Source organism: Sphaerodactylus townsendi, linkage group LG15 (assembly GCF_021028975.2).
Source record: "Sphaerodactylus townsendi isolate TG3544 linkage group LG15, MPM_Stown_v2.3, whole genome shotgun sequence".
NCBI classification, from domain to species: domain Eukaryota; kingdom Metazoa; phylum Chordata; class Lepidosauria; order Squamata; family Sphaerodactylidae; genus Sphaerodactylus; species Sphaerodactylus townsendi.
In genome coordinates, this window is record NC_059439.1 from 35967706 (window position 1) to 36026193 (window position 58488).

Below are 58488 nucleotides of genomic sequence, written 5' to 3' on the forward strand. Positions count from 1 at the left end.
GGGGGGTGGGGGGGGGGGGGGGTGGGGGGGGGGGGGGGTGGGGGGGGGGGGGGGTGGGGGGGGGGGGGGGTGGGGGGGGGGGGGGGTGGGGGGGGGGGGGGGTGGGGGGGGGGGGGGGTGGGGGGGGGGGGGGGTGGGGGGGGGGGGGGGTGGGGGGGGGGGGGGGTGGGGGGGGGGGGGGGTGGGGGGGGGGGGGGGTGGGGGGGGGGGGGGGTGGGGGGGGGGGGGGGTGGGGGGGGGGGGGGGTGGGGGGGGGGGGGGGTGGGGGGGGGGGGGGGTGGGGGGGGGGGGGGGTGGGGGGGGGGGGGGGTGGGGGGGGGGGGGGGTGGGGGGGGGGGGGGGTGGGGGGGGGGGGGGGTGGGGGGGGGGGGGGGTGGGGGGGGGGGGGGGTGGGGGGGGGGGGGGGTGGGGGGGGGGGGGGGTGGGGGGGGGGGGGGGTGGGGGGGGGGGGGGGTGGGGGGGGGGGGGGGTGGGGGGGGGGGGGGGTGGGGGGGGGGGGGGGTGGGGGGGGGGGGGGGTGGGGGGGGGGGGGGGTGGGGGGGGGGGGGGGTGGGGGGGGGGGGGGGTGGGGGGGGGGGGGGGTGGGGGGGGGGGGGGGTGGGGGGGGGGGGGGGTGGGGGGGGGGGGGGGTGGGGGGGGGGGGGGGTGGGGGGGGGGGGGGGTGGGGGGGGGGGGGGGTGGGGGGGGGGGGGGGTGGGGGGGGGGGGGGGTGGGGGGGGGGGGGGGTGGGGGGGGGGGGGGGTGGGGGGGGGGGGGGGTGGGGGGGGGGGGGGGTGGGGGGGGGGGGGGGTGGGGGGGGGGGGGGGTGGGGGGGGGGGGGGGTGGGGGGGGGGGGGGGTGGGGGGGGGGGGGGGTGGGGGGGGGGGGGGGTGGGGGGGGGGGGGGGTGGGGGGGGGGGGGGGTGGGGGGGGGGGGGGGTGGGGGGGGGGGGGGGTGGGGGGGGGGGGGGGTGGGGGGGGGGGGGGGTGGGGGGGGGGGGGGGTGGGGGGGGGGGGGGGTGGGGGGGGGGGGGGGTGGGGGGGGGGGGGGGTGGGGGGGGGGGGGGGTGGGGGGGGGGGGGGGTGGGGGGGGGGGGGGGTGGGGGGGGGGGGGGGTGGGGGGGGGGGGGGGTGGGGGGGGGGGGGGGTGGGGGGGGGGGGGGGTGGGGGGGGGGGGGGGTGGGGGGGGGGGGGGGTGGGGGGGGGGGGGGGTGGGGGGGGGGGGGGGTGGGGGGGGGGGGGGGTGGGGGGGGGGGGGGGTGGGGGGGGGGGGGGGTGGGGGGGGGGGGGGGTGGGGGGGGGGGGGGGTGGGGGGGGGGGGGGGTGGGGGGGGGGGGGGGTGGGGGGGGGGGGGGGTGGGGGGGGGGGGGGGTGGGGGGGGGGGGGGGTGGGGGGGGGGGGGGGTGGGGGGGGGGGGGGGTGGGGGGGGGGGGGGGTGGGGGGGGGGGGGGGTGGGGGGGGGGGGGGGTGGGGGGGGGGGGGGGTGGGGGGGGGGGGGGGTGGGGGGGGGGGGGGGTGGGGGGGGGGGGGGGTGGGGGGGGGGGGGGGTGGGGGGGGGGGGGGGTGGGGGGGGGGGGGGGTGGGGGGGGGGGGGGGTGGGGGGGGGGGGGGGTGGGGGGGGGGGGGGGTGGGGGGGGGGGGGGGTGGGGGGGGGGGGGGGTGGGGGGGGGGGGGGGTGGGGGGGGGGGGGGGTGGGGGGGGGGGGGGGTGGGGGGGGGGGGGGGTGGGGGGGGGGGGGGGTGGGGGGGGGGGGGGGTGGGGGGGGGGGGGGGTGGGGGGGGGGGGGGGTGGGGGGGGGGGGGGGTGGGGGGGGGGGGGGGTGGGGGGGGGGGGGGGTGGGGGGGGGGGGGGGTGGGGGGGGGGGGGGGTGGGGGGGGGGGGGGGTGGGGGGGGGGGGGGGTGGGGGGGGGGGGGGGTGGGGGGGGGGGGGGGTGGGGGGGGGGGGGGGTGGGGGGGGGGGGGGGTGGGGGGGGGGGGGGGTGGGGGGGGGGGGGGGTGGGGGGGGGGGGGGGTGGGGGGGGGGGGGGGTGGGGGGGGGGGGGGGTGGGGGGGGGGGGGGGTGGGGGGGGGGGGGGGTGGGGGGGGGGGGGGGTGGGGGGGGGGGGGGGTGGGGGGGGGGGGGGGTGGGGGGGGGGGGGGGTGGGGGGGGGGGGGGGTGGGGGGGGGGGGGGGTGGGGGGGGGGGGGGGTGGGGGGGGGGGGGGGTGGGGGGGGGGGGGGGTGGGGGGGGGGGGGGGTGGGGGGGGGGGGGGGTGGGGGGGGGGGGGGGTGGGGGGGGGGGGGGGTGGGGGGGGGGGGGGGTGGGGGGGGGGGGGGGTGGGGGGGGGGGGGGGTGGGGGGGGGGGGGGGTGGGGGGGGGGGGGGGTGGGGGGGGGGGGGGGTGGGGGGGGGGGGGGGTGGGGGGGGGGGGGGGTGGGGGGGGGGGGGGGTGGGGGGGGGGGGGGGTGGGGGGGGGGGGGGGTGGGGGGGGGGGGGGGTGGGGGGGGGGGGGGGTGGGGGGGGGGGGGGGTGGGGGGGGGGGGGGGTGGGGGGGGGGGGGGGTGGGGGGGGGGGGGGGTGGGGGGGGGGGGGGGTGGGGGGGGGGGGGGGTGGGGGGGGGGGGGGGTGGGGGGGGGGGGGGGTGGGGGGGGGGGGGGGTGGGGGGGGGGGGGGGTGGGGGGGGGGGGGGGTGGGGGGGGGGGGGGGTGGGGGGGGGGGGGGGTGGGGGGGGGGGGGGGTGGGGGGGGGGGGGGGTGGGGGGGGGGGGGGGTGGGGGGGGGGGGGGGTGGGGGGGGGGGGGGGTGGGGGGGGGGGGGGGTGGGGGGGGGGGGGGGTGGGGGGGGGGGGGGGTGGGGGGGGGGGGGGGTGGGGGGGGGGGGGGGTGGGGGGGGGGGGGGGTGGGGGGGGGGGGGGGTGGGGGGGGGGGGGGGTGGGGGGGGGGGGGGGTGGGGGGGGGGGGGGGTGGGGGGGGGGGGGGGTGGGGGGGGGGGGGGGTGGGGGGGGGGGGGGGTGGGGGGGGGGGGGGGTGGGGGGGGGGGGGGGTGGGGGGGGGGGGGGGTGGGGGGGGGGGGGGGTGGGGGGGGGGGGGGGTGGGGGGGGGGGGGGGTGGGGGGGGGGGGGGGTGGGGGGGGGGGGGGGTGGGGGGGGGGGGGGGTGGGGGGGGGGGGGGGTGGGGGGGGGGGGGGGTGGGGGGGGGGGGGGGTGGGGGGGGGGGGGGGTGGGGGGGGGGGGGGGTGGGGGGGGGGGGGGGTGGGGGGGGGGGGGGGTGGGGGGGGGGGGGGGTGGGGGGGGGGGGGGGTGGGGGGGGGGGGGGGTGGGGGGGGGGGGGGGTGGGGGGGGGGGGGGGTGGGGGGGGGGGGGGGTGGGGGGGGGGGGGGGTGGGGGGGGGGGGGGGTGGGGGGGGGGGGGGGTGGGGGGGGGGGGGGGTGGGGGGGGGGGGGGGTGGGGGGGGGGGGGGGTGGGGGGGGGGGGGGGTGGGGGGGGGGGGGGGTGGGGGGGGGGGGGGGTGGGGGGGGGGGGGGGTGGGGGGGGGGGGGGGTGGGGGGGGGGGGGGGTGGGGGGGGGGGGGGGTGGGGGGGGGGGGGGGTGGGGGGGGGGGGGGGTGGGGGGGGGGGGGGGTGGGGGGGGGGGGGGGTGGGGGGGGGGGGGGGTGGGGGGGGGGGGGGGTGGGGGGGGGGGGGGGTGGGGGGGGGGGGGGGTGGGGGGGGGGGGGGGTGGGGGGGGGGGGGGGTGGGGGGGGGGGGGGGTGGGGGGGGGGGGGGGTGGGGGGGGGGGGGGGTGGGGGGGGGGGGGGGTGGGGGGGGGGGGGGGTGGGGGGGGGGGGGGGTGGGGGGGGGGGGGGGTGGGGGGGGGGGGGGGTGGGGGGGGGGGGGGGTGGGGGGGGGGGGGGGTGGGGGGGGGGGGGGGTGGGGGGGGGGGGGGGTGGGGGGGGGGGGGGGTGGGGGGGGGGGGGGGTGGGGGGGGGGGGGGGTGGGGGGGGGGGGGGGTGGGGGGGGGGGGGGGTGGGGGGGGGGGGGGGTGGGGGGGGGGGGGGGTGGGGGGGGGGGGGGGTGGGGGGGGGGGGGGGTGGGGGGGGGGGGGGGTGGGGGGGGGGGGGGGTGGGGGGGGGGGGGGGTGGGGGGGGGGGGGGGTGGGGGGGGGGGGGGGTGGGGGGGGGGGGGGGTGGGGGGGGGGGGGGGTGGGGGGGGGGGGGGGTGGGGGGGGGGGGGGGTGGGGGGGGGGGGGGGTGGGGGGGGGGGGGGGTGGGGGGGGGGGGGGGTGGGGGGGGGGGGGGGTGGGGGGGGGGGGGGGTGGGGGGGGGGGGGGGTGGGGGGGGGGGGGGGTGGGGGGGGGGGGGGGTGGGGGGGGGGGGGGGTGGGGGGGGGGGGGGGTGGGGGGGGGGGGGGGTGGGGGGGGGGGGGGGTGGGGGGGGGGGGGGGTGGGGGGGGGGGGGGGTGGGGGGGGGGGGGGGTGGGGGGGGGGGGGGGTGGGGGGGGGGGGGGGTGGGGGGGGGGGGGGGTGGGGGGGGGGGGGGGTGGGGGGGGGGGGGGGTGGGGGGGGGGGGGGGTGGGGGGGGGGGGGGGTGGGGGGGGGGGGGGGTGGGGGGGGGGGGGGGTGGGGGGGGGGGGGGGTGGGGGGGGGGGGGGGTGGGGGGGGGGGGGGGTGGGGGGGGGGGGGGGTGGGGGGGGGGGGGGGTGGGGGGGGGGGGGGGTGGGGGGGGGGGGGGGTGGGGGGGGGGGGGGGTGGGGGGGGGGGGGGGTGGGGGGGGGGGGGGGTGGGGGGGGGGGGGGGTGGGGGGGGGGGGGGGTGGGGGGGGGGGGGGGTGGGGGGGGGGGGGGGTGGGGGGGGGGGGGGGTGGGGGGGGGGGGGGGTGGGGGGGGGGGGGGGTGGGGGGGGGGGGGGGTGGGGGGGGGGGGGGGTGGGGGGGGGGGGGGGTGGGGGGGGGGGGGGGTGGGGGGGGGGGGGGGTGGGGGGGGGGGGGGGTGGGGGGGGGGGGGGGTGGGGGGGGGGGGGGGTGGGGGGGGGGGGGGGTGGGGGGGGGGGGGGGTGGGGGGGGGGGGGGGTGGGGGGGGGGGGGGGTGGGGGGGGGGGGGGGTGGGGGGGGGGGGGGGTGGGGGGGGGGGGGGGTGGGGGGGGGGGGGGGTGGGGGGGGGGGGGGGTGGGGGGGGGGGGGGGTGGGGGGGGGGGGGGGTGGGGGGGGGGGGGGGTGGGGGGGGGGGGGGGTGGGGGGGGGGGGGGGTGGGGGGGGGGGGGGGTGGGGGGGGGGGGGGGTGGGGGGGGGGGGGGGTGGGGGGGGGGGGGGGTGGGGGGGGGGGGGGGTGGGGGGGGGGGGGGGTGGGGGGGGGGGGGGGTGGGGGGGGGGGGGGGTGGGGGGGGGGGGGGGTGGGGGGGGGGGGGGGTGGGGGGGGGGGGGGGTGGGGGGGGGGGGGGGTGGGGGGGGGGGGGGGTGGGGGGGGGGGGGGGTGGGGGGGGGGGGGGGTGGGGGGGGGGGGGGGTGGGGGGGGGGGGGGGTGGGGGGGGGGGGGGGTGGGGGGGGGGGGGGGTGGGGGGGGGGGGGGGTGGGGGGGGGGGGGGGTGGGGGGGGGGGGGGGTGGGGGGGGGGGGGGGTGGGGGGGGGGGGGGGTGGGGGGGGGGGGGGGTGGGGGGGGGGGGGGGTGGGGGGGGGGGGGGGTGGGGGGGGGGGGGGGTGGGGGGGGGGGGGGGTGGGGGGGGGGGGGGGTGGGGGGGGGGGGGGGTGGGGGGGGGGGGGGGTGGGGGGGGGGGGGGGTGGGGGGGGGGGGGGGTGGGGGGGGGGGGGGGTGGGGGGGGGGGGGGGTGGGGGGGGGGGGGGGTGGGGGGGGGGGGGGGTGGGGGGGGGGGGGGGTGGGGGGGGGGGGGGGTGGGGGGGGGGGGGGGTGGGGGGGGGGGGGGGTGGGGGGGGGGGGGGGTGGGGGGGGGGGGGGGTGGGGGGGGGGGGGGGTGGGGGGGGGGGGGGGTGGGGGGGGGGGGGGGTGGGGGGGGGGGGGGGTGGGGGGGGGGGGGGGTGGGGGGGGGGGGGGGTGGGGGGGGGGGGGGGTGGGGGGGGGGGGGGGTGGGGGGGGGGGGGGGTGGGGGGGGGGGGGGGTGGGGGGGGGGGGGGGTGGGGGGGGGGGGGGGTGGGGGGGGGGGGGGGTGGGGGGGGGGGGGGGTGGGGGGGGGGGGGGGTGGGGGGGGGGGGGGGTGGGGGGGGGGGGGGGTGGGGGGGGGGGGGGGTGGGGGGGGGGGGGGGTGGGGGGGGGGGGGGGTGGGGGGGGGGGGGGGTGGGGGGGGGGGGGGGTGGGGGGGGGGGGGGGTGGGGGGGGGGGGGGGTGGGGGGGGGGGGGGGTGGGGGGGGGGGGGGGTGGGGGGGGGGGGGGGTGGGGGGGGGGGGGGGTGGGGGGGGGGGGGGGTGGGGGGGGGGGGGGGTGGGGGGGGGGGGGGGTGGGGGGGGGGGGGGGTGGGGGGGGGGGGGGGTGGGGGGGGGGGGGGGTGGGGGGGGGGGGGGGTGGGGGGGGGGGGGGGTGGGGGGGGGGGGGGGTGGGGGGGGGGGGGGGTGGGGGGGGGGGGGGGTGGGGGGGGGGGGGGGTGGGGGGGGGGGGGGGTGGGGGGGGGGGGGGGTGGGGGGGGGGGGGGGTGGGGGGGGGGGGGGGTGGGGGGGGGGGGGGGTGGGGGGGGGGGGGGGTGGGGGGGGGGGGGGGTGGGGGGGGGGGGGGGTGGGGGGGGGGGGGGGTGGGGGGGGGGGGGGGTGGGGGGGGGGGGGGGTGGGGGGGGGGGGGGGTGGGGGGGGGGGGGGGTGGGGGGGGGGGGGGGTGGGGGGGGGGGGGGGTGGGGGGGGGGGGGGGTGGGGGGGGGGGGGGGTGGGGGGGGGGGGGGGTGGGGGGGGGGGGGGGTGGGGGGGGGGGGGGGTGGGGGGGGGGGGGGGTGGGGGGGGGGGGGGGTGGGGGGGGGGGGGGGTGGGGGGGGGGGGGGGTGGGGGGGGGGGGGGGTGGGGGGGGGGGGGGGTGGGGGGGGGGGGGGGTGGGGGGGGGGGGGGGTGGGGGGGGGGGGGGGTGGGGGGGGGGGGGGGTGGGGGGGGGGGGGGGTGGGGGGGGGGGGGGGTGGGGGGGGGGGGGGGTGGGGGGGGGGGGGGGTGGGGGGGGGGGGGGGTGGGGGGGGGGGGGGGTGGGGGGGGGGGGGGGTGGGGGGGGGGGGGGGTGGGGGGGGGGGGGGGTGGGGGGGGGGGGGGGTGGGGGGGGGGGGGGGTGGGGGGGGGGGGGGGTGGGGGGGGGGGGGGGTGGGGGGGGGGGGGGGTGGGGGGGGGGGGGGGTGGGGGGGGGGGGGGGTGGGGGGGGGGGGGGGTGGGGGGGGGGGGGGGTGGGGGGGGGGGGGGGTGGGGGGGGGGGGGGGTGGGGGGGGGGGGGGGTGGGGGGGGGGGGGGGTGGGGGGGGGGGGGGGTGGGGGGGGGGGGGGGTGGGGGGGGGGGGGGGTGGGGGGGGGGGGGGGTGGGGGGGGGGGGGGGTGGGGGGGGGGGGGGGTGGGGGGGGGGGGGGGTGGGGGGGGGGGGGGGTGGGGGGGGGGGGGGGTGGGGGGGGGGGGGGGTGGGGGGGGGGGGGGGTGGGGGGGGGGGGGGGTGGGGGGGGGGGGGGGTGGGGGGGGGGGGGGGTGGGGGGGGGGGGGGGTGGGGGGGGGGGGGGGTGGGGGGGGGGGGGGGTGGGGGGGGGGGGGGGTGGGGGGGGGGGGGGGTGGGGGGGGGGGGGGGTGGGGGGGGGGGGGGGTGGGGGGGGGGGGGGGTGGGGGGGGGGGGGGGTGGGGGGGGGGGGGGGTGGGGGGGGGGGGGGGTGGGGGGGGGGGGGGGTGGGGGGGGGGGGGGGTGGGGGGGGGGGGGGGTGGGGGGGGGGGGGGGTGGGGGGGGGGGGGGGTGGGGGGGGGGGGGGGTGGGGGGGGGGGGGGGTGGGGGGGGGGGGGGGTGGGGGGGGGGGGGGGTGGGGGGGGGGGGGGGTGGGGGGGGGGGGGGGTGGGGGGGGGGGGGGGTGGGGGGGGGGGGGGGTGGGGGGGGGGGGGGGTGGGGGGGGGGGGGGGTGGGGGGGGGGGGGGGTGGGGGGGGGGGGGGGTGGGGGGGGGGGGGGGTGGGGGGGGGGGGGGGTGGGGGGGGGGGGGGGTGGGGGGGGGGGGGGGTGGGGGGGGGGGGGGGTGGGGGGGGGGGGGGGTGGGGGGGGGGGGGGGTGGGGGGGGGGGGGGGTGGGGGGGGGGGGGGGTGGGGGGGGGGGGGGGTGGGGGGGGGGGGGGGTGGGGGGGGGGGGGGGTGGGGGGGGGGGGGGGTGGGGGGGGGGGGGGGTGGGGGGGGGGGGGGGTGGGGGGGGGGGGGGGTGGGGGGGGGGGGGGGTGGGGGGGGGGGGGGGTGGGGGGGGGGGGGGGTGGGGGGGGGGGGGGGTGGGGGGGGGGGGGTGGGGTTGGGGGGGGGGGGGGGGGGGGGGGGGGGGGGGGGGGGGGGGGGGGGGGGGGGGGGGGGGGTGGGGGGGGGGGGGGGGGGGGGGGGGGGGGGGGGGGGGGGGGGGGGGGGGGGGGGGGTGGAGGGGGGGGGAGGGGGGGGGAGGGGGGGGGGGGGGGGTGGCCATGCTGGGAGGGGCTGATGGGATTTGTAGTCCATGAACATCTGGAGAGCCGCAGGTTGCAGACGCCTGCATGATAGAGTGACAAATGGTACACGGTGCTTCCTGTTGGCCTATTGGGTTTTTAAAAAAACAAGACTGGGTCTTAATTTTGGTACCTTTTCAAGGTAGATTTCAGTGCCAATTGGCACATTTCTGTTAGGAGACTGGCAATTTCACAGCCGAGTTCCTTTAAGAACCCTCTGAGGTGTGCCACGGAGACTCACTGACTTGTTAGTTCTTAATTTGCCCATTAGACCCGGAGATCTATCTCTCCTCACCTCTGCTTGATTCGGCTGTCGGACAACCTTCTGCAAGACAGCGGCCAAACGATCCCCTTTTTTTCCTGCAGAGCGAGGCAGCACGAAAAAATTCCGACAGTTTCTCTGCAGTCTCTCTTTCTTCTTTTAGCAGCTCGTGGCCTCCTGGGCAGCTACTCGCTCCTGACACCTTGAAAGAAATCCTGATTGTCCAGTTCTAGCGCTTTCGGCGGTCTGTTGCTTGTATTCTAGTTTTGCTGACCTCGTCATCAAAGCACATTTGTCGGGCTGGACTCTTCCTTGACCACAGTCTGCACAAGACTTCCACTTGTGAAAGGAAGGCTTGCTTTTGATGGCTTTGCTTTGAAAACCTCGCTGGCGTTCTCTTGGGCTCATTCCGCACATGCAGAATAACGCACTTTCAAACTGCTTTCAGTGGTCTTTGAAGCTGTGCGGAATGGCAAAATCCACTTGCAAACAGTTGTGAAAGTGGTTTGAAAACGCATTATTTTGCGTGTGCGGAAGGGGCCTTGGATTCCGTAGGACGTTTCTTAATATAGTCTATATTCCCATGCTTGTGGATTTAAAAAGTTTCTAAGCACGGAAACCCTACGAGGAGAGACTTAGCTGCGGATGTCGAGTTTGGCGAAGAGGTGACATGATAGCCACGTTTAGATATTTGAAAGGATGTTGTGTTGGTGAGGGAGCAAGCTTGTTTTCTGTGGCTCCAGAGACTAGGACCAGGAGTCATGGGTTCAAGGGGAAGGAAAAGAGATTCCACCTAAACATCAGGAAAAACTTCCTGACAGCAAGGGCTGTTCGACAGTGGGATGCGCTACCTCGGAGTATGGTGGAGTCTCCTTCTTTGGAGGTTTTTAAACAGAGGCTGGATGGCCATCTGGCAGGAGTGCTTTGATTGTGTGTTCCTGCACTGCAGGGGGTTGGACTTGATAGCCCTTGGGGTCTCTTCCAACTCTATGATCCTATGATCATTTGACCCTCTTTTACTGTGTGTTGGAAGGTTTTGTGTGTTTGTGCTGACTTAAGGCAACCCAAGATTGGGTTTTCAAGGAAAGAGACATTTCCCCCTTGCCTGGCTCTGCGTAGCAACCTTGGATTTCTTTGGTGATCTCCCATTCAAGTACCAACCAGGCCTGACCCTGCTTAATCTCCTAAGATCTGAAAAGTCTGGGCAAACCAGGGGAGGGTGAAAATACCGTCGAGTTGCAACCAAGTGTGGCTACAAGGGTCTTCTTTAGATCTTTGCTCTTTCTATTGTGATTTCTAAACGCTGTGGGGCTTGTTACTTCCTTAACATTTCTAACATTTTGAGCAGTTTATCCCTTCGTCCCCCCAATGTGCATTTATTCGTTTCATCCCCAGTGTTAACCAGATACATGAAAACAGGGTGCAGCCTTTACATGTCAACGTAAGTGGCATCTTTCAGCAGCGAGAAGAAGAGTTTTGGATTTATATCCCCCCCCCTTTCTCTCCTGCAGGAGACTCAAAGGGGCTTACAATCTCCTTGCCCTTCCCCCCTCACAACAAACACCTTGTGAGGTGGGTGGGGCTGAGAGAGCTCTGAGAAGCTGTGACTAGCCCAAGGTCACCCAGCTGCCGTGTGTGGGAGTGCTCAGGCTTATCTGAATTCCCCAGATAAGCCTCCACAGCTCAGGCGGCAGAGTTGGGAATCAAACCCGGTTCCTCCAGATTAGATACACGAGCTCTTAACCTCCTACGCCACTGCAGGAGACAGACTTAATGATTAGGTGGTGGTGCTCGAAGGAGGTACGTTAACGCCAGGAGTAAAGAAAAGACAGGCTTCTCCCAATTTAGACCTGGAAAGGTTGCAGAACTTCCAAGCTTTTATGGGGGTTGAAACCTGCCCTTTTTAGCTTCCTTTTGACAAATCTAGCCCTCTCTCTCTTTTTTAAAATTCCTTTTCTGAAACAAAAATATAGTCACTTCACGACACGGGAACACCGTTTTATTCTGTGCACCGGTACATCTCAAATCACGGCCAAAACCAGGATCATCTCTCCTCTCGTTAACTCCACGGCCAGCTGCTCCCCAAATGCAATCATTTGCCGAAGCGAGACATTCCCTCTCGCGCACTAAACCGGCCAATGTGAAAGCAGTCATCCGTGATCGGACGGCCTGCGGTGGATTGCCTTCTTTTTTCATTAAGGTCGTCATCCAAATCTTGATTGGGCAGGTAGTCGTACAGAGATCTGGTGGTGGTGGTGGGGATCTTTTCCACTTGAATTTGCCAGTTTATTGGATTCTACCCTCTGACCCGCAAAACCCTCAATGCGAACTTGTTATGTAGCTCATATCCAACAGAGCTGCGTCTTAGAGTCTCCGAAGTGCCTGTGGTAGCTATGTCCGCATTTAACACCAAGCATGCCAGCTGTCCCACCTGAGCCAGTGGCGTAGCTACAACGGGGACATTTGTCCTGGGTGCCACCACTGTAGGTCACACAGGGCGCAAAAGGCCCCTCCCCCCCCAACATAGCCACATCCCCCTGCCGGATCGGGCACCAGTGCCTCAGAAGTCCAGACAATACACAGTTCCACTGACTCTATATGTTAATAAAGTGTTTTTTAACAGGTGCGGGGGGGGGGGCGCAGCCTCGCAGGGGGCGCGGCAGACCTCCGGCGACTCTGGGAGCCATTTTGCTCCGGGCTCTGGTTCCCCTCCCTACACCTCTGACCTAAGCTTCTGCTTACAAACCCCTTCTCTGAGCAACACAGGTGGGCCCAGTCCCTCCAATGGCCCCTTTCGTTGCTTTCAAGCAGCTGTCGTGTTCTGGCATCATAATCTCTTCTGCCTTTTGGATATGAAGACCCCCAGTCCAAGTTCCATTACAATTCAAGAGGAGCTCCTCTCTTTTGTACAGATTCAGCTTGTCCAAAAATGTCCCTTGCCAGGCTCCGTCTTTTCACCTCTTAAGTCTCACCCTCTCATCCATGCACGGAGAGCGCTAATCTCTGCCCACCCCACGGCCCCCCTACATTGAAGAGGCTGCAGTTCGGAGCGCTCCTCGACTTTTAACTCCTGCCTTTACTCTGTTCCACAGAAAGATAACAAGGCTGTATATTCCTCCACCACAGAACAAAGCATGTTGGACCTTCTTTGTTGCAGAATGCTGCGCCCGGGTCCTAGTGCCCCCTTCTCCCATCTGTTTGGAAGTTTTAAAGTAAAAATGCATTTTGCCGTAAACGCTCTTGTATCAAAGTCTCACTTCAATGAGGCACAAAATAATGGTTTTTGACAAAGGCAGAGCATAAAAATGAATTGTAATTCTCATATTCGATCGGGACTATATTCTAACGCGGAAGCCTAACAGTTTCCTTGACTGCTGCACCTCAAATTGACTGAACTTCTGGATAAAGGATAGCATCTATGCTTCTATCAGCTTCCCAGTTGCCAGCAACCTTAGCGTAAGGTGCAAACTTCTCAGAGCTGATTTTTCCAAGCCAGGAAGGCAAGACCTGGTCACCCGGGTGACTCTGAGCAAGACTCGACCATCCCCACCTGCCTGTCGCCTTTCACCCTTTGTGACAAGCTCCACCCCTTGGTGCCGAAGTGCTTTTGCAAAAGCGTCTTGTGGCTTCCTTGCCTCTCTGTGGAAGTTGCAGTTGTTGACACTGCTTGGTTTTTTTGCCCTTTGTCCGATGCAGAGTCGCCGGAGGTCTCTTGCTGGCAGATTAACGTGCACATTCCCCAGCGCTGGTCTACCATACTGGACACCCCACTCTTGGATGATGGGAGCAGGTCTCCTTAGGAGGAGATAGAAAAAGTGCAGAGAAGGGCAACAAGGATGATTGAGGGACTGGAGCGCCTTCCCTATGAGGAGAGGCTGCAGCGTTTGGGACTCTTTCGTTTGGAGAGGAGGCGGCTGAGGGGGGATAGGATTGAAGTCTACAAAATTATGCATGGGGTAGAAAATGTTGACAGAGAGAAATTTTTCTCTCTTTCTCACAATACTAGAACCAGGGGGCATCCATTGAAAATGCTGGGGGGAAGAATTAGGACTAATAAAAGGAAACACTTCTTCACGCAATGTGTGATTGGTGTTTGGAATATGCTGCCACAGGAGGTGGTGATGGCCACTCACCTGGATAGCTTTAAAAGGGGCTTGGACAGATTTATGGAGAAGTCGATTTATGGCTCCCAATCTTGATCCTCTTTGATCTGAGATTGCAAATGCCTTAACAGTCCAGGTGATCGGAAGCAACAGCCGCAGAAGGCCATTGCGTTCACATCCTACATGTGAGCTCCCAAAGGCACCTGGTGGGCCACTGTGAGTAGCAGAGAGCTGGACTAGATGGACTCTGGTCTGATCCAGCTGGCTTGTTCTTATGTGGGTAGCTCTGTCTTCATTTGAACAAAATTCTAATAATCAACAGAATGCCACCGCCACCTCTTGGCCAACGAGAGAACTGCAACCTGGATTCCTCTCTCGTTTCGCCGTCCTTGGGTGAACTTACCCTCCGCATACCACGTTTCCGCGCACGGCTCCTAGGACAGGTCTCCCTTTGGGCACGGTGGACACCTTCCCTGACTTCCTGCCACCGTCTTTTCATAGCCAGGGCTTTACATACTCAATGCTAAAAACAAACTCCACGAGGTACCGTCTCTGCAAGATGGAGTTTGGAAACGTGGAATGCGCAAAATTACGTTTGCGTATCTTTCTGAGCGTCGCCTAGGCAAAATTCTGCACCTCGAGAAGAGGGATAAGACCTGCAAAGGCATTAGCGTCGCTTGCCCTGAGCCCTGGCAACACGTTTCAGCATCCCACCAAGATTTTCTCAAGCGCTGCCCACACTCTTTGACGCCTGTCTTCAAAGCTACAACAATCAGATGGATATTCCCCATCCTGCTACAGTAAACAGATTCTGAGAATGTTGCATGCTGTACCTTGCTCTTATGGACCTTAGAAGACCCTTGTTCAATCTAGACAAACCCTTGTTCTTTCAGAATGCCAAGCAACTGGTCTCTGTGGTGGATCTGAGCTTCGACTGTGCGGCTGTCCCCTGCTGAACCCATAATTTCCTTAAGGAGCTCCTCTGGAACTAACAAGATAACTGGGCATGAACAGCTTACCTGGGGAATTGAGCAGGAGGGTGGACCCTCAGCTAGGCATTCGGGGTTGGGCACACTGCCTCCTAGTGGGCACAGAGGGGACAGCACCAGCTGCTAAGCAGCACGCTGTTCCCAATTGGGAGAAAATCTAGCTCTGCCCTACAAAGGGTCCCATAAGAAAACGGGGCCCTCATCCTAACAGTTTCTGTGTTTCTGCATTAGCACAGGAGGTTGGAACTGCTGGCATCTGGATGAATCCAACTCTCTCCCAGGGGCAGGGGAGCAATAGGACTGAATCAAACCATTCCAAGGGTGTGTATGTGTGTGTGTGTGTGTGTGTGTGTGAAAAAACCCAGATACCAATCCTAGCAACAGGTCCGACTATCAGCCTTCACTTCTGCACAGGAAAGACACACAACGGGTATAAAACTAAGGCCATCTCTTTATTATGCTCTCTTTCCTGTATCATCGCAATAAAAAAAACCATTTTTTCCCAAAATAAAATACAAATCAATGGGAAGGGACCTGGCCCCGGGAGAAGAGAGGAGCTGGGGGCGGGGGGCGGGCGGAGGAGGCTGGGGGACGAAACACGTTGCCTTAGGAAGAAGAAGGGCCCCCACAGCTGCCTCATCCACACACAAACACCCTTCTTCTCCACCCCCCCTCCACTGCTGCTGGAAAGGGGGAAGGCCCAAACCTGTCCGCCCCTCTCCCCGCCACCCACCAGGGCTAGATTTGGGAGAAGTGATGCCACCCTCCCCCCCGGGAAAGGGTCAACAGAAAGGTGTTGGAATATCTCAGCGGCGCCCCCCCCTGTCCTGTACAGGCGTGCTGCGACTCCGGCTCCGGCTGTGCCGGGTCTTTGTCTCCCGCCGCTCGCGCTCCCGGCCGCTGCGCTCGCCTCCCCGGCCTGCCCCTCCTCCTCCTCCTCCGGACGCGTTGGGCCGCTCCCGCTCCCGTTCCCGGCTGTGTTCCCGCCTCTTCTCTCGCTCGGCCTGGCGGCTGCGTTCTCGCTGGCGGGCCTCCTCCGCTTCCTGCTCCTTGCGCCGGCGCTCGCGTTCCCGGGCCCTGGCCGCTCGCTCGGCCTGCTTCTGAACGTACTGGGGGTGGGGGGAGGGAGGGAGGGTGGAGGAGAGTGCGAAGATGCAAGAGTGAGGAGGGTCGGCCTGGAAACAGGGGCTGCCCCCACCCACCGGGAAAGGCCCAGCTCAGCCTCCTTCCCCAGAGCTCACAAACGGTGCCGCTGCTTACCTGGGTGTCGGTGAGGGGGAGCCAGTAGATGCACGGAGCTGCCTTGGTTTTGCGGAAAAGGTCGTCCAGCAGCTTAGCTGGAGGCTCCTCCTGGGCCTTTTCTGCTGATAGGGAAGAAGGGAGGGGGTGGGGAAATGTCAAGAAGAAGAAGAACAGTTTGGATTTATATCCCCCCTTTCTCTCCTGCAGGAGACTCAAAGGGGCTGACAATCTCCTTGCCCTTCCCCCCTCACAACAAACACCCTGTGGGGCTGAGAGAGCTCCAAGAAGCTGTGACTAGCCCAAGGTCACCCAGCTGGCATGTGTGGGAGTGCACAGGATAATCTGAATTCCCCAGATAAGCCTCCACAGCTCAGGCGGCAGAGCTGGGAATCAAACCCGGTTCCTCCAGGAGTCCCAAGGGGGCTTACAAGCTCCTTTCCCTTCCTCTCCCCACAACCAACACCCTGTAAGGTAGGTGGGGCTGAGAGAGTTCTGAAGAACTGTGACTAGCCCATGATCATCCAGAAGGCTTCATGTGGAGTGAGGAAACAACACCAGTTTACCGCACTGGGATCACCAATCAGACTGTCACAAGATGGCATGGGAGAGACAGAATTTGCCACCTGCCTCCCTTTGTGCCCGCCCCCACCTACCCTTCTTCTCCGCTTTCTTCTCCTTTGACTTGGGCCGCTCCTTGCGGCGCCTCTCTCGGGAGCGGGAGCGGGAGCGTGGGCCCTCCCGCACCTTGTCGCGGTCCCACTCCCTCTCCGCCCGCGTCCGCTCCCGGCGCTCCATCTCGCGCTCCCGTTCGGCCCACTGCTCCCGCACGGCCGCCTCCCGCTCCCGTGCTTCCGAGCGCCGGGACATCTCCCGCTCTCCTCGGGTGGCAGGGCCGACTCCCGGGAGGGCTAACGATTCGTCTGCCTTGGCTTCTACGGGACGCTCGGGGAGCAGGCCCCGGTGGAAGTCCAGCTGCCAGAGAAAAAGAAGGATCAAATACGAACATCAAAAAGACAGCGTAGCCTCAGGGCCTCCCGTCTGGCTTCCTCCCTTTCCATCTTCAGGAGGCAGCGAAAATGGAAAAGGAAAAAGAGCCTGGATTTACACCCTGCTTTTCTCTATCACAAGGAGTCTCGAGGCAGCTTCCAAACTCCTTTTCCCTTCCTCTCCCCATAACAGACACCTAGTGAAGTAGGTGGGGCTGAGAGAATTCACAGAGAACTGTGAGTAACCCAAGGTCGCCCAGCAGGCTTCATGTGCAGGAGCAGGGAAACAAATCCGGTTCTCCTGATCAGAATCCACCGCTCTTAACCACTACACCACACCGGCTTTATTCGGCAGCACATTTGACCAATTAAGGTTGTATTTAGTGTCACGTCCTAACTGAGACTTTAAAACAATCTTTAACGTGCTTTGTAATGGTTATTTTCTGTATGCTGTAAACAGCTTGGAGTTGAGCAAGGTAGAAAGGCAGCTAATGAATAAATAAAAATAAACTGTTTTCCCATGGAAACAAATACAGAAGAAGAAGAGTCTGGATTCATACCCCATCTTTCTCAAGGACTCAAGGAGGCTGACAAGTTCCTTTCCCTTCCTCTCCCCACAACAGACACCTGGTGAAGCAGGTGGGGCTGAGAGAGTCCTGAGAGAACTACGACTAGCCCAAGATCACCCAGCAGGAATGTAGGAGTGCGGAAACACATCTGGTTCACCAGATAAGCCTCGGCCACTCAGGTGGAGGAGTGGAGAATTAAACCCGGTTCTCCAGATTAGAATCTACCTGCTTTTAACCACTACACCACGCTGGCTCTCACCACACAAAAAGCAACGTCGTATTTCAATCCCCTGGTGGTACCAGCGCCTGGTAGTTACCGCTCCCCTAAACAGTGCTGTCCGCATTCCTCACCATCCTGGCTATCAGCTGTTAATATGAGAAATTCACCTCATTTTTTAAAAACCAGCTTGATCTACAGGCCACCAAAACATCTTACGTCAAGGAATTCCACAGAAAAATAAGCATGAACGTATTTCTGCTCTCGATTTCCTCAGCTGCACAATTCCTTACAGACGGTAGCTTTTTCCACCTACGCCCATCTCTGCCTCTGACACAGGTAGGCACACAGGTGTTGGTACCTCATCTTGTTCCGCAAAGTCAGCTGATAAGAACTTGGGATTCGACTGTGGCCACTTGACGCCGTGCAGGGCATTGCGTGTCGCGAGGGCTTCGTCCACTGTGGAGTACTGAGGAGGGGAGGGGAGGAAAACAGATGGGACAGTTGGCACGGAGGTCTTAGCTGAGCTTCCAAGGTTCTCTCCCAAAATTGCATCAATCAATCAAATAACTTTTATTTATGGCCTTAGACCAGCAATAAAAACATTAGCATAACTTCAGCAACACAATTTGTGCGTAAAACTCTGATTCACTCACGCTACACAAAGTGTGTGACATATAGCCTCAGTTGGTAGACAGAAGAAGAAGAGTTTGGATTTATGTCCCCCCTTTTCTCTCCTGTAAGGAGACTCAAAGGGGCTGACAATCTCCTTTCCCTTCTCCCCTCCCTCACAACAAACACCCTGCGAGGTAGGTGGGGCTGAGAGAGTTCCAAAGAACTGTGACTAGTCCAAGGTCACCCCGCTGGCATGTGTTGGAGTGCACAAGCTAATCTAGTTCACCAGATAAGCCTCCATAATTCAAGTGGCAGAGCAGGGAATCAAACCCAGTTCTCCAGATTAGAGTGCATCTGCTCTTAACCGCTACACCACTCAGGTTCTCCATACAGGTGTATGTATATTAAAACAAATAAAAAAACCAACCACAGTAGTACAAAACACAAGATGGGCATCATTCACTATGATAGGAACCATATTGATCCTGTACCCCTATCTGTCTTGCTTTTAAAAAATTTATGGCCTTTGACCCACAACCAATAAATAAATAGTTCATAAAACTTATGACATGTATCATGTTTACATTTTATGGAAAATTAAGATCCATCCTGTTGTTGAACGTTATAGGATCCATTATATTTTTATTATTCTGGGTTGTGTATATAAATACACTTTTATCCATATCCATATCTATACCTATCTATATCTATATGTATATATAATAGATAGATATATAGATAGATATAGATATAATAGATAGTTAGATAGATAGATAGATAGATAGATAGATAGATAGATAGATAGATAGATAGATAGATAGATAGATAGATAGATAGATAGATAGATAGATAGATAGATAGAGATAGATAGATAGATAGATATAGATAGATATAGATAGATAGATATAGATAAAAATTAATTTTAAAAAAGAAGCAGCACAGCCAAGCGACTTACCGTGACGTAGCAATGGGATTTGATTTTGTCGATCCAGAAGGCTTCCTCTACCAAGGTACCTGTCCGACCTAGCAACTCTTTCAGCTGCCCTAGAGTGAAGGGTCTCACCTGTGGGCCAGATGTTCAAAGGTTAGGGAGGGCCCAAAAGACCTGTATCCCGTTTGTTTCCTGAGTGCCGCCCACAGGCCCCCGAGTACTCACCAAGTTGCAGATGTGGACGATGTTGGTGACCTTACCGCGTGGAGGAGAGGGGACCTGGGCCGTGCGGACAGGGTCGTCGATGGTGATCGAGACGCCCGAGCGCTGTTGGCTGATGGACCTCCTGGTCAGCGTGTCGCTTAGTGTGACTGTAGGGTGGGGGGGAAAATGACAACAGCTTAGGGAAAAAACAGATGAGGGGAGACATGAGATCTATAGAATTATGAGTGGTGTTCAGAGAAGGACAGGGAAAAGATTCCCCCCTCTCTCATTGCTAAGAATCCAGGGTTAACTAGAATCGTAGAATTGGAAGAGACCCCAAGGGTCATCCAGTCCAACCCCCTGCAATGTAGGAACACACCATTAAAGCACTCCTGACAGGTGGCCATCCAGCCTCTCTTTAAAAACCTCCAAAGGAGGAGACTTCAGCACACTCCGAGGCAGTGCATTCCACTGTCAAACAGCCCTGACTGTCAGGAAGTTTCCCCTGGTGTTTAGGTGGAATCCCTTTTCCTTCACCTTGACCCCTTACTCCTGGTCCCAGTCTCTGGAGCAGCAGAAAACAAGCTTGCTCCCTCACCAACATGACATCCCATCGAATATCTAAACATGGCTGCCACGTCACCTCTTAACCTTCTCTTTACCAAAAGAAACATCCGCAGCTCCCTAAGTCTCTCCTCGTAGGGCATGGATTCCAGACCTTTGACTGTTTTGATTGAGAACAGACACAAGGAGGTAGTGGCTAAGAGCAGGTGCACTCTGATCTGGAGGAACCAGGTTTGATTCCTTGCTCTGCCGCCTGAGCTGTGGAGGCATATCTGGGGAATTCAGATTAGCCTGTGCACTCCTCCCACACACGCCAGCTGGGTAACCTTGGGCTAGTCACAGCTTTTCGAAGCTCTCTCAGCCCCACCTACCTCACAGGGTGTTTGTTGTGAGGGGGGGAAGGGCAAGGAGATTGTAAGCCCATTTGAGTCTCCTACAGGAGAGAAAGGGGGGATATAAATCCAAAACTCTTCTATTTCTTCATGCGGTATGTAGATAAAGGGTAGGAACTCATGGCTACAAGGCGTGGCGAGGGGCTGCCAGCCTGGAAATCTTTAAAAAGGGAATGGCCAAATTCACGGAGGACAGTGCTCTCAGTTACTATTAGCCATGATGAACATCTGCTCCATTCAGTACCAGAGGTAGCAGGCTGGTTTAAATTTGCGAAGATGCAAGGATGCATGGGCAGGAGGATGAAGTTGCAATTACTCTTCTAGTGGGCTCCCTGGAGGCAAATAGCTGGCCAATGGGTGAACAGAATGCTGGGCAGGCTGGGCCTTTGGTCAGATCCAGCCTGGCTCATATGTTCTAAACACGGACAAGGGCTCAGAAACACAAAAAACAATCCACCCCGAGAGACAGCGTGGCATAGTGGTTACGAGCAGGTGCACTCTAATCTGGAGAACCGGGTTGGATTCCCCACTCTGACACTTGAGCTGTGGAGGCTGATCTGGGGAACCAGGTTAGTTTGTGCACTCCCACACACGCCAGCTGGGTGACCCTGGGCGAGCCACGGCTCTTCGGAGCTCTCTCATCCCCATCCCCACCTCACAGGGTGTTTGTTGCGAGGGGGGAAGGGAAAGGAGATTGTAAGCTCCTTACAGGAGAGAAAGGGGTGGGGATATAAATCCAAACTCTTCTTCTCCCTCACCTTTCTTCACTTCATGTTCGACAGGCGGCGGCAGGACCGCCTCCACAGCAACGGCAGGAGGGGCCTCTGGCAGCTCTTCCTCGCGGGCCTTCTCCTCCTCTTCCTCCTCCTCTCCTTGACCATTCTCCTGGCCCTCAGCTGGCACCACCTGTGGACCAAACAAGCGCCGTAAATGGGGATCTTGGGGAACAAGAGAACGGACCTGCCCCTTTGGACACAACCACACCCAGCGGTCCCTGCTTACCTGGGTCACGGTGCGGCAGATCTTGAGGGCCTTCTCGTGGGCCGGCTCCTCCGCGTGCCTCTCGGCTTCATCTTCCGAGATGCGGGAGTCGTCGGCGTGAAGGTCTACCACCACTTCTTGGCCCCCGGCCGGAGGCTTGATCTCGGGGATCAGGCTCTGGGAAATGAGAGCGGTACCCGTCAGCTTACGTTCACCGCGCCAGACTGAGGCTAGCTCAGCCCACGCTCCATGCAGCTTCCCCGGTACCTTGAGGGACTCTGTGGTGATGCTGATGGAAGGTTTCTTCTGCGTGGCAGCTGTGCTGGACCCCCAGCGGCGTTTCCGGCCTCCCAGCTGGCTCCCCTCTGCATCGCTGTTTGTGGCGGGAGTTCCCTTGGCCACTGTTGACGCTGCACCCAAGAGAAAGGACCCGGAGCTGAAACGCCTTGTTCCTCTAGGTTTCAACCCAACGGCCTCTCGAGGAGATGCCAGCTCTAGTTCAGTCTCCAAGCTAGAGGCCAGTAACGGGAAGGTCCGGCACTGAATCTTTCCTTGGTTCACACTAGTGTTAGGTACCGCACTAAAAAAGCCATTCATTCATTCATTCATTCATTCATTCATTCATTCATTCATTCATTCATTCATTCATTCATTCATTCATTCATTCATTCATTCATTCATTCATTCAATATACCGCCCTCCCCCTGAGGGCTCAGGGCGGTTTACAACAAGGGACTCACACCCTCCGACCTGGCACCCTTTTCTCCTAATTCCAGAAGAACGAGCAGTAGCTTGGGGAACTGCACACTGCACATGCTCAAAGGCATGGGGTTCCTCTGGCAGGTTTTAGAACCAGTATGGTGTAGCCTGATGGGACTAGGTAGAACCAGGTCAGTCGTGTTTCAGCTCCCCACTATGGAAGCCTGTGGGTGGCATAGGGCCAGTCCCATACTCTCAGCCTAACCTACCTCGCAGGGGTGTCATGAGGCTGATACGAAGAGAACGGTGTAAGCCTCTTTGTCCCCACCGGGGAGCCCGTCAGGGCAAAAATAAGCTCTGATAAACAATTCACTTATTGTATTGTCGAAGGCTTTCACGGCCGGAATCACTGGGGTGCTGTGTGGTTTCCGGGCTGTATGGCCGTGTTCTAGCAGCATTCTCTCCTGACGTTTCGCCTGCATCTGTGGCTGGCATCTTCAGAGGATCCTCTGAAGATGCCAGCCACAGATGCAGGCGAAACGTCAGGAGAGATTGCTGCTAGAACACGGCCATACAGCCTGGAAACCACACAGCACCCCAATTCACTTATTCCCGAGCATGAACCCAAGAGCAGTTCAAGGCTTGCGTCAACACCAAGTACGGTGGTGACCGCATACCTCATTCCCTCGTAGCCCTCCCGAGGACCTTCGGTGAGTGAAGATCTGCAGATTTTTTCTCCAAAAACTGAGCAAAGCCATATCTCCGGGGCCCGCTTACAAAAGTTCTCCCCGTTCCTCGCGTGGCTGCTCTGAAGGCAGGGCTTCCGCCCCAACTTTGCTTCCTTCGGAATCCACCAGAAACTGCAACCCCCCCCCCACCCCCAAGGTGACGGTCCCCCTCCCCAACATACTTGGAAGGCAGAGAACGCCAGTTCTGCGGCCAGAGGGAGAGCCCCCTCGTACTTACAGACAACAGAAATCTTTCTCTTGAAGGCTTTCGGCTGGGCTGAACCCTGCAGGCAAGGAGGGAACAGAAACAGAGAAGAGGGAGGGAGAGAGAGAGAGAGGGAGAGAGAGAGAGAAAAGCCCCACACAGAGGGATAGTCAGGTCAGCATCTGGAGTCTGGAACATGGCCGCCATATCAGGGGGGGAGGTGTGGGAGTGGGAAGAGGGCATAAAAAATGAAGGAGGGGCCCAGCTTGGAACAAGGGCTCAGGGTTCTCCGCTTATTCAAGAATAAAGTGGATGCTGCAGACTTCCCCAGCTCACCCCTCCTGCTAGCTGAATACGTGGCAAGGGGTACCCTCTCCGTGGACCAGGGGTCTTCAAACTATGGCCCTCCAGATGTTCAGGAACTACAATTCCTATCAGCCCTGCTACTTGGCCATGCTGGCAGAGGCTGATGGGAATTGTAGTTCCTGAACATCTGGAGGGCCATAGTTTGAAGACCTCTGCCATGGACCCAACCTGTCGGCATCCTGCTCTTGCCAGAGACGCTCAGCAGGCAGAACTCAGACAAATTCAAGCACACACTGTACAAGCTGTGTGTGTAAGTTCTATCTTAACGTATTCATTACACAAAAATTTCTTACGTTGGATTATTATTATTGCGTTGATCATGTTTTTATCCTGCTGTAAACCACCCTGAGCTCTATGCTGGCTGGGGGAGGGCGGTATATAAATAAAATAGGAGGATGAGGAGTTGGTAGTCCAGGTGAACGCAAGGATCTGAAACCGATCCGGCCTTCACTATTGGCTAGGCACTGAACGGAAACGGCATGCCCCGTAATCCAAAGGGTATAGGGCAGCGGTGGCAAACCTATGGCACTCCAGATGTTCATGGACAACAATTCCCATCAGCCCCTGCCAGCATGGCCAATTGGGACTGATGGGAATTGTAGTCCATGAACATCTGGAGTGCCATAGGTTCGCCAACACGGGCATGCCCAATTTAAGGTGTTGGTTTCATCTTTTAAAGCCCTGCAAATGGCTTGGGACCAGGATATTTGAAGAACTGTCCTCTCTTATATGTTTCTGCCTGGGAATTACGAAACAAGGACAGGTGCTACTGACTGTCACATCAGTCAAAAAAAGCTCTTCGGTGGGTCTTTTTGGTGACAGCCCCAATTATGGAACCATCATCCCCAGGGAAATGCACCTGGCACCCTTGCTTCCGATTTTCAGGAGGCAGTGATAGGCGATGCTATTTAGTACCTTGTTTACTGTGGTCACTCATATGTCATCTCTATAAGAGGCCTTGAGTTCTGCAAGGCCGAAAGGCAGCTAAAAATATTTTAAATCAATACAAAACTAAATAAACGTGTCACTCCAGGACTTGCACAAAGATAATCTACGTGGAATCACGTTCTGGAGTCTGCTGCTTTGTACGGTTTAAAGAGGAGGAAGAGGAGTTTGGATTTATATCCCCTCTTTCTCTCCTGCAGGAGACTCAAAGGGGCTTATAATCTCCTTGTCCTTCCCCCCTTGCAACAAACACCCTGTGAGGTAGGTGGGGCTGAGAGAGCTCCGAAAAGCTGTGACTAGCCCAAGGTCACCCAGCTGGCGTGTGTGGGAGTGCCCAGGCTAATCTGAATTCCCCAGATAAGCCTCCACAGCTCAGGTGGCAGAGCTGGGAATCAAACCCGGTTCCTCCAGATTAGATACATGAGCTCTTAACCTCCTACGCCACTGCTGCTTTGGTTTTCCAGAGGACAAAGACTCAGTAAGGTCAGAGGACACCTTTCAAAATCATGTCCTCGCAGCTGAGATCCTCGTGCGAGTTTACAAGAAAACTCACGAGCCAGCCTTCTGTCGTCCTGCCAAACGAAGAGTCACGTGTAATTTGAAAGGGGGCCAAATTCTCATACCAACAGGCTGCTCCAGTGCAAAGCCGGGAACAGCTTTCTCCAGGTGGGCTTCTAACCAGCATCTCACCTGGCCCACCTGGAGAAAGTTTTCCTGGGCAACTACAGCAGGGAAGCGGTGAAACGGGCAGCAGTGTAACATGCCATAGTTGGGGAACGAATGGCTATGTGGACAAGCAGGCTAATTTTTTTTAAAGCGCTGTGGTACGCAAATGACCAGAGGGGACAGTTCAATAGCCACCGTCCTGGGAGGACTGGCTGGGTTGGAAAAATGAAGCTAGCTTTGCCGGACGGCAGGATCCAACGTGGTCGGGCTAAGTCCATCCTGGTTTTTGACCACAAAAAGCCGCCGTTGGTTTCTGAGGCCTAAATCTATAAATATCCTTTCTCCAAAGAGAAATAAGGAAGGCCGGAAGTGGCCTAGGGCCGTGGTGGCAAACCTTTGGCACTCCAGATGTTATGGACTACAATTCCCATCAGCCCCTGCCTGATGGGAATTGTAGTCCATAACATCTGGAGTGCCAAAGGTTCACCACCACTGGCCTAGGGAATGCTTTAGCATTCTACAAAAAAGGTCTTTGTTTTACCGTAGTTTTGCAAGATGCCAGAGCGTCCCCTGCGTCACTTCCAGTTTTAACCGGAAGCGATATGAGTCTAACGGGCTCCACCCAGAATTCCTCCCAGGGTATGCTGGCTGCTGACAACTCTAGAGCAGCCTCTATGAATCGATTTCGAATACCTTTAATGGCATATAAATAGTTTCACATTAACATTGCAAAATAATAACAGCCTTTGCAACTTCTGAAGAGTTAAAATAACACCATTTAAAAATTTAGCCACTGCTTCCAACAGCTCGTAGTTGTGGCTGTTTAAAAAGATATATAACCTTCTGTTTATCTGTAATGCCTTCGCTTCCATGCAGGAAGGGGATTATGTGCTTCTTCCTACCTATCTCACAAAAAGGACAATCCAACAGCATATGAGATACTGTTTCCACAGAACCCATGCCACACAGGCATTTCCTTTCTTTATGTGGAATTCCAAGGTGGCGTCCAAGGCTAAAGGAAGAAGGCAGGGCATTACACCTAGCTAAGGTGATTGCTCTATGCCACCAGGAGATAAAGGTACCGGGCTACAATTAATCTATCCACAGGTATTCCCAGAGAGATCGGGGAACAGGTTTTATTAGCTTCCTCTAGCATCTGTTGAAACTCTCTATCAAAAAGTCTCTTCTTGATAGCCCATAGACCTCCTGCTCTGTTAACATTAGCAGGTCCTCCAAGGAAAGAGCAGCCTCTAGTTACCCCTGTGATGCAGGACCGGGCTACGGGGGAGGTGCTTTTTGTGGGGTGGCCCCCACTTCAGCCAAACTGGAGACAACGCTCTTTGATCATTGGCGACTTGTGGAGAAATGGTTTTCCAGAACAGGGTCCCAACTTCCACCCCTCCCTCTTTTGGCCCTGCCCCACGAGCTCTCTCGCAGCTCGCTGCACGTCCACTTTATTCCTGAACAGCGGTTCCTTAGAGAAATGGATAGAGCAGGTGGTTGGGAGTACGGGCCCATCCCAATGTCAGGAGACCCCTCGGTTCAAGCAAGGAGGGGGGCACGGCCAAACCAGGTTGACACACAAACTAAACTTAGGTGCCCACAGATTCCCTGCTCCCCCATCGTTAAAACCAGAAAGGGGGGGGAACCCTCCATTCAAATTAAAAACAGGATCCACCCACCCCCAGGAAAAGTAGCAACCGATTCTTATTTTTTGTCTTTATTAAATTAAAAGAAAAACCCAAAAAAAATTAGGACAAGTGCTCCAGGTACCCTCTCACACCTGGGGCAGGGTCTTCTGTTCAGCCAATTGCACCTCAGTGTGTGCGCAGTATCTAGGCAACGGCTGGTCCAATCGGAACGAGCCCTCCCTGGCCTGAAAGGTGCGTGCTTGGTTGGGTTGGGTGACAAGAGAGGTGCTGGTTGATTGGTGGTAGGTAGGAACCTAGCGCTCGATTGGATGGTGGTCGGAGTCAAAGTGTCCCGGAGGAGAGAGGGCGAGACAGAAGCACCGCCCCCCCTTGGCAAGACAGGGGGCGGAGGGAGGATCGAAGCATCAGTTCTTGGCGGGCCGAGACCGGGCCAACAAGGAGCTTGGCAGAGTCCCGTAAGCGGCGGGACAATTGTGGGATTACGTAGAAAATGCCAACGAGTACAACCGAGAACTGAATTCGCAGTGTGGTTAACTGTCCAAACTCCAGGTAAAAACAGGATAACTGGCATCAAAAGTCCTTTTCTGGAAGGGATCCCAGAGGAGGCGGAAAGACGTCTTGACGTCACTGAAAAACCTTGATGGTGAGGTCTTTCAGTGAACCCTAAGCAAGCCAAGTCCTCTTAGGCAACGCCTGGCAACGCCGAAGGATCCTGTGGAGGTGGAGGTCCCCGCAACGTGATGGAGAACACCAGGGTGTCAGATCTGCAAGCCCCGGTTAGCTTTACACTCCCAAGATACTACTGGAGATGTGGATGGAGAAGTTCTCCAAGGCTGAGGAAGCCTCCCGAGATAAGTCGCAGAAGCAGCAGAGCAGCCCAAGATTCCAGGAAGTGAAAATTCGAGACACCCTTGGAGATGCGGCAACTGGCCGAGTGAGAAGATACACAAATGTGGGAGGTTGCAGAAGCCGGTTGAATCTCCAAGCTGGTGAACCAAGTTCTCTGGGCTGCCTCCCACTCAAAGGCACGAACCCAAACACACATGGTGGCAGCTGGCGGGTGGCAGAGAACTTCACAAGAGCCTGTGGTTACTTTTCTCAGGCGACAGGTTCTCCAACGGTGCTTGAGAAGCCCTTGGCTGCTCTTCTTGCCCACACGGAAGCCTTGAGTGGTGGCAGAAGGTCCACGCATCTCATCAGCCCAGCCGAGACCGCCTATCTGGGTCCACGGAGCAGCACCACGCGGACACCAGGAGAACCTCTTTCATCCGGTCCACTCTGCACCTGGCACAGTTCAAACAGCCGCACCTGGATTTTGGTGCTTAGCTGAGAATCAGCTGCAGGCAGGCGTGGCCGCAGGCACGGAGCGTGGCACTGAGCCCCCACAGAAGAAGACACCGTCAGACTCAGAACGACCGATGGACCAGGCAGAACTCACACAAGAATACAATCCTTACGTGGACAGCTATTCAGCCAGAGGCTTCCACAGAGCAGTAGTAGCAGGTACGGTCCCAGGAAAGGCCAACTTTGGAAGGCCCCAAAGACGGTATCCAACATCTCTCATCAACCTCCACATCTGCCGCCACATCTGTACACTCGCGCTCTCTCTCTCCGGTCCTTCTCTCTCTCTCTCTCTTTCGCACTCCCGGTGGGTTGGAGCCTCTTTAAAACGGGGATCAGAACAAACGAGTCCAGAGGAGAACGTCAACGGGGTCGGGGAAGCTATCTTTAGGACGGGAGGGAAGCAAGCTCTGGCCCCACCCCTCCCCTCTTTTGTTAGCAGCACGAAAAGAAGGGGTGTGTTTGCACGCGTGTCCTTATTGGTCCCCGGAAGCAGCTCTGCCCCACCCTGACCACCAGCCTCCTTTCCACAGAGATCAGACTGACGGGGCCGGGTTTAGAGAAGGGACCAGTCAATTGCCGGAAATCAAGAGGCGGGGAGGAGGGTGGGGGAAACGGACCTTTCGAAAAAAGGATGGTCAGCAAACAGATAATACTCAGTCCACCCAAAATCAGGGGTCGTTGCTAACTAATAACTACTTTTATGAGATAATTGGGGCTCCCCCTTCCGTTTGAAAGATAGTTTCATGCTGTTGTTAAGCTACATGAAACACGGAAATAAATCGGTGTCTTAAGGCAGGGCGACACATGCACAGAGTTGCAGGCAACAGTGTCCACGTGTGGGAGATTTTCCAACCATGGGGTGCGACTCCCTTTTCTCCCCCTCCCACCACAGCCCTAAATACCCCCATACTGTCCCAGGAAAACAATTGGGGGGGGGATTGGGGGCTGCAGCATGGGAAAAGTGCGAACGTTGTGTTCCACCAGCGCTACGTTAGGAGCCAAGCCACAGGATTGGAATCACTAGACTCTCGCAGCCAGGTAAGCCAAAAATCTGCGCCTCGCATAAATTATACAAACCACGCTGCTTCACATAATTTATGCTCTGGTGTGTTAATTTGCATAATTTATTCCGGTTTTTTTTTTTTGGCCAGACCTGGGAAGGGAGGGAAGCTCTGCAGAGCCCTGTAAATCCTGCGCCAAGCCAAGGGAACCCTTCCTGCGCCATCCCACTGGCTTTCGCGACTTGCGCCATTTCAAGCGTCTTCGTTCGCAGCTGCAAGTGACTAGGAGCCTGGTGCCTTTTTTTAAACACCAAAGACGGCTGAACCGGCTGCCCAGTTCCAGGCGGTGGGTTTCCTGCGCTCCTACAGACAGGATCCTTTGGCAATTGCAGCCCCGGGCCAAGATTCCCGTGTGCGAAGGGTGGCAAAAGAGAAGGGTTCGGTAGGGTGCCGAAAAAGGGGACAACCCCACCCTGCTATTCCAGGGCTCCGCAGAGAAGCAATGGCCTAGCCAAGCACTTAGCCTTCCTCCTCCTCCTCAAAGACCCAATCCTCCAAACCAGGCCCTACAAATGCAGGAACTGACTGGCAAGAGAAACAGACAAGAGCCTCTCTCCCCCATGGCCCCTCTCCTCTCTGCAGGGTCCCCCCACCTGCCCTCTATCCCATTCCTCGCTGCACGCTGGGGGTCCCCCCTCCGACCCAGGCTCCGAGGGGAGCCCCGACACGCTACCTCTTTCTTCTCCTCGTCTTCGGGGACCGCGTCGGGGCCGCCGGTCTCAGCAGAAGGGTGATCGTCGGAGCCCGGCTCGGGGGCCTCGTTCTCTGGTCGGGGCTCCGACTGCTCCATGGGTGCCTCTTGCTTCTCCTCGCTGCACAGAAAGAGGGAGAGGCGGTCAGGGCTGTCGAGGAGTCGGGGCACCCTCTCTGCTCAGGCCCGGACCCTGGGGTTTCTGGAAGTTTCCTGCCACCCCTTTCCCTCCAATGCCCCTCTTCTAATTCCTTCCTTCCTTCCTTCCTTCCTTCCTTCCTTCCTTCCTTCCTTCCTTCCTTCCTTCCTTCCTTCCTTCCTTCCTTCCTTCCTTCTCCCCACATCAAGGATGCTCCTGAGTGAACAACGGCCACAGAAGGCACAAAACGAAAGTTCAGCGATACCTGTCAATAGGAACAATCCACTTACCACCAGCCTTTCCCTTTCCCCAGAGCCCTCCAAATGCATTTCCCTTTCTGACCCTGATCTAAGAACGGACCCTTTCCCCAAGTAGCCAAGACCAAAGATCTCACCCCGATCTTATTTATCTAAATTCCGTCCCGCCCTTTCCTGACCAAGGTCAGGCTCAGGGTGGCTAAAGCAAAAATTGACAGATTAGAACTTCCCAGCAGAAGAGGTTTTGTCCTTGCCTTCCTCCTCCCTACTTCTGGGTCAGAAGGCAAAAAAAGCCCCAAGCGCCTCTCTCCTTTGAGAAAGGGTTCCCTAACAGCACAGCCTCACCCCCTGCCCCCCAAACAGCACCCCCATGCCAGCCCTTTGCCTATCTCCCCCCTCCCACAACCCTCAGCTCTTAACACTGAGTAGTAAACTGCCCGAGTTGCTACAGATGAAGCGGGAAGCGGGTTGGAGGGAGAAAATGGGGTGTGTGTGTGTTAAGAGTGCCTTTGGGTATCTAGAAGCTGATCCAGGAAGAAAAGAACAAGGGGGGGGGGGCACGTTGGCGGCGGGGAAAGGAAAAAGGCCAGGCAGGAGCATGTGTGCCCATAAGCGCATCTTGGGAGTCCCAGATGTGGGGGGGGGGAGGCAGAAGCGCACGGAAGCAGGCAGATGGAAAGGGGGGGAGGGAAAGGAAGGGGCGAGAAAAATGGATGGTGGAGGGGCCCGAGGGGCAGGCAGGCAGGGAGCAGCCGGGCAGAGAAAGGCGGCGGGGGAGGGGCAGGGGTCGGGCGAATGAATGAATGGATGGAGGCAGGGAAGCAAACCGAGCTGGGGGGGTGGGGGGTAGAGGAGAGAAAACGCAGGCTGGGTTGCTTATCCGGGTGCATGCGGTGCAAATGCGGAGAAGGGGGGGGGGATCGGGCCGGAGATCTGACCGGGGCGGGGGGAGGGGAGCGGGCAGCCGGGAATGGCGCAGGGAGAGAAACGTGGGGCGGACGGGAGAATGAATGAATGGATGGGTGAAGCCGGAGGGAGGAAGGAGACGAGGGTCGGGCCGGCGGCGAAGGACGCGGCGAGGGCGGCTGGGCGGGCGGGGGGCTGGCTGGCTGGCGGGGCCGGGGGGGGGGCTCCGGGCGGGGGGCCAGGCCGCGTCTCTCTCTCTCTCTCTCTCTCTCTCTCTCTCACCCACCCTGCCTTGCTCTCGGAAAGCAGCATGGCCGGGCCGGCTCCGCCTCTAGTCCAGCAGGCGCCGCAGCGACGCGAGCCCGGGCAGGGGGGGCGGCGGCGGGCGCAGCAGAGGCGGCGGCGGCGGCAGCAGCAGCAGCGGAGCACCGGAGGAGCGGGCGGGCGCCGGAGCCATCTTGCCGCCGCCTTCCCAGCAGCCCCCGGGAGGACGGGGGAGGGAGGGGGACCCGGCCACCCCCCCCCCACCCCCAGCAGCAGGGGCTGCGTCGCTTCCCCCAGCCCCGGCATAAAGAGGGAGGGCAGGCGGGGATCCAACCGGTGCGGCCGCCGCAAAGGCAAAGCCACCCCCCGGGCCTCGCTGCACCAATCCCCTTGGAAAGGGCCCCAGGATCTCTTCCCCCGCCCCCAGCCATAAAATTGGGTCAGCCGCCAGCATGTTTGCAAGCAGGGGTGCCTGCCCCCCTCCCCATGGGGGCCAGGGGTTCCCACCCCACCCTGCAGTCAGCTAGCTCAGGTCCTGGGCACAGAAGACTTCCATGGGGTGAGGAGGGACGATCCCTTGGCCCGAAAGCGAGAGAGGCAGGATCCGGGCTGCGTTTGGACCGAAGCTCCCCAGCATATCAGAACCAGCAAGAGCTACTCTGAAGAAATCTTTAACAACACCCAAGGAAGCCTGAAAAGGCCTGGATTCAAGTCTAGCAGCACCTTATGAGGGGGTTTTTGGGGGGCGGGGGCGGGGGGGGAGATGAGATTTTGAGAATCAAAGCTTTTTTTTTTAATCAGATGCTCTCAAAAGCTCCCGCCCCGAAAATTGGTCTTCTCTGGGTGCCACTGAACTCGATGCCACTGAACTCGAACCCGTGCCTTCAAATCTGCAGACGACACAGCTACCCCTCGAAACCACCTCCCAGTCTGAAACATTAAGCCCCTCGATGCCCTTCAGACTTCAAAAACCAGCTCGATTTTGTCTGGAAATTGACCGTTTTGTTGACCCCAAACCCAGTTTTATGGACCCCCCCCCCCCCCCAAAAAAAAAAAAAAAAAAACCTCAGAGGCAAGGGAAAAGAGCTCGGCTGGTGGTCTGAAGCTCTCCATTAACTGGTGTAGGGTTCAACCAAGCCGTGCTACTACCGTGTTACCCAGTGTCCCTTGGCCTTCTTCCCTCTTCCTTCCCCTTTCTGAGGTGCATCCCAGCTACTCTGAAATACAGTTTGACTCTCCCCCCCCCAAAAAAAACCTCATTGAGGTGACAAAGTCCCTTCAGAGGGCACGGGCATCGCTACGGGCCGTACCAAGGATGCTGATCATGTCATAGAGTTGGAAGAGACCCCAAGGGCCATCAAGTCCAACCCCCTGCCCTGCAGGAACACACAATCAAAGAACTCTCAACATAAGTTCATCCAGCCTCTGTTGAAAGACTTCCAAAGAAGGAGACTCCACCACTCTCCAAGGCAATGAACTCCACTGTCGAACAGCCCTGACAGTCAGGAAGTTCTTCCTAATGTTTTGGTGGAATCTCTTTTCCTTCGCCTTGAACCCATCACTCCGTGTCCGACCGTGTTTCCCCGAAAATAAGACAGTGTCTTATATTAATTTTTGCTCCCAAAGATGCGCTATGTCTTATTTTCAGGGGATGTCTTATTTTTCTGTGTTCTGTTCGTCGGGCATGCTTCCAAACAAAAACTTTGCTATGTCTTACTTTTGGGGGATAGCACACGTTTTACGCGCTTCAAGCAAAACCTCTACTATTTCTATTTTTTTCGAAGAGGATGTCTTATAATTACGTGGAAGTACAGGGTAAAAAAGCAATTTTTGCCCGGACACACACACACCCCGCACGTGGGTCATTGCGCACTGAGTGGCTTCCCCAGGAGTCTCCCCTCTGCCACTGGGATGGTTTGGGTCCACCCCGCTGGTTCTCTTCTTAGACTTCTTGTCTGCAAATAGGCCAGGATGCTGCCCCCCCCCTGCCTTGTGCCCTCCCCACCCAGTCTGCACCAATACTTACCGTCTGCTGTGCTGCCGCTCAGGTGGATGCTGTGGCAGTGAGACAGGACCCCTGGTGTCTAGCCCCGGAGCCTCCACAGGGAAGGGGGGCTCCGATAGGTCCTGCAGGGAAAGGTGGGGTTTAGCAGGAAGGGGCCAGATCCCCCAACCCCCCTGTATGCGCCTCCCCCCCCAAAGCTAAGCTACAGAGTAGCTGGCACCCCTACAGAGGAGACCCCCGCCCCTCCGACCCTGTTCGCTTCGTACTCGCTCCGGGACGGTGCTCTCCGACTCCGCTTCGTGCTGCTGCTTCTGGACATGGCTGGGGTGTCTCTGAGGGTCCGCAAGCAGGGAAGGAGTTGTCCTTCCCTCTTCCCTGGGACTTGACGACACATCCTGGCGAGCTGGGGGGCACTCCCCTGGCGGGGAGGACTCTTTGGTGGGAGGGTAGCTGGCGCTGTCCCTCGAAGCTTCGGGGCTGCGGGACTGAAAGCAGAGAGACGGAGTCACTGAGGCGCCCGGCTCGTGGCAAGGGGGGCGGTTCAGAAATTCGCAACGGAGGAACGGTGCTCTCCAGTCAAGCAATCCGCGGCGCAGCAGGAGAAGGGGGCGCCAAGTCCAGGTGGGGCACAAAGACCCCACCTGTCTATAAGGCCACCCTTCAGCACGGACATTTCCTCAAAGGGAACGCATCTCTGTAGTCTGGAGGTGAAATTCCAGGAGATCCCCAGGCCTTGCCTGGAGGTTGGCAGCCCTAGCAGGAGGGCTCTTGTTCCAGAGGGGAACGGGACATCGAGAGAGCAGAAAGCGCGTAAGGAAAGACTTCCTGAAAGTCGCATTAGAAAAGCAGCACTGGCGTGAAAGATGGACCGAAGCGTATCTGTAAAGAGTGCTGCTTTCTCTCCTTTCTGCCATTCTGGTCTGAAACCTGTGTGCCGATCCCACCTGCATTTGTGCTTGCGCTTGGGCGCGTGCAAAGCGTTTTCCATTTGTTTATGGCTTCCTCATACCAATCAGAAGGAGAAGACTTGGATTTATATCCCTCCCCTTTCTCTCCTGTAAGGAGACTCAAAGGGGCTGACAATCTCCTTTCCCTCCCTCTCCCCCACAACAAACACCCTGTGAGGTAGGCGGGGGTTGAGAGAGCTCCAAAGAACCGTGACTAGCCCAAGGTCACCCAGCTGGCGTGTGTTGGAGTGCACACGCTAATCTGGTTCACCAGATAAACCTCCACAGCTCAAATGGCAGAGCAGGGGATCAAACCCGGTTCTCCAGATTAGAGTGCACCTGCTCTTAACCACCACACCATGCTGGCTCCAGTTGAGAACCCAGTTGAGGCCTGGAACCGTTGCGCTGGCCAGGTTCCCTTCCCCACTCCGTCTCCCAAGAAGAACGCTGTTTGGTGCTGGGCACGCCTGTTTGTTTTCAGAGGCTGCTTCCTTGAACCCAGAGCATGCTCTTTGTATGCCCTGTGCGCCAGCTGAACATGAGACCTTTTAACCCCCAGGGACAGCATCTAGTGCAGATAGGCAGCATAGTGCAGTGGCTAAGTGTCAAGATAGTATCTGGGAAGCTCAGGTTCGAATCCCCACCTCGGCCAGAGATGCTTGCTGGGTGACTGTGGGCTCACCTACCTCACTGGGTTGTTTTGAGGACAGGACAGAGGAGAACAGTGTAACCCGCTTTGTGTCCCCGTTGAGAAAAGCATGAGGCACATAAACACGTCAAAACAAATAAACCTAATTGCAGAAACCAAGTTCCAATGGTGGGATAATGAATAGGGTTTTCTGACCCATCTGAAAATACATTTGTTGTCCAGATGTCACAGGAGACCCTGACACCAGCAGTGTGTGGCATGGAAAACGTGGTGCGCTGCTAAAGTGGCAGGCGTTGTAGCTCCTTCGTGGGCCAAAAGGCTAGAAGGAAGCCAGGGCGATCTACCGCTTTACTTACGGAAGGATCAGAGAATCATAGAGTTGGAGGAGACCACAAGGGTCATCAAGTCCAACCCCCTGCAATGCAGGAACACACAATCAAAGCACTCCATCCAGCCTCTCTTTAAAAACCTCCAAAAAGGAGACTCCACCACTCTCTGAGACAATGAATTCCACTGTCAAACAGCCCTGACAATCAGAAAGTTCTTCCTAATATTTAGGTGGAATCTCTTTTCCTCCACCTTCAACCCATGACTCTTGATCCTAGTCTCTGGAGCTACAGAAAACAAACTTGCTCCCTCTTCGACATGGCATCCCTTTAAATATTAACACATAGATCAGTGGTGGTGAACCTATGGCACGGGTGCCAGAGGTGGCACTCAGAGCCTTCTCTGTGGGCACGCACAAACAGAGTGCCCCCCACATCTAGGCTGGCCTGAGCTGCTGGGCTCGATTATTAGCATTAAACCTAAGACCTAGTTTTGGGGAAGCAGTGTAGGTAACCCTGTTAAGCGCTGTTAAACCCCACTGATTTTCATGCAAATAACTAAAGCGTGATCCTTTACCTGGGAGTAAGTTCGGTTTCTGGCAATAGGGCTTGCTTCTGAGTAGGGTCATAATTCACCCATTGGAAGAGTTGCACAGTTGCTTCAAAGCAAGGCCACTGACTACCACCAAGCTTACTCCCGAGTAACCCACGCCTCAGAGCCAACCGTTTTTTCTAAACGAAAACCTCAGTATTCAGGTTAAATTGCCATTTTGGCACTTTGTGATAAATAAGTGAGTTCTGGGTTGCAGTTTGGGCACTTGATCTTGAAAAGGTTTGCCATCACTGACATAGATAATCATGTCCCTCCTTAACCTCCTTTTCACCAAACTAAACCTACGCAGCTCCCTTAATCTCCCCTCGGAGGGCAGGGATTCCAGACCTTTTATTATTTTGGTTGCCCTCCTCTGGCCCCCTTTTCCAGCTTGCCAATATCCTTCTTGAATTGTGGATGGAAAGACAGACCTAAGGCCAAAGTGACTGCCATCATGCACAACAACCGGTTCTCTTCGAGTCTTTCTGCTCAGTCATGCTCGGGTTTTGGTGCCTTCTGCTTCCCAAACGGAGAATCTGGGACTGGGGTATCCAACTCTGGTCCTCCAGAGGTTCATGGACTACGATTCCCATCCGCCCCGCCAATCATAGTCCATGCACATCTGGAGGACCAGAGATAGACACCTCAGTCCCAGACCCTTCAGCGTTTCCTCGTAAGGGAGGTGCCCCGTGCGTCTGTATCAGGACGACCAATGCTACTTTTCCGAATGGGACAGTTCAAGCAGAACCGAACTAGCTACCCTAAATCAACATGGCTGCCTTGTTCAGGAGTCCGGAGAGTTGTCGCCTTAAAAAGAAGAGGGAAGGAAAACCTACACTCCCGCTCACCTTCCTGCTGCTCTCACTGCTGGAACGGGACCGAGACCTGGAGCCGGAGCTCGTGTGTTGGTCCGAGCCGGAGCGGGACCGGGATCTCACGGCCCTGCGTTTCCTCGGGGACGACTCGGAGGAGCCGGAGCGGGGTCTTCTGGTGCGGGAGCGGGGCTGTGAACTCCCTCGGGAGCGAGAGCGGGATCGGGAGGAGCTGGAGGCAGAAGAAGACGAGGAGCGGGAGGAGCTGTCGCCTCCCAGCCTCTCGTGATGGGGCTGCGGGAGCGGCAAGGGAGAGGGTGAGTGGCCGGCCCGGCTCTCCGGGATGCCGGAGCTGGCTGCAGCTGGGGGTTCCTGAGAGGGGGGCGACGGCCGGGAAAGCTGCGGAGGGGCTTCGTCTTCCACCGGGCTGGATGCAGCCGGGGCTTCCAAGGTCAAGAGAGGAGGAGGGGGCTCATCCGCAGGGTGGTCTTGCTGGGAGTGTTGTGCTTCCATCAGCTGCGGGGGCGAGGGGGATGCGTGGACCAGGGCTGCCGCCGCCGCCGCTGCCTCCTCCAGCGTTCTCAGGGCCTCTGCCGCTTCCTCCTGGTCTTCCAGCCTTATGGGCTCCTCCACCTCCAGGTGGCGCTGCGGCGGAGAAGTGCTCTGCTCTGCCAGGCCTGCCACTGCTGCCTCCAGTGGTGTTTCACAGATCTCGGCCACCCCGTGCTCCTCCTCCTCCTGCACAACTTCTTCTGCTGGTCTCTCTTCTTGGACTTCCGGCGGCTGGGAGGCGGCCTCCGGTTTTATGGCTTCGATGGGTTCCTTTTCTGCTGGCACCCCGGGGCCCTCTTTCCCCTCCTGGCGATCTTGGGCGACCGCGGCCTGCTCCTCTTCCCTGCATTCTGGCACCACGGGATCGAGCTGCCTCTCCTTTGGACTCTTGGAGACGGGGAGGAGCAGCACGGCCATTTCACAGCCCTGGGCCTCAGGGGTCTGAGCCTGTTTTAGCTGAGCCACTGGTACAACCGGTGCCTGTTTTAGCTGAGTCGCTGGAGCAACCGGTGCCTGTTTCAGCTGAGCTGCTGGAGCAACCGGTGCCTGTTTCAGCTGAGCCGCTGGAGCAACCGGTACCTGTTTTAGCTGAGCCGCTGGAGCAACCGGTGCCTGTTTTAGCTGAGCCGCTGGAGCAACCGGTGCCTGTTTCAGCTGAGCCGCTGGAGCAACTGGTGCCTGTTTTAGCTGAGTCGCTGGAGCAGTAGGGGTTGAAGCCTGGGCCAAACCCCTCTCCGGCAGAGCTGCCCTTTCTGGCTTGGCTTGCCCCTTCGGCAGAGGGGCAGAGTCCTCTTCTTCCTCTTCCTCCTCCTCATCGTCCTCTTCCTCCTCCTCCTCCTCTTCTTCTTCCTCCTCCTCTTCTTCCTCCTCTTCCTCCTCCTCCTTCACGGGCACCCGTTGGACAGCCCTCCGACTCCTAAGAGAGGTCTCCCGCTCTTCGCTGCCCAGGCCGTGGCCTCCTCTGGGAGCCTTAATGGCTCTGGTCTGGGTGGGGAAAAGAGAAGGTTGAGTCCACAGTGGCTCCCCAGCAACCAAGCATCCGTCCCGGTGGTGATGCCTCCCCTCTCTCCCCTCCTCAATCCAGAGGGTCGCTTACCTGTCTAGCCCGGGAAGGGTGCTGCTCTTGTTTTCGGGCCCCCTCTTCGTCAGACTCTTCTCTCTCCCAGGACACGACGCACCCCTTGCCTAGCAAAGGAACAGGAAACCAATCAGCCAGCTAGACCAGACACGGGTCTCTGGAGGGAAACCGGACCCGCTTTTTGGATCGAAGCAGAGACCCTGAACTCACTTGTCCCCAGTCCGTGCAAATTGGACAACCCTCATTTCCTCCCCATCCCCATTTATTTTGTCCTTTCACTCCCCACCTCTCCAAGTGCTGGATCAAGGTGGCTGACGAGGCAGAATAAAACGAGACATGTTTCAAACAGCGAGCCCAACACGACAATCAAGAAAATTCATTTCTTCCCAGTCAAATCAACCATGTGCTAAAACCAGCAACATAAAACGGCCCATAAAAACCATCAGCCCTTAAGGAGGCAGGATCCTTAAAGCAAGAAAAGAAGAGGTCACATTTTAGCGAAGATCCTGGGTGAACAAAAGAGCAAGACTTGAGTCTAGGAACATATATAAAGACCAACAACATTTCCAGGGTATAAGCCATGGTGCCCGCAGTCACGTTGCCTGGTGGCTGCCGAGTGCTTTTAGAACGGGGGTGAGGCCAACGGGGTTCCGATCAGCCACTGAAGATCTGACAGATCCCTGCGTGTAGACAAGAAATACGCTCTCCAAATATTCTCCTCAAAGAGCATGGATCAGTGGAACATGTTTGGCAGGCCCTACGGAACTGCCTTGAGATCCTGCAGGGCCCTGGCGTCAGGTGACATGGAGTTCCACCGGGCCAGAGCTAGGGCTGAGAATGCCCCGGCTCTGGTTGAGGCTAGATATCCTTGGGGCTAGGGACGATGTTGTATGATGCTGTGAGCCCATTTGGGGAAGCGCGTCCCATAAATTGAATGAATGAAATGTTTTAAAACAGTGGTTCTCAACTTTCCTAATGCTGCAACCCTTTGAATACAGTTCCTCATGTTGTGGTGACCCCCAACCCTAACATCTATCCATTTTACAGATAGAGAACACTGATGCAGAGAGGCGACCCCTGTGAAATGGTCATTCGACCCCCAAAGGGGTCACGACCCCCAGGTTGAGAACCACTGTTTCAAAACAACTTATCCTTTTTTTAAAAAGCATTTGTTCAACAGCACTTCTGGCTGTGACAAAGGGCGGTGCGCATGATCGCAAAATGGGTGTCGCAGGAGGCCGAACCAGCTACTAGAATGTCAGGATGTATGCTTAACCTCACTTCCTGACATTCTGTGGCCGGTTTGGCCTCTTGCGACGCCCGTTTTGCGGTCAGACACACTGCCTTGTATCACATTTTCCAAAAATGCCGCTGGCTCAAAAAGGTTGATGCCGCTGGAATGCGCTTTCAAGAATCAAAATCCCCTTTGCCGCAGATGTAAGTCTTCTGGGTGAATTGAAGTATTCTTGTGTAGCAACTGACTGCTGCTACAGCAGGCAGCTTGTAAGACAGGGGGCTCTTCACAGCTGGGGAGCCACCACGGAGAAGGCCTCGCCTCTGCTACCCACATGCCTCGTTTCTGCAGGCAGGGGCACAGGCGGCAAGTCTGAGGTTACCCTGACTGGTGAGCAGAAGGGCATTACATGCTTTTCCAGTCAGACTCCCACAAGAACCTATCTGCGAGAACGGGCAAGAACTCACGTGCTGGGCTTGACGGACATTTGAAACTTAAGCCTGCCAAAGACAATAGCATTATCCTTTAATTTATTTTATTCTATGTACTGTTGTTTTGGCCCATTGTATGTAATACTGTTTCTGGCCTAGTGTACACCACCCAGAGCCCTTCGGGGGTGGGTGGTTTAGAAATTTGATAGATAAATAAATAAATCCTGTTCCCTGTCCTATTCCCTGCCTGCACAAAGGAGATGGCTGATCTTCATTCTATGAGAGGCCTAGTAGGAAGAGTTTTTCCCCTCTATAACATATACAGTGGCCCAAACAGCCACACTCATCACAGCTTGGAAGCTAAGAAGCGACTGCTATCAGTACGGTCCTGGCTCCTAAGTGGTGGAATTTGCTGTCAGCGGATATCAGGGCTCTGCAGGACATCTGGCAATTCCGTGGAGCCTGAAAGTCCGAGGTCTTCCGCTGAGCCTACGACCAAAGCTGAGGTGGTTGCCCGCGCATAATACTGCCCCCAAAACTCACCCCCCCCTTTTCATCCAAACATGATTCAAAAGTTGTTGTGGTGGGTTTTCCTGGCTGTGTGACGGTGGTCTGGTAGACCTTGTTCCGAAACAGACCACGGCCACGCAGCCCGGAAAACCCACCACAACCAGTTGAATCCGGCCGTGAAAGCCTTCGACAATGATGTATAAGATCGGGAGAAACTGAGGGCAATTTCCGATGGACTTAAATCGCCATTGTTGAATTTTATGAAATGCTTTGACAATTGATTGTTCCCATTATTGTTTTATGGCCATGTCAAATTGTGTGCGTTAGCCGCCCTGAGCCTGGCCTCAGGTGGACAATTAAATAATAATAAGAAGAAGAAGAGTTTGGATTTATATCCCCCCCTTTCTCTCCTGCAAGGTGGGGGGGGGTGGGGGGGGGGGGGGGGGTGGGGGTGTCTGGGGGGGGGGGGGGGTGGGGGGTTTGGGGGGGGGGGGGGTGGGGGGGGTGGTGGGGGTGGGGCGTGGGGGGGGGGGGGGGGGGGGGGGGGGGGGGGGGGGTGGGGGGGGGGGGGGGGGGGGGGTGGGGGGGGGGGGGGATTGGGGGGGGGGGGGTGGGTGGGGAGGGGTGGGGGTGGGGGGGGGGGGGGGTGGGTGTGGGGGGGGGTGGGGGAGTGGGGGGGGGGGTGGGGGGGGGGGGGGGGGGGGGGGGGGGGTGGGGGGGGGGGGGGGTGGGGGGGGGGGGGGGTGGGGGGGGGGGGGGGTGGGGGGGGGGGGGGGTGGGGGGGGGGGGGGGTGGGGGGGGGGGGGGGTGGGGGGGGGGGGGGGTGGGGGGGGGGGGGGGTGGGGGGGGGGGGGGGTGGGGGGGGGGGGGGGTGGGGGGGGGGGGGGGTGGGGGGGGGGGGGGGTGGGGGGGGGGGGGGGTGGGGGGGGGGGGGGGTGGGGGGGGGGGGGGGTGGGGGGGGGGGGGGGTGGGGGGGGGGGGGGGTGGGGGGGGGGGGGGGTGGGGGGGGGGGGGGGTGGGGGGGGGGGGGGGTGGGGGGGGGGGGGGGTGGGGGGGGGGGGGGGTGGGGGGGGGGGGGGGTGGGGGGGGGGGGGGGTGGGGGGGGGGGGGGGTGGGGGGGGGGGGGGGTGGGGGGGGGGGGGGGTGGGGGGGGGGGGGGGTGGGGGGGGGGGGGGGTGGGGGGGGGGGGGGGTGGGGGGGGGGGGGGGTGGGGGGGGGGGGGGGTGGGGGGGGGGGGGGGTGGGGGGGGGGGGGGGTGGGGGGGGGGGGGGGTGGGGGGGGGGGGGGGTGGGGGGGGGGGGGGGTGGGGGGGGGGGGGGGTGGGGGGGGGGGGGGGTGGGGGGGGGGGGGGGTGGGGGGGGGGGGGGGTGGGGGGGGGGGGGGGTGGGGGGGGGGGGGGGTGGGGGGGGGGGGGGGTGGGGGGGGGGGGGGGTGGGGGGGGGGGGGGGTGGGGGGGGGGGGGGGTGGGGGGGGGGGGGGGTGGGGGGGGGGGGGGGTGGGGGGGGGGGGGGGTGGGGGGGGGGGGGGGTGGGGGGGGGGGGGGGTGGGGGGGGGGGGGGGTGGGGGGGGGGGGGGGTGGGGGGGGGGGGGGGTGGGGGGGGGGGGGGGTGGGGGGGGGGGGGGGTGGGGGGGGGGGGGGGTGGGGGGGGGGGGGGGTGGGGGGGGGGGGGGGTGGGGGGGGGGGGGGGTGGGGGGGGGGGGGGGTGGGGGGGGGGGGGGGTGGGGGGGGGGGGGGGTGGGGGGGGGGGGGGGTGGGGGGGGGGGGGGGTGGGGGGGGGGGGGGGTGGGGGGGGGGGGGGGTGGGGGGGGGGGGGGGTGGGGGGGGGGGGGGGTGGGGGGGGGGGGGGGTGGGGGGGGGGGGGGGTGGGGGGGGGGGGGGGTGGGGGGGGGGGGGGGTGGGGGGGGGGGGGGGTGGGGGGGGGGGGGGGTGGGGGGGGGGGGGGGTGGGGGGGGGGGGGGGTGGGGGGGGGGGGGGGTGGGGGGGGGGGGGGGTGGGGGGGGGGGGGGGTGGGGGGGGGGGGGGGTGGGGGGGGGGGGGGGTGGGGGGGGGGGGGGGTGGGGGGGGGGGGGGGTGGGGGGGGGGGGGGGTGGGGGGGGGGGGGGGTGGGGGGGGGGGGGGGTGGGGGGGGGGGGGGGTGGGGGGGGGGGGGGGTGGGGGGGGGGGGGGGTGGGGGGGGGGGGGGGTGGGGGGGGGGGGGGGTGGGGGGGGGGGGGGGTGGGGGGGGGGGGGGGTGGGGGGGGGGGGGGGTGGGGGGGGGGGGGGGTGGGGGGGGGGGGGGGTGGGGGGGGGGGGGGGTGGGGGGGGGGGGGGGTGGGGGGGGGGGGGGGTGGGGGGGGGGGGGGGTGGGGGGGGGGGGGGGTGGGGGGGGGGGGGGGTGGGGGGGGGGGGGGGTGGGGGGGGGGGGGGGTGGGGGGGGGGGGGGGTGGGGGGGGGGGGGGGTGGGGGGGGGGGGGGGTGGGGGGGGGGGGGGGTGGGGGGGGGGGGGGGTGGGGGGGGGGGGGGGTGGGGGGGGGGGGGGGTGGGGGGGGGGGGGGGTGGGGGGGGGGGGGGGTGGGGGGGGGGGGGGGTGGGGGGGGGGGGGGGTGGGGGGGGGGGGGGGTGGGGGGGGGGGGGGGTGGGGGGGGGGGGGGGTGGGGGGGGGGGGGGGTGGGGGGGGGGGGGGGTGGGGGGGGGGGGGGGTGGGGGGGGGGGGGGGTGGGGGGGGGGGGGGGTGGGGGGGGGGGGGGGTGGGGGGGGGGGGGGGTGGGGGGGGGGGGGGGTGGGGGGGGGGGGGGGTGGGGGGGGGGGGGGGTGGGGGGGGGGGGGGGTGGGGGGGGGGGGGGGTGGGGGGGGGGGGGGGTGGGGGGGGGGGGGGGTGGGGGGGGGGGGGGGTGGGGGGGGGGGGGGGTGGGGGGGGGGGGGGGTGGGGGGGGGGGGGGGTGGGGGGGGGGGGGGGTGGGGGGGGGGGGGGGTGGGGGGGGGGGGGGGTGGGGGGGGGGGGGGGTGGGGGGGGGGGGGGGTGGGGGGGGGGGGGGGTGGGGGGGGGGGGGGGTGGGGGGGGGGGGGGGTGGGGGGGGGGGGGGGTGGGGGGGGGGGGGGGTGGGGGGGGGGGGGGGTGGGGGGGGGGGGGGGTGGGGGGGGGGGGGGGTGGGGGGGGGGGGGGGTGGGGGGGGGGGGGGGTGGGGGGGGGGGGGGGTGGGGGGGGGGGGGGGTGGGGGGGGGGGGGGGTGGGGGGGGGGGGGGGTGGGGGGGGGGGGGGGTGGGGGGGGGGGGGGGTGGGGGGGGGGGGGGGTGGGGGGGGGGGGGGGTGGGGGGGGGGGGGGGTGGGGGGGGGGGGGGGTGGGGGGGGGGGGGGGTGGGGGGGGGGGGGGGTGGGGGGGGGGGGGGGTGGGGGGGGGGGGGGGTGGGGGGGGGGGGGGGTGGGGGGGGGGGGGGGTGGGGGGGGGGGGGGGTGGGGGGGGGGGGGGGTGGGGGGGGGGGGGGGTGGGGGGGGGGGGGGGTGGGGGGGGGGGGGGGTGGGGGGGGGGGGGGGTGGGGGGGGGGGGGGGTGGGGGGGGGGGGGGGTGGGGGGGGGGGGGGGTGGGGGGGGGGGGGGGTGGGGGGGGGGGGGGGTGGGGGGGGGGGGGGGTGGGGGGGGGGGGGGGTGGGGGGGGGGGGGGGTGGGGGGGGGGGGGGGTGGGGGGGGGGGGGGGTGGGGGGGGGGGGGGGTGGGGGGGGGGGGGGGTGGGGGGGGGGGGGGGTGGGGGGGGGGGGGGGTGGGGGGGGGGGGGGGTGGGGGGGGGGGGGGGTGGGGGGGGGGGGGGGTGGGGGGGGGGGGGGGTGGGGGGGGGGGGGGGTGGGGGGGGGGGGGGGTGGGGGGGGGGGGGGGTGGGGGGGGGGGGGGGTGGGGGGGGGGGGGGGTGGGGGGGGGGGGGGGTGGGGGGGGGGGGGGGTGGGGGGGGGGGGGGGTGGGGGGGGGGGGGGGTGGGGGGGGGGGGGGGTGGGGGGGGGGGGGGGTGGGGGGGGGGGGGGGTGGGGGGGGGGGGGGGTGGGGGGGGGGGGGGGTGGGGGGGGGGGGGGGTGGGGGGGGGGGGGGGTGGGGGGGGGGGGGGGTGGGGGGGGGGGGGGGTGGGGGGGGGGGGGGGTGGGGGGGGGGGGGGGTGGGGGGGGGGGGGGGTGGGGGGGGGGGGGGGTGGGGGGGGGGGGGGGTGGGGGGGGGGGGGGGTGGGGGGGGGGGGGGGTGGGGGGGGGGGGGGGTGGGGGGGGGGGGGGGTGGGGGGGGGGGGGGGTGGGGGGGGGGGGGGGTGGGGGGGGGGGGGGGTGGGGGGGGGGGGGGGTGGGGGGGGGGGGGGGTGGGGGGGGGGGGGGGTGGGGGGGGGGGGGGGTGGGGGGGGGGGGGGGTGGGGGGGGGGGGGGGTGGGGGGGGGGGGGGGTGGGGGGGGGGGGGGGTGGGGGGGGGGGGGGGTGGGGGGGGGGGGGGGTGGGGGGGGGGGGGGGTGGGGGGGGGGGGGGGTGGGGGGGGGGGGGGGTGGGGGGGGGGGGGGGTGGGGGGGGGGGGGGGTGGGGGGGGGGGGGGGTGGGGGGGGGGGGGGGTGGGGGGGGGGGGGGGTGGGGGGGGGGGGGGGTGGGGGGGGGGGGGGGTGGGGGGGGGGGGGGGTGGGGGGGGGGGGGGGTGGGGGGGGGGGGGGGTGGGGGGGGGGGGGGGTGGGGGGGGGGGGGGGTGGGGGGGGGGGGGGGTGGGGGGGGGGGGGGGTGGGGGGGGGGGGGGGTGGGGGGGGGGGGGGGTGGGGGGGGGGGGGGGTGGGGGGGGGGGGGGGTGGGGGGGGGGGGGGGTGGGGGGGGGGGGGGGTGGGGGGGGGGGGGGGTGGGGGGGGGGGGGGGTGGGGGGGGGGGGGGGTGGGGGGGGGGGGGGGTGGGGGGGGGGGGGGGTGGGGGGGGGGGGGGGTGGGGGGGGGGGGGGGTGGGGGGGGGGGGGGGTGGGGGGGGGGGGGGGTGGGGGGGGGGGGGGGTGGGGGGGGGGGGGGGTGGGGGGGGGGGGGGGTGGGGGGGGGGGGGGGTGGGGGGGGGGGGGGGTGGGGGGGGGGGGGGGTGGGGGGGGGGGGGGGTGGGGGGGGGGGGGGGTGGGGGGGGGGGGGGGTGGGGGGGGGGGGGGGTGGGGGGGGGGGGGGGTGGGGGGGGGGGGGGGTGGGGGGGGGGGGGGGTGGGGGGGGGGGGGGGTGGGGGGGGGGGGGGGTGGGGGGGGGGGGCTGTGGGGGGGTGAGGGGGGGGGGGGGGGGGGGGGGGGGGGGGGCGGGGGGGGGGGGGGGGGGGGGGGGGGGGGGGGGGGGGTGGGGGGGGGGGGGGGGGAGGGGGGGATGGGGTGGGAGGGGAGGGGGGGGGGGGGGGGAGGGGGTGTTGGGGGGGGGGGGTGGTGTTGGGGGGGGGGGGGGGTTTTCGGGGGGGGGGGGGGGGGGGGGGGGGGGGTGGGGGGGGGGGGGGGGAGTGGTGTCCCCCAAGGATCCGTATTGGGACCAGTGCTCTTTAACCTATTCATAAATGACCTGGAAGTAGGGGTGGGTAGCGTGGTGGCCAAGTTTGCAGATGATACCAAATTATGTAGGGTGGTGAGAACCACAAAGGATTGCGAGGAGCTCCAAGCGGACCTTGATAAATTAGGTGAGTGGGCTAAGAAATGGCAAATGCAGTTCAATGTAGCAAAATGCAAAGTGATGCACATAGGGGCAAAAAATCCAAACTTCACATACATGCTACAGGGGTCAGTGCTATCAGTCACAGACCAGGAAAGGGATTTGGGCGTCTTAGTTGATAGTTCCATGGGAATGTCAACTCAATGTATGGCAGCTGTGAAAAAGGCAAACTCTATGCTGGGGATAATTAGGAAAGGAATTGATAATAAAACTGCAAAGATTGTCATGCCCTTATATAAAGCCGTGGTGCGACCGCACTTGGGGGGGGGGGGTGAGGGGGGGGGGGGGTGGGGGGGGGCGGGGGTGGGGGGGGGGGGGGGGGGGGGGGGGGGGGGGTGGGGGGGGGGGGGGGTGGGGGGTGAAAAAGGCAAACTCTATGCTGGGGATAATTAGGAAAGGAATTGAGAATAAAACTGCAAAGATTGTCATGCCCTTATATAAAGCAGTGGTGCGACCGCACTTGGAGTACTGTGTCCAGTTCTGGTCGCCGCATCTCAAAAAGGATATTGAGGAGATAGAAAAAGTGCAGAGAAGGGCAACAAGGATGATTGAGGGACTGGAACACCTTCCCTATGAGGAGAGGCTGCAGCGTTTGGGACTCTTTAGTTTGGAGAGGAGGCGGCTGAGGGGGGATATGATTGAAGTCTACAAAATTATGCATGGGGTAGAAAATGTTGACAGAGAGAAATTTTTCTCTCTTTCTCACAATACTAGAACCAGGGGGCATCCCTTGAAAATGCTGGGGGGAAGAATTAGGACTAATCAAAGGAAACACTTCTTCACACAACGTGTGATTGGTGTTTGGAATATGCTGCCACAGGAGGTGGTGATGGCCACTAACCTGGATGGCTTTAAAAAGGGCTTGGACAGATTTATGGAGAAGTCGATCTACGGCTACCAGTCTTGCTGCCTTGATCTCAGATTGCAAATGCCTTAGCAGACCAGGTGCTCAAGAGCAGCAGCAGCAGAAGGCCACTGCTTTCACCTCCTGCATGTGAGCTCCCAAAGGCACCTGGTGGGCCACTGTCAGTAGCAGAGTGCTGGACTAGATGGACTCTGGTCTGATCCAGCAGGCCAGTTCTTATGTACTTATGTTCTCTGTTTGATGATTTGTTGATTTCGGTTCTGTGAAATCGCCTGAGAGATTTCAATAAAACCTGCATATTCTCTTCACCACCTGGGTGTTCCTTACCTGCCAATCCCCTAATGGAAAAGAACCCCCTTGGCAATACAGGTGGGCAGTTCCAATCCAATCACCTTTATTGGGCATAAACCAGAAGTACCATACATTCCAAGTCCAAGAACAGGATCATTGTTATATGTCATGTAGAACATGGATTAAAAATGTAGCAACTGCTTCAGAAATTTCTACATTAGGGCTGTTCAATAGCTTAGACATTTTTAGTTTGTCTGAGGGAAACATAAATTCAAGAGGCAGTAAAGCTCCCAGATCGGTTCTAATATCATTATACCTCGAACAGTAAAGCAGGATATGAGGGACTGAGTCCATAGCGTTGGAACAGTACCGACAACAACGCTCACTTTGTGGAATGTTAAGGAAACGACCTTGAAGATAGACAGAGGGGAAGGAGTTGCACCTTGCTCTGGTCATGACCCATCTGCACTTATAGTTAACAAGCTGTTCTAAATATACAGCAGGGCTAGATTTCGGGGGTGTGATCCCAAAATCTAGAGGGGAACAGGAGCTTTGTGCAGCACTCAGGAGAGATTGGTATTCCTGGTCATACAGTCTGATCTTTAGATGATGGTAAATTTCCGTGGCAGTAAGCATGTGAAGAGACTCCCATGAGAAACCCAAGGAGAAGATTTTTTTTTTCAATATGGAGCCCAGGTGGGCAGTTAACAGCCCAGGAGAACAGGGTTCAAACCCCAGTTTCAGGTCAGGGTTTTTAAAGCTCACTGGCGAAAGAGGAGAGGAGAAAGGAGCGGTTTCCTGCGCCCCCTGCAGTTCGTCTACGTTCAGCGGGTAGCTCACAGCTCTCACCTGGGAGTTGGGCTGGAAGGTGCTGTGGGGCGTCGACTGCTTATGGAGGTTTTCAAGCATCAGGGCCTGCAAAGGAAAGGGAGACTAAGTCAAACGATGCCCAGCTGCTCCAAAAAACCAAACCCAGAGGCTATCAACACTGACTGTCTAACCCAGTGTTTCCCTAACTTTTCGACATCACGGTACCCTTGACCTCAATCTCATATCTCACAGTACCCCTGCCATCCCCCACTGTCCCCTCCCAGTGCCCCTGCTTACCCCCACCCCCCACCTTCCCCTCCCAGGGTTAAGGGAAGCACTGGGGGAGGGTGTGTGTGCGGGAATTGGCTGCTGGCCTTGCGGCAGGCCCTGCCTCCTGGGCCAGCTCCATCCCCTTACTGGTGCCAGCGGGATACACCACAAAAGTGAGGGGGGCCGGTAGTGTTGCCGCGGTACCCCTGGGACATACTCACGGCACCCCAGGGTACCATGGAACCCTGGTTGGGAATCACTGGTCTAGCCAAAAGCAGGACACTGCTGCAGAAATATTAGTTTCCCATTCAGCCCAATATTAGCCAGCTGGTTTAGTGTAACCCTTGTCTCAAGAGCCGGAAATTAATGGTTCATCCATCGACTCAGCAAGGACCACCTGCTTAGGCCAACGTCGCAACATCAACGCACCCAACGATTCTGACCCACTGACAACAAATCCAAGTTGCCTCATCTCAGCGTGTGATGCCCAGCTCTTCAGACCTGCCCAAGAACGAATTCCCCCTCTTCTGACATCCCAAACCCCACGACTGAAGTCAACCCCACATTCTGAGCCGCAACTCCTCCATGTTCTCACCACCTGCCGTTCCACTATTCCACAACGGTCAATCGGAAGACATCGCCTTAGCTCTTTTGCGTCTCTTTATTCTGCTCGGAATCACACTCACTTATATCAGCCAATCTGACGCCCTTGATCGAGCCCAACTAAACCCACAACCGTTCCCAATCAGAAAGCTGCAGTTCCGTTCAATTGCTCACATCCCACCCAATCAGAACCGGGGCTCCGGATCAGCGTTTTGCAAGCCCCAGCTCCCTTCCAATCTTCCAGGCCCCCAATAAGAGACCAATAAATCAGCCAGCTGCTATCGACTGCCACACACATAAATAAGGGCACCCATCCTTACAGGGGCCTGTCAAATGCATCATAGAAGACGCCTCTGCAACTACTCATCATTTCAGATTTGCAAAAGAGTGTTATCTTTTAAGGGAAATCGTGATAGCCGCGGCCTTTTAAAGATGCAAAACTGAAGCCAAGACACAGTAACTGGTCCAAGCGCAGACACAGATTCTGAACTCCACATCCAACGTGCTAGCCATTTGGCCACCAACACTGACAATTCGAAAAACAGAGCGGGAAGGGACCAGAAGGGTCATCTAGTCCAGCCCCCTGCATAATGTAGGAAATTCACAATCATCCACCCTTTTGCCCAGTGACCCCTGCTCTATGCCCAGAGGAAGGCAAAAAAACCTTCAGGATTCCTGACCAATCCGGCCTGGAAGAAAATCCGTCCCTGACCTAATTAAACCTAATTTAAGGTAAAATTACTATTGCAAGTCCTTACCCAATAAACCAAAATGCCTCCATCCCAAAGGCAACCCTGTTCCCCTCCAAAGGACTCCCCAGTTGGACAGAACACAACAACCTCTTGGGTGCCCAGGGTACAATTTAGAGCTCGTGCCGACAGATTATTCCAAAGAAGAAGAAGAGTTTGGATTTATATCCCCCCCTTTCTCTCCTGCAGGAGACTCAAAGGGGCTGACAATCTCCTTGCCCTTCCCCCCTCACAACAAACACCCTGTGAGGTGGGTGGGGCTGAGAGAGCTCCGTAGAGCTGTGACTAGCCCAAGGTCACCCAGCTGGCGTGTGTGGGAGTGTACAGGCTAATCTGAATTCTCCAGATAAGCCTCCACAGCTCAGGCGGCAGAGCTGGGAATCAAACCCGGTTCCTCCAGATTAGATACACGCGCTCTTAACCTCCTACACCACTGCTGCTCTCACAAAGGGATATCTTTGCATTCTGGAAGCATAGAACCGAAGCCTGCCTTATAAAGTGCCCACCAGAGAAGCGGATAGAAAGCATGCCCTGGAATAAGGGAAGGTTCCTTTCCCTCCTAACTCAAAGCTCCTTGGCCTGTCATAGGCAGTGAAAGCCAGGATCGTATCTGGACTCCCAGAGTGAAAAGTCTATTCACCAGTTTATAGAGACATACATAACTGTTATGGGAAGTTCCCATTAACACAGCACGAGTACCATTTTACAAGCCACAACTAAATAATACTTTCCCCAGTGGCTCCTTTCCACAAAAGAGAATGACCTGGAAATCTAATTCCAAGCATGCTGGGCTGGCTGGGCTGCCGGGGAAAAAAACTCATTCGCCTTCAAGCCTCCACTTTACTTGTTTGTCTCCCAGAGCAAAGCCTCACGAGTTTCACAAGGTCAGCTTAAAGACTCCAACACTTGCTTCCGGTGTCTGTTTACTGAAGAGGACAGATTCATGCATTGGTGCTTAAGCCCACCTCACGTGTTCCAAAGTACATACACGCACACACATACAGGTTAATCCACAGGTTCCGGAGAGCGGCAGAAACAGACTGCAGCTACGAGTCCTCGGTTTGAGACTCACCTTGGCTGTGGACCCAGAAAGTGGGCTTAGGCGAGCTAGTCTAAGATTCAACCCCTTCCTAGTTATCTGCCGGAAAGAACACCGACTAACTTAACAGGCTGTCAGGCAGATTGCTGCAGTTAAGGGATGCACTTGGAACATTCCACGCGCAGCCGAAAATGCGAGAAAGCAACAAGTTGCTAAGGGAGCAGAGAGAAAAGGACAATACCTCGCAATTGTACCCAAGGAATAAGTCCTCATAAAATGCACAAAGAGTCACGACATACCGTATATACCGGCGTATAAGACGACTGGGCATATAAGACGCTAATCCCCACTCTCTTCCGAAGTTAAAATATAGAGCCTTTGCAGGATAATACTCATTTCGCCATATATAGAGTTACCCACCGGCGTATAAGACGACCCCACACTTTACAGATGATTTCCCAGGGTTCAAAAGTAGTCTTATACGCCAGTATATACAGTATGTCTCTTTCTTCACGAACTAGGGTACCTGAACCAAACCCTTTGCCAGCAAGAAACACAGCTCCCCCTTTTCTCATAAGGTCTAAAATTCCCCTGTAGGCCTCTCCTCCACCACCACCATATTCGACAACTGCTGCATTTGTTCAGATCCCAATTCACATCTGTACTACACACGAAGCAAAGAACTACATGGTGTAAATACACTGTCAAGGAGGAGAGACCAGCCTTCTTCCATGTTGCTGTTTTTAGTTTGTAGAACTCTCATCTTAACTGACTCAGGAAGAACTCACGCAAAACTAAACACCGCTGTATTCTTAAGGAAGGGGAGAGACAAAATGCTGACACAGGAAAGTTCTCGTTCAGGAAAAAGTTTACTTTCAAAAACAGTGCTGCTTATATTGGAGATGTCGAGTTCTTGCGCTACACACAACCTCTGGCAAAGCTTATCCTACTTTGCCTGCAACATCCTGCACAAAACTTCAATGAATTAATGAACAACAAAAAGTGCAGTGAACGTGCACAAAATCCAACGTGTCAGGCGAGACAAAAATGGGAGGAAAAGTTAGGCCAAAGGGGGTTCCGCAGACTCTCCCAAAAGCTAACTCCCCCAGGCGTATGGTTGAGACAGCTACAGTGATACATCAATAAGGCCCCCTTGATCTGTCTGCTGGGGTCCTGTTCCAATCAAACAGTGAAACTATAAGAGAAGGTGGGATCCATGTATTGAATGGACCTGTGGGCCTGCGGCAGTTCTTTGCTGAGATATTTTAAATTTACAGGATATTCAATTTAAAAGTATTCATAATGTTCCTCGTGTGTTGGAAACCGCCTGGAACCTCCAGGCAAGGGCGGGGAATACATCCACAAGTAAATAAATAAATAAAATAAAACTTCCAGCAACAATTTGCATCAGCACAGAAACCCCAACAAGATATTCAGAAGCAGGATCCTGACACCTTCCGGCACCATTCTTCTAAAGGACCCCCCCCCCCTCTTTGGGCAACTCCAAAAGTCCAGTCCCAGGTGGGACCCCCCCAATCCCCTCCCCCCGATATTTACACCAGCCGTAGATTCCCGCCCAGTCTCTTGGTGGCAGAAGTGGCATCCCGCCCCGCGCATGCGTGGTACCCATTTGCACCCCGGGCCACGGGCCCCGTTGCTTCAGGGCACCAACTGCGTGCTGGTCTGCGCATGCGCAGAGCGGCGCGGGCCCCGGGCCCCCCTTCGGCAGGGCCCTTCTCCTCACCCCGCGGAGGCGCTTGATCAACGCGCTCTTCTTCCCTCTCTTCCCCAGGCCGCGCTGCTCCAAAGCCGCCTTCAGGTCGGCCACCCTCAGCGCCTGGAGTGGCCTCCCGTCCAGAGTCACCTCCTCCCCGTCCGCCATCTTGTGTGGCGCCGCTGCCTGCCCTCCCCAGAGCTTCGGGGGTGTTCGGAAGCTTCCGGAGGCGGCTTCGGAGCTCTGAAGTGACCTCCGACACCCGCTTCGGGCCCGCTCGGGATTCTCCGCCCGCGATTCGGGAACTGTCGTTTCGCTTCGGACACTTCCGCTCCGCTAGGCCGCCTCTTTCGACGGACAAGTCTTTCCGGTCCCCTCTGTGTGTTTCCGGGTCACCCGAAGAGCGGTTGGCTCTTCCCCAACCCGGAAATAAGTTCCGGAAAAGACTCGGGAACTTCCGGACTCCTGCACGGAACGCTCGGCAGTTTCCGCCTCGGTCGAGGGGACTTGCCAGCGAAGCTCGGGAACTTCCGGCTCTCCTGGTCCTTTCCCGTAACTCCGCCCACGACTCCGCCTCCTTTGGGTTGGTTCCTTGCGAAGATGGACGCGGACAGCGTGCGCTGAGCCAGGAGCGGACGCAGGTGAGGACAGAGCGCCCCTTTTCGTTGCGGATATATATTTATGTATGTGTAGCTGGCGCAGAATTAGGTGTGCGTGTATCGGTGGGCAGGAAGGGAACGGCTGCCGGATTGCTGCCTCCCGCTTCCGTTCCTTGCATCGAGCTTCCATTTCTCCCCCGAAGAGCATGGCCCAGCTGTGTATTAATAGACCAGGAAAAAAAAACTTTGCCCATGCTCACTAGTGTTCTTTTTGTGTATTTCGGGGTGCAGACTTGTGCTCTAAAACAGTGTCTGGAGACTGAGACCCGGCTCCCACGAACCTAGAGTCTAGGGGGTGCTCTGTGCAAGAAAACTCTTTGATGCATTACAGTACTCTTAAATGCTTCATGAAGGCTTAGCAAGACCCTTTTCTACCGCGTTAGGCAGCTTACTTATAATCAGCTTTTCACTCAGTTATGAAGTGAGTGCCTGGCACCGTTCTTTCTCATTCCCACCCTTGGCAGGTACTGGATTTGCAGCCAGGTGACTCTCAGGACCCCCAAACATAATCTAGGACACATTCCAAGCACGTTCAACTTCAGCAGCTCCTCTTTGTGTTTTGCTTGCATGGGAGTTCAAGAATGAAGCCTTCCTTCCCCCCCCCTTTTCCCATATATTGGGGGTACAAGCACAGAAATCGCACCCAGCTTGACTTGTCCGCCTGTCACATTTGTTGCACTGTGACAGCTCCACGTCAGGAGTGCCAATCTCTGCCTGCCACAATAATGCACAGTTTGCTGTAGTGTTGTGGACTCTGTCGAACATTAGTTAAATGCAGGCTTCTGGTTGCACTCCCAATGTTTCATTTCAATGTGCTTTATTTATACCCCACCTTTCTCCCCATTGGGGACTCGAGGCTGCTCATGTCGTCATCCTCTCCTCCATTTTATCCTCATCGGTTAGGTGGAGAGAACGTGACCGTCACCCATTGAGCTTCCGTGGCAGCGTGGGGTTTTGCGACTGGGTCTCCCTGATGATAGTGGGACACGCTAACCCCGTGGTGGCGAACCTTTGGCACTCCAGATGTTATGGACTACAATTCCCATCAGCCCCTGCCAGCACGACCAATTGGCCATGTTGGCAGGGGCTGATGGGAATTGTAGTCCATAACATCTGGAGTGCCAAAGGTTCACCACCACTGCACGGCTAACCGCTGTGCCACGTTGGCCCTCACGTGTGCCATGAAGTTGCAACTGACTTAGGGTGAGCCCTCGTGGGGTTTTCAAAGTAAGAGATGAGCAGGGACAGTTTGCCCCACCTTCCTCTGTACAGCAACTCTGACCTTTCTTGCTGGCCTCCTGTTCCAACTGTGGCCGACCTTCATTGTGTGGTGGAAAGTCACAGCCGACTTATGGAGGTTTTCAAGTCAAGAGAATTCAAGTCAAGAGCCCCATAGGGAGCTCGGAGAGTTCATGTGTGGGAGTGGGGGATTGAACATGGTTCTCCAGATACAAGCCCACGGCTGTTAACCACTCCACCATGCTGGCTCTCTTAGCGCCCCAGATAATCCCCCGTCCATTATTTGGAGTACTGTGTCCAGTTCTGGTCGCCGCATCTCAAGAAGGATATTGAGGAGATAGAAAAAGTGCAGAGAAGGACAACAAGGATGATTGAGGGACTGGAGCACCTTCCCTATGAGGAGAGGCTGCAGCGTTTGGGACTCTTTAGTTTGGAGAGGAGACGGTTGAGGGGGGATATGATTGAAGTCTATAAAATTATTCATGGGGTTGAAAATGTTGACAGAGAGAAATGTTTCTCTCTTTCTCACAATACTAGAACCAGGGGGCATTCATTGAAAATGCTGGGGGGAAGAATTAGGACTCATAAAAGGAAACACTTCTTCACGCAACGTGTGATTGGTGTTTGGAATATGCTGCCACAGGAGGTGGTGATGGCCACTAACCTGGATAGCTTTAAAAGGGGCTTGGATGGATTTATGGAGGAGTAGTCGATCGATGGCTACCAATCTTGATCCTCTTTGATCTGAGATTGCAAATGCCTTAGCAGACCAGGTGATTGGGAGCAGCAGCAGCAGCAGGCCATTAGCTTCACTCCTCCACTGCAGGTGAGCTCCCAAAGGCACCTGGTGGGCCACTGCAAGTAGCAGAGAGCTGGACTCAATAGATGGACTCTGGTCTGATCCAGCAGGCTCCTTCTTTATGTTCTTAAAGGCTCCTTGCTTTCACCTCCCTGCAGGTGGTGAGCTCCCTAAAGGCACCTGGTGGGCCACTGCGAGTAGCAGAGTGCTGGACTAGATGGACTCTGGTCTGATCCAGCGGGCTCTTTTCTTATGTTCTTAAGGCCATTGCTTTCACCTCCTGCATGTGAGCTCCCAAAGGCACCTGGTGGGCCACTGCGGTAGCAGGCAGAGAGCTGGGACTACAGGATGGATCTCCTGGTCTGATCCCAGCTGGCCTCTTTCTTATGCTCTTAAGGCCCTGCTTTCACATGCCTGCATGTGAGAGGCCTCCCAAAGGAAGGCACTCTGGTGGGCTACTCAAGTGCAGTAGCTTAAGAGAAGCTGTGGGACTAGATGGACTCTGGTCTGATCCAGCGGGCTCTTTCTTATGTTCTTAAGGCCCTTGCTTTCACCTCCTGCATGTGAGCTCCCAAAGGCCACTGCGAGTAGCAGAGAGCTGGACTAGATGGACTCTGGTCTGATCCAGCTGGCTTGTTCTTATGTTCTTAATCCCACTTGGTCCCTTTCCCTGCTTCTCTCCGAACCCCTGCCCTGTTTCCCCACAGCTTCCTGCAGGATGGCTGAGCCGCTGCCCCTGTCGTACGTGACCGCTCAGGAGATCCGCTGCCTCCTGCACTGGCTGTCGAGCTGGGCCCCTGCTCAACGGGGACGCTTCCTTCAGGACTTGGTGGACAAGGCCGTGCCCTGCAAGGTGCTGCCTCTCCTGGAAGGGCTCGCGGGACTTAGCATGGAGGCTGGGAAGCCCCCGTCCATCTTTGAGTGCCAGATGCGCCTCTGGGACCAGTGGTTTCGGGGCTGGTCGGAGAACGAGCGCAACGAGTTCGTGAGGCAGCTGGAGGAAGTGGAGCCGGACATGGCCTCCCGCTTTTATCAGGAGGTGGCCAAGACGGCGGGGCAGGAGTGACGGGAACTCTCTCCTTCTCTGGTTTTTGTCATGACAGTTTTCCCCAAATGTCCTGCAGTGAGCTCACTCCTGTTGTGCTGGACTGATTCCCCCCCCCCCCCCAATGAAGTATCAACCCATGTAGGACCAAGAGTCGTTGCAAACTATAATAAAAGGCTACACCAAATATACGGCTGTCCTTTAAACGGCCTGTTTTCCTTTAAAGCAGTCTGGTGGGGGAAGGGGCTGTCATTTCACAACCGAATTACGGAGACCCCCTCATGGGGATTTCAAGGCAAGAGATGTTTAGAAGTGGCTTCCTATTGCCTGCCTCTGCGTCGCGATCCTGGACTTCCTTAGTGGACGCCCATCCAAGTTCTGGCCACAGCCAACCTTGCTTAGCTTTTGAGGTCTGATGCGATCTGGCTAGTCTGGGGCATCCAGGTCAGACATCTGATGAAATCAGGCTAGCTTGGAGCATCCAGGTCAGATATCTGATTCAATCTGACTGGCCTGGGGCATCCAGGGTCAGGGCTTAAGTAGTCTGTCGTATAAGTATCGCTATAGTTTTTTTGTCTCCCTTTTCACAAACAGAAATGCAGTGTTTTGGTTTGGTTTGAGCAGGAATAAAAGCAGTGGGAAAACTCCCGAGAGGAGTTTTAACTTTTGCTTCCTTGCAGATAAGTGCAAAGACCTTGCACTGGGCTCACGCCACAAATGAAATCCTTGGATCGTGTGGTGTCGCCTGCCGCGGAGAGAACGGAAAGTGAAAGCGGGGGCTCAAGAAAACACGTCCGTACAAGAAACCTTGCTGCAATGAAGAAGAGGAGAAGTTTGGATCTATACCCCACCTTGTGTGGGGATTAGAACCAGGGTCTCCTAGATCCTACTCGCTAACCACTGTGTACACTACATAACACTGGCACAACTTTTTTCCAATCATTTCTGCAGTTCTGAACCAAGCACTTCTCCATTACCACACAGACCATTAAACCCATGGGATAGACTCCATCTTGGCTTTTCTATTCTATACACAGAGTTGGTGGTGGGGCGCATCGCTGCCTCTCCTTTGAGGTCTGGGACTCCCACTCCACAACTGTATTCATTCCAAAGGGGCTATAAGGAAAACGTCCTGCCCCACGCCCAGTTAAAAGCATCATACCCTATTCAAAACAAAGCTGGTTTTCCTTTGTCTTAGCAGCCTTTCCCTCTCGGGAGCGCGATTGCTGACTCTGTTTCTGTGGGTCAGAAGTCTTGTCTGCCTGCTGCTCGCTCCCTGATAAGGGGGACACCTTGTTTTCCAATCTTCAGGCCCTCGGCTGGACTGGTATCAGAAGATAAGCGAGGAGACAGCAAAGACAACCCGTCTCTCTCCTCACCCCACGAGCAATTCGTTGTAAGTGGCGCCTGTTCCCTAAACCTTAAGCAAACTTGCTGAGTGGCGCTTGGCTGGGCTCGGAGCCTCGTGCTTCACTCATAAGAACATAAGAACATAAGAACAAGCCAGCTGGATCAGACCAGAGTCCATCTAGTCCAGCTCTCTGCTACTCGCAGTGGCCCACCAGGTGCCTTCGGGAGTTCACATGTAGGATGTGAAAGCAATGGCCTTCTGTGGCTGTTGCTCCGAGCTACCCTTTGGACTGTAAAACATTGCAATCTCAGATCAAAGAGGATCAAGATTGGTAGCCATAAATCGACTTTCTCCCTCCATAAATCTGTCAAAGCCTTTTAAAGAAGCTATCCAGGTTAGGTGGCCATCACTCACCTCCTGTGGCAGCATATATATTCAAGCCACTCAATCCTGCGTTCTGCGTGAAGAAGTGTTTCCTTTTATTAGTTCTAATTCTTCCCCAGCATTTTCAATGGGCCATGCCCCTGGTTCTAGTGGTAGTATTGTGAGAAAGAGAGAGAATTCTCTCTGCTGTCACAGCATTCCTCTACTCCCATGCATAATTTTTATGGGCTTCAATCCTTATCCCTCTCAGGCGTCTTCCCTTCCAAGAGCTAAAAGGGGAGTCCCCAAACGCTGCAGCCTTTTCCTCATAAGGAAGGTGCTGGCAGTCCCTCAATCATCTATCCTCGTCAACCTTTCTCTGCACTTCTTTTTCTATCTCTTCAATATCCTTTTTTTTGAGATGTAGCTGTACTCAGAACTGAACACTGTAATACTCAAGTCGCGGTCGCACCACAGCTTTATATAAGGGCATGACAATCTTTGCAGTTTTATTCTCAATTCCTTTCCTAATTCATCCCACAGCATAGAGTTTTGCCTTTTCACAGCTGCCATACGACGAGTTGACATTCCCATGGAGACTATCAACTAAGGCGCCCCAAATCCCTTTCCTGGTCTGCTTGACTACAGTAAGCACTGACCCTGCTTAGCATGTAATGTGAAGTTTGGATTTTTTTTGCCCCTATGAAATTGCATCACTCTTGCATTTTGCTTTCCACGGTGAACTGGAAATTGCCATTTCTTTGCCCACTCACCTAATTTTATCAAAGGTCCGCTTGGGAGGCTCCTCAAGCAATCCTTTGTGGTTCTCCACCACCCTGCATAATTTGGTATCATCTGCAAACTTGGCCACCACGCTTACCCTTACCCTACTTCAAGGCTACCATTTATGAATAGGTTAAAGAGCACTGGTCCCCATCTACGGATAAGCTTAGGGGACACCACTCCCTACATCTCTCCATTGTGAGAATTTCCCATTTACACCCACTCTTTGCTTCCTGTTTCTCAACCAGTTTTTAATCCATAGGAGGACTTCCCCTCTTATTCCTTCATTGCTGATTCCTTCACTCCCCCACCCCCAGCCCTCACTCGCATTCTTTCAGCAAATGGTTTCCTGTGCGCTGGCCAGACTGCCTGTGGATCTTTGGCCTTCCGGGGATTCACCCTGAAGTGCCTTTTGTTTGGATAGTTTCAAGGCCCAAGAAGAGGCAAGCAAACTTGCTTCTAGAGCTTTTTAAAAAATATATATATATGTATTTTAAAAAGTTCCCCTTTTTTTAAACAGCTGGGACCCTGCTGTCCCCCTCTCAGAGGAGTTTTAGCCATTAGACTCTGTTTGCTATTTTGAAATTTTATATTATGATTTAA

General features: G+C 61.7%; 2 protein-coding genes across 2 annotated transcripts; one reads left to right on the top strand and one right to left on the bottom strand.

Moving 5' to 3' along the window:
- Positions 1 to 14332: 14332 nt before the first annotated feature.
- ACIN1 (apoptotic chromatin condensation inducer 1) lies at positions 14333 to 52032 on the bottom strand. The gene is made up of 20 exons (XM_048516826.1): positions 51677 to 52032; positions 47227 to 47376; positions 39534 to 39638; positions 38967 to 39063; positions 37503 to 37591; positions 35891 to 37390; positions 32795 to 33013; positions 32550 to 32650; positions 30546 to 30899; positions 28940 to 29078; positions 22266 to 22311; positions 20868 to 21010; positions 20622 to 20777; positions 20378 to 20525; positions 18685 to 18830; positions 18484 to 18591; positions 17275 to 17382; positions 15795 to 16113; positions 15160 to 15260; positions 14333 to 15008 (listed from the first exon to the last, which is right to left on the bottom strand). The coding sequence occupies exons 1-20, from the start codon at positions 51812 to 51814 to the stop codon at positions 14706 to 14708; spliced, it is 4470 nt and encodes a 1489-aa protein (XP_048372783.1). The 5' UTR covers positions 51815 to 52032; the 3' UTR covers positions 14333 to 14705.
- A 43-nt stretch (positions 52033 to 52075) lies between these two features.
- On the top strand, positions 52076 to 55575 carry LG15H14orf119 (linkage group 15 C14orf119 homolog). Its single transcript, XM_048517528.1, has 2 exons — positions 52076 to 52287; positions 55051 to 55575. Exon 2 carries the CDS (start codon positions 55062 to 55064, stop codon positions 55407 to 55409), a length of 348 nt encoding a protein of 115 aa, XP_048373485.1. The 5' UTR covers positions 52076 to 52287; positions 55051 to 55061; the 3' UTR covers positions 55410 to 55575.
- The last annotated feature ends 2913 nt before the right edge of the window (positions 55576 to 58488 follow it).

What these genes read in the sequence shown, in the direction of transcription:
- ACIN1 (XM_048516826.1), bottom strand. Translation starts at nt 51,814, where the DNA reads ATGGCGGACGGGGAGGAGGTGACTCTGGACGGGAGGCCACTCCAGGCG. An exon ending in AGCTGCCTGCTGTAGCAGCA is followed by an intron (nt 37,592 to 38,966) that starts GTCAGTTGCTAC and finishes TTCCTTTGCTAG; the next exon opens with GCAAGGGGTGCGTCGTGTCC. An exon ending in TCGTCCACATCTGCAACTTG is followed by an intron (nt 18,592 to 18,684) that starts GTGAGTACTCGG and finishes TCTGGCCCACAG; the next exon opens with GTGAGACCCTTCACTCTAGG.
- LG15H14orf119 (XM_048517528.1), top strand. Translation starts at nt 55,062, where the DNA reads ATGGCTGAGCCGCTGCCCCTGTCGTACGTGACCGCTCAGGAGATCCGC.